We start from the raw sequence: 70,162 nt of genomic DNA on the forward strand, positions 1-70,162 counted from the left end.
TCTCTCCTTCAGACACACAACACAAACAGTCTGCGACACATGCAGGCACATACTGTACACACGCGTGCACTTGCAAGTGATTGGTTGCATGAAATAGAATGCAAACGTAAAGGCGTTAAAGCGACACTTTAAATCGGATTTGCCCAAGATTAAATAGCAGCGCTTTTTTTTCTTTTCTTTTTTTCTTTTTACCGCGAGAGCACGCCTCCTTCGCTCCGATTGGATTCTGTGACGCTCGGGAATGCACGAGTATTGCTTTCCAGAAGATTTCATTGCGCGTCTCTTTGATTACATTGTAGCGGCAGATTTCAGCCGGTGCGCTAGGAGGCAGCTTGATAGACTACAGCATAAGAGCACGAGCGCTATGTCTAAAGCTTCTGCCTCTGTCCCTCATTTGGAAAGCGCAAGCAGTAACTTCGATGCAATAACGACATTGGAGAAGTCGTTTAATATTTGAGTTTTTGTAGAAATATAACTGCGGTTGTGCGGCTGTGCACGCTCGGGACCGTATGGAGGGATGTCGCGATGGTTTATACAAGGAGAACCAAAACTTTGGTGTCAACATGCGTGATTCTAAGCGGCATGACTAACATCGTTTGTCTGCTCTATGTCGGCTGGATCACCAATTATATATCTAATGTAAACCCCAAAGTCCCCGAGTTGGAGCCGGAGAGAAAGTTTCAAGATGACAGCAAAGGAGAAACTCTGAAGATTATTGAGAGACTGGACCGACTTGAGAACGTGGTCAATCAGCATATCAAAGGTAAGCAATATTCGTATACAGTACTTGTCAAGCTTACATATTGCACACAGGGGCGCCGCTAGTGATTCTGGGCTCCCTGGCTAATTTGCACTCCGTGCCCCAAAATCTAAACCACACAGGAAAGTATGGGGATCTGCTGTGCCCCCTGTCTGACCAAGGCCATTTGAATCGTCTGGAATCTCACTGTGCCCTTGATTGCAGACGTTTTGCCAGATTGGAATTTCCCTTATGGCACCTGTAAAATGATAATTATAAAAATGTTGAGCTGTGCAAGGAGAAATTCATGTACATGTCACAACTGAATATCAATACCTTTTTTTAGGTGCATTTGTTTCTCTGTTCTATTTTGTCTAGCTTTCAAAACCAAAAAAAAAAAAACGGTTCAGGTATTTCCAATTAAAGCGTCTTCTTGGTAAAAAAATCGTATTAAGAACAGGCATGTTTAGAAATACCACATTTGTTATCTGGGATTCAAACCACTGTCACCCCCTCCCAAAGCTAGGCAGGAGGCTTACAGGCAGTCTGATCTCCCTACAAGAGTGTAGACACAAACCACCTCTGCTACACTTTGTAGGTCCAGCGGTAGCAAGCTGGAGCTCATGTAGAGGACGCGGTTGTGTTCGGTGTGACTGAGTGCTGCTGGGACTGTTGAGTGCGGCTCCACTCAGGACTGGTCGCTGTGGAGGTCAGAGTGATGATGTAGTGTGGGGGTCTGGGAGCGTGCCAAGGCCCAGACCGGAGCCAGGGGGTAAATTTAGCACCGGAGGCCTTGGCAGAGCCCCACATGGGGCTGCCTCGGTTCTCTATCTGCTGGATGGCATATTACATTACTAAACCTGGAGTGATGGGTTTATGAAGCCAGCAAAAGAAAGCTGTGGACAGAGGTGTGTGTGTGTGTGTGTGTGTGTGTGTGTGTGGGGGGTGGGTATTTCTTGGTGTGTTTGTGTGCGAGTGTGTGTGTGAATTTGTTGGTGTGTGTGTATGCAAGTGTGTGTGTGGGTGCATTTGTTGGTGTGTGTGTATGGGAGTGTGTGTGTGAATTTGTTGGTGTGTGTGTATGCGAGTGTGTGTGTGTGTGTGTGTGTGTGTGTGTAGGAGGAAACTGAGGAGATCACTTCACAGTCTGTAGGAGCCAGTGCCTCCCACCATCTCGTATCATATTACACATCCCGTGTTCAACTGTGTGAGGCTTTACATCAAACATACATGTTAACGTTATGTGTCATGCCAGGTCTTGCAGTAGTGAGTGGAGAACTTCTTAGCTGAAGGGGCTGCTTAACAGCTCTTGTATCTCCATTAAAATTTCAGTTCTCAGCTGAAGGAATGTCCCACACATTATTTTTGTCTTAAATGAAAGGGGAAGTGATGTACTGCTGTACACACAGACCTCCTCTCCTCCTCCTGTCCTCTCCTTCCCTTCACACTTTCAACCCCTCCTACCCCCTCCCCTCTCATGAGGTTCCTAATGGACTAACTAACTCTCTCTCTAGAGACCGACTCCATCCTCACACACACGCACACACACCTTCCTCAGTCCTCAAGGGCAGAGCCTCCAGCACCTGCCCATGCATACATCGTTCTCATTCATAACAAGGAAAGAGTGTGGGTGCCTGCAGAGTGTGTGTGGATGTGTCACCATGTTGACTGCCGGCTCACAGGAACTATTGTTTCTGACATGACACCTAACACTTTGTGACTATCTGAGCGACCGTGGTGTGCCATGTGGGAACCTGTCCCTTATCCCAGTCCCCTGTCTGTCTCCCGTCTCTCCTCTGTCTCTTATCCCTCCCCTATCCCCCGTCCAAGTCCCCAGTCCCCTACCCCAGTTGCTGTCTCCTGTCCCTCCACTATCCCCTTTCCCAGACCCCTGTTGCTGTCCCCTGTTCTGTGCTGTGGCTGGTGGAGGGGTGTTCTTGGTCTCTGGTGATGGTTCTGCCTGAGGCTAGTCAGCTGTTACTGACAGACCCAAGTGAGGCCTGGAACACAGATGCTGTTTCAGGTTGAGAGAAAGAGTCGCTGTGAATGTGTAGGTTTGCAGTTTTTCTTAACTTTTTTATATTCTGGCCTTCCTTTCATTCATCTCTCCTTCCTCCTATCCTTATTTACTACCCTCCCTCTTTGCCCCTCTCTCCCTCCCCCCAATTTTCCTGCTTTCCTTTTCTTTTGTGTATCTCTCCGTCCTTCTGTCCCTCCAACCTATTCTATTTCCCAGATCTATTAAAGCAATAAGTCCAGTTTCCATGCTTGTCTGAAGCGTCTGATTACATTGTCATCGGGTGAGAAAGACATGTCAGTGCTGCCGCTGGTCCAGGGGGGGGCTAGAGGAGAGACTATCAACTCTCCTCAGCTCTGGGCTCTTCTCAGGGACTCACCCAGGACCAGGTTTTAAACTCTAATCAGTAGAAAAACGTATAATGAAACTGACCACAAAACGCCTGATCCAGCCTGTTCAGGTCACCCTGGAAATGTGTATTCGGTCTGACCTATGACGATGCTGATTAATTTTTCATCTCAGCTCATAACCTTAGTCGCCAGGGTCAAATAGTCCCATTCAAATACTCCACTTACCGTAACCTAACCAAAATAGTAAGGAACCTTTGCGTATTCTCTCATTTTCTTAAGTACTGCCAACTGCGCCACGGTAGTTGACATTGTTGCAATGTACTGTACTGAATTGCCTACTGCTCATCACTGGCAGTAAAGGGGCTATTGAATGAATGAGTGAGTGAGTGAGTAGGTGAGTGAGTGAGTGGGTAGGTGAGAGTAATAGAAAGAGAGAGAAAAGAGAAAGGCATCTGATCTGGTATGGTTACTGTACCTCAATAAACAACTCCCATACACTTGTCAAAGCTGTATGAGCGAGATGAACCTAGAAGAATATTTTCCTTTGACTGACACCTCAGTCCCCCCAGTAATGATGTTGTAATAGTGTCCTAAACACTGCTGTCTTTGGGCTCCCTATAGACAGAGCAGTTTACCCAAGGAGCAAATCCTTAGAGGTCGTTTTTTTTTAAATTCTGTATTCTTGCTGTAAGCACAGTGATTCTTGGTGTGTGTGTATGTGTGTGTGTAATGGGGACAAAGCAGCTGATGTATTTTGTGCTGTGTGTGTGTGTGTGTGTGAGTAAGTAGGTGTGTGATGTGTGTGTGGCATGTTTGTAAGTAGGTGTGTGGTATGTGTGTGTGTGTGTCTACAGGGAGAGTAATGCTGCGTGGAGCAGAAAGAGAAGATTCATTTTCTTTTCCATTTCCTTCGACTGTCTGCTTGAAGGGACCAGCAGGGGTCTGAAACGTCTTGTCATGAGGCTCCCAACCACTTTGTACTTCCTCCACCAATTACGATAATACATTTTGGGTCATCCAATTATGTTGCTTTCACTCGACAATGAACAACTGCAGATTTGCCCCAGGTTGCTTGAAGCAAACTGACTGAATGGTGTTTTCCACACTGGAAATAATTGTACCGTACAATTCAGATTCCCAGTTCAATGGATGTCTGAATTAATAATTCAGCATACTGTACAACATACCCCGCCTTTTATTTTCCACTGCAGCTATAGTTAACTAAAAAGCTACTTTACTTTCTACTTGGAATCAACGGGTCTGTACATGGATGGAAAATTGGAGTGTGAGGCAGTCCAGTGTTGTGTATTAATCAGTTCTACAGAGTCTGCCTGGTTTGCAGCTCTTCGCTACACAGATCAGTGTAATTATAACAATTCTGTCTCTGACACTTATGCGTGGTCTAACTCAAAACCATTGCCTAGTGGTTTGGGAGATTATTACGATACATTTTGCTCTCTGCGTGTGTCCGTGTGTGTCTGCCTGTGTTGTGCATAGACAACATCTACTCCTCATCATGTTGAGGTTCTGACTGATGACCTTCATGCTTGACCTTGAGAAACTTAGAGAGTATTAAAGAGGTTATGGGTTCACTGTGAGAGCCGGTTCAGAGCTGGATGCTTCACTCATCTCCCACATCTGCACTACCATCAGCTTCAGCAGGAGATGCAGTTCTCTCTCATGGAGGAAATACCTTGTTCCGACCTTGTACTAGATGTTGTTAGTCAGTGTGTTACTATTAACGTTCCCATTGCTACAAGGTCAACATTGTCTTGTTTTGAACCAGATATAATTGCGTTTAATGTTGTGGTACCGACATTAAACGACAATAGACCTTGGGCCCTATTTTAACAATCTGAAACGGAAGTATCAAACGCGAAACGCAAGTAACTTTGTGGGCGGGACTACGGCGCTGTTGTCGTTATACCGGCGGGATAAATGACACTTGCGTCTGACGCAAATCTAAAATTGGTTGGTCTGAAGTAGCTACGTTACTCTGTTGTGGTTTGGGCATAACGTGCAATAAACCAATCAGCGCATCATCCCCGTGCATTCCCTTTAAGAGCAGGCGCACTTGTTCCATGCCGGATTGCTATTATAATGGCAGATTTGCCAGGCGCACGCCAGGAGCCGTTCACAGCTGAGGAGACCGACGTTCTTGTCAGGGCCGTAAAAGATTGAGAAGTGACATTGTATGGGGATGGTAGAAGAAACCCACCCAAATTAGCTTTGGTTAAACAGGCGTGGGTGTAAATTACATTTACATTTATTAATTTAGCAGACACTTTTATCCAAAGGGACTTCCAAGAGAGAGATTTACAAAAAGTGCATAGGTCAATGATCATAAACAACTAGATAGCCAAAAAAAACATTGCGGGAAGCCAAAACATGAGAATACATTGTGATAAGCAACCAAGTGCCAATGGGAAGAAATTGCCACAATTGTTAAAAATCAAGTTCACATACATAGAGATTTCTCATGAAAATCTTTTTAATCATTGACATGAAAGAAATGTAACACTATGGAACGCAGAGTTAGTCAAAATTAAATAAATAAATAGTTATATAAATACATACATAAATAAATATGGCATTTATTGATGTCGGTAAATGGATTCAGCTATATAATTATATAATGCTATATTTATATATTTATTGCCATCTTTTTAAATTTCAGAATTTATTTCATAGACATATTTATTTATGTATGTATTTATCTATTTATTTACCTATTTAGTTATTTATTTAATTTTGACTAACTCGGCATTCCATATAACACAGCCATACAATAAATCAAAACAATGTAAGGCAGCTTCGCAGGAAGAAGACCCTGGCCTCGCCAGCAGTGCGCACCGTCCAAGCATGCGCCTTTAAAGGTGACATGACATGAAAACTTCACTTTAGGAGGTTATTTAACATTAATATGAGTTCCCCTAGCCTGCCTTTGGTCCCCCAGTGGCTAGAAATTTCGATAGGTGTAAACCAAGCCCTGGGTATTCTTCTCCGCCTTTCAGAAAATGAAAGCTCAATTGCTCTGTTTGAAAAACCTCCTCTTTGTTACTTGGACAAGTTAACTAACGCTATATCATTTTGTAGCTTTACTGTTTATTGTTACCTAGCTTGCGACCCTTAGAATGTGGCTGTAACATTAGCTCTGCAGCTAACAGCTGAGTTACTGTCGCTAATGTAAAGGTAGATAGCATCAAGTATGTGTGTGAATACACATGCTGTAACGTGAGTGTTGTACACTTCTTTGTTATTTGGATAACCGTTCTGCTGTTGGTGTTATGGCGCGCGCGATATCCGCCTTTCCCCTCATTGAAATGACTGAGTGTGTACCTCTGCAAACCAGGGTTATCAGATGAGAATGGGCAAATTTGAGGCATCTTACAGCAACAGGGCTACAGCCATTGCGATACATCCATTGTAAACATTAGCGCATGGTGCCGCCCCTCCGCTCCTCATTAGCATTTAAAGCTACAGACACCAAAACAGCGCGTTCTGAGGAAAGCTCCTTGTGGAACTGCTAGTAGTGGCTGTAATTCTGCACCAAGGCTGAATTTCGGGAAAGAGACTTCTGATACAGTATTAGGGGACCACTAAGGCCTATATAAAAGCATCCAAAAACAGCATGTCATGTCACCTTTAAAATAACATCTGAATAATGCGCCACTGACTTTAGACTACGTTTTTCCTGGTCTGTGGCGGAATTGTTTTCTGAAACTGCAAAATAGCACCAGGGAACGTTTGCGCTGGAACACGCGTCCTTTTTTCGCTGAACCACCCCCGGCAGCGCAAGTTCATTCCCTAATTTACCGACGTGCGTCTGTGGAGGGAAAAGTCTGCTGTGCGCCGGGTGCAAGATAGGAATGATACATGCGTCGGTGTACAAAGTCAATTGCGCTGGGTGCAAGATAGGGCCCTTCGAATTTCTATTGCTGAGGCTACTGAACGAGAATGAACTTCCTAATAAAGTAAACATCAAGCTGATGGCTGTCTTGGTGCCTGAAGGGTTCATAGGTCAGGCTGGCCTGTCATGTGATCGGCAGTCCTGCCGATGTTTGAAGGAAGCTCTCTTGTGAGTTGAATTTCACACAAGATTAGGCTTAGAGAAATCTGTCCAGGCGATATGAATGAACACGGTAGGAGAGCTTCACCAGACTGTGCCCCTCAGCCCGTCAACTGTCTGGGTGTGTGTGTGTGTGTGTGTGTGTGTGTGTGTGTGTGTGTGAGAGAGAGATATGCCCCTCTAGTGATGGCCCCAGCTTGTCAACTGTGAAGTGTCTGCTTCACTAGATGAGGACAGGAGCTGTTTTGACAGAAGGATGGGGTTGTGAACCATTGAAGAGTCCTTTGAAGATGTGGTTTCTCTGTTCCTCAGTGAAAACCTACATTATACAGGTGACTTAATAAAAACTGTCTCTGTGTTTTAAGTGGATATGCTAATGGAACAGACAAAAGGTTAGGGGAGTAGTGGGCATATTGAGATTCAAACGTATTTTAGGTGGGCGTGGATTTTCAGCTTTAAAGTGTTTTTCTATCTCCCCTTCTCGCTTTCATTTTCTTTCCCTCTCTCCTCTCTTTCTCTCTCCACTCTATCCCTTTCTCTCTTACACTTTCTCTCACTCTCTTTTCCCTCTCTCTCTCTCTCTCTCTCTCTCTCTCTCTCTCTCTCTCTCTCTCTCTCTCTCTCTCTCTCTCTCTCTCTCTCTCTCTCTCTCTCTCTCTCTCTCATACATGCTATTCTGTGCTCCCCTGGGATGTGAAGAGGGGTTAAATCTGTGAGCTGTCTGTCCATCTGTGCAGTCCAGATTATTGACCCTAATCCTAATCCCCCTGTAGAGGGACAAACATTTCCCCCTGGCCTCCTGCTTCTCACAGATCCTGTGCTCCAGCAGCATGCTCAGCCCTCGTCCTGCAGGCTCGTGAGCGCGAGCAGAGCGTGACGCACTGCCAGTGCTGTGGTCTCCCCTCAGTGTTGCCATGTAAATAGTGTTTCTGTGCCCTGAACATACTCAGGGATTGCAGGCAGACAGAGATAGACAGGCAGACAGGCAAGAAGGCAGGCAGACCAGACCAGACAGATAAACAGACAGATAGATAAAGGTCACCGTAGGTCGTATTCAGCCTGGGGCTTCAGAGATGCATGTGACTCTCTCCCCTTCAGATGCGACCTTAGAAGACCCCCACAAAGCAAACTGCAAGATGGGATCCAGGGCTCACCTGGATCAGGGGTCTTTAAATGCTGGAGCAGGCTCTCTCTGGCTCTGCTCTCACTCTCTGGCACACACACACGTACACACACACACTCCTGCAGACACACACACACTCACACAGACATATGCTCAATCTCACACACACACACACACACACACACACACACACACACACACACACACACACACACACACACACACACACACACACACACACACCCACATCCGTAGATTATTCTCTCTCTCTCTGGCAGTATGACTCATGTATGAAGGTGCTTCAATATGCTCACTCTGTGCTGTTCTCCTCTGTCTGAAGAAGTATCCATCATCACTAGTACGCTTTGGATTTCATCTTTCCAAAATACACTGTCCATCCCTCCATCTGTCTGTCTGTCGGTCTGTCTGTCTTTGTATTCCTGTCTGAATGTCCGTTTGTCTGTCTTCCTGTCTGAGTGTCTAACCAGCTGGACTGGAAATTTGCCACTTAATGACCATACCTGCATCCCCAGGCCTCCCTTCTCCTCAGGGGGCTGCGTGCTGCCATCTGCCCAGCCTTGGGCTTCTCTCCCTGGGGGTGGAACAGCTGGGAGGCCCCCTTCGTTTGGTGAACCACAAAACGTATCTTCTTCGACTGGATGTCACCTCTTTTAGTATGCCCTCTCTTGCACAATACCTGCATTTTAACTATGCATTTATCAACATAATGATGGTTTGCTTTGTTATACGTGTACGCCACTTAAACGAACAAACACGCACCCACACACAGTAGCAACCACACAGGTCCTCCAACTGTGTGCACTCAAAGACCTGATGTGGTAGTTGACTGCTGCATCGCAACAGCCTACGCGTGTGGGCATGTGGACGAATCAGATTCACCACAAACAGACTTTGACTCAGAGTGAACCCCCTGTGTCACCCACAGGTTGGCATCAGCGCCAACTTTCCCCCCTGGCGTTCGTGAGACGGGGCGAAGGCATTCGTCTTGAAGATAGAGAGAAGTAACATAGAAGGACACGCGGAGAGAGCGATTAGGAACGAGAAGAAAACCAAGACCGAACGACAAAGAATGTCGCATGTGTGTGCGTGTGAGCGCGCGTGTACTCGAGTGTGTGCGTGTGCGTGTGCGAGAGAGAATTCAGCGAGAGCAGAGGAACGTGTGAAAGTCTTGATTGTCTTCGAGGCACTACAGACTGGAGATGATTGATAGAATGGGAACTTTGGGGGATCTCAGACTGTGCTCTGCTCTGTTCTCTCTCCTGCGTGGTGCGGCTGTGACTGAGGGGGCTGACTGAGGGGGGAGAGGGGAGAGGATTGAGGGGCGAGGAGAGAAGGGGGAGCAGAAGAGAGAGGAGGGGTTAGGAGAGAGTGGTAAAGAGAGGGCAGAAGAGGCTAGGGAAGAGGGGGAGGGGGCCAGGGAGAGGAGGGAAGAGGGGGATGAGTAGAGGGCAGAGGAGAGAGGGGTAGGAAGGCTCCAGGGTTCAAACCCCCTCTGACGAGTGGGGGCGTCTCCCTTTGATGACATCAGAGACTCAGACACCCCCGTATCCCAACCTAGTGCTGCGTCTCTGAGCATCTCCACAGTTCTGCTGGAGGAACACACGCCTCCCCCATACACTGCTCCGCTCGGAGGACGACTGGAAGTGGAGCGCTTCACTGCATGATATCACAACTGGAGGTACACGCCAAATATTGCCCATGTACAATGTCAGTCCCTGCTGATTTCACAGCTTAGGTTATGTAAATGCTTTTATAAAACATTAACACTAGTCAACAGAGAGATTATGGGTGACAGGGTAATAAATATGACCCCCCTCTCCCATTGGCATGCTGCCAAGTCCTCTACTGGGTCCTTCTGACTGGACACTGGTCAGGCCAGGACAGCCTGTGGCCAGTGGACAGCCCAGAGATGCTGCTTAGTTAATGTAGCACTCTGCCCCAGCTTCAACCCCAGCCCCAGCCTCACGCCCCAGCCTCACGCTCCAGCCCCAGCCTCACGCTCCAGCCCCAGCCTCACTCTTCTGTCCAAGCCTCACTTTTCAGCCCCAGCCTCACTCTTCTGCCCAAGCCGCACTTTTCAGCCCCAGCCTCACTCATCAGTCTCCAGCCCCAGCCTTAACCCCAGCCCAACCCTAGCCCTTGCCTCAGACCCAGCCCTTGCCTTAGCCCCAGCCCCACTCTCAACCATAAACTTCTGATCATGAGGCCCCCTCCCCATCTCCCAGCTTCCCAGCTAAGAGCCCTCATCTCCCCAGAGAGCCTCAAATACATTAATAAAATATGTTCCTTCTGGATATGAGAGTGGGCTGTCTGTTCCCATGTGTCTCCGTGCTGGGGAGCCGGGGGGTGAGAGAAAAGGGTAGTGAGGGCAGGGGGGGTGAGGGAGGTGAGGGAGGTGAGAGAGGTGAGGGAGGGGGGTGAGGGCAGGGGGGATGAGGGAGGTGAGAGAGGGGGGTGAGGGCAGGGGGGATGAGGGAGGTGAGAGAGGGGGGTGAGGGCAGGGGGGGTGAGGGAGGCGTTGTGAGGACTGGGAGGGGTTGAGGGCTGGGGAATGAGTGCTTGGGGGATGAGGGCAGGGATAGAGCATAGTGAGGGCAGGGGGGTGTGTGGGGAGGTGAGGGCAGGGGTAGAGCATAGTGAGGGCAGGGCGGGGTGTGGGGGGGTGAGGGCAGGGGTAGAGCATAGTGAGGGCAGGGGGGTGAGGGTGTGTGGGGGGGTGAGGGCAGGGGTAGAGCATAGTGAGGGCAGGGGGTTGGGGGGGGGGTGGTTTAAATCTTTCCTCCCTGGATGAAATGTGACAGGAATGAAGGAAGAAGAATAAGACATTGTGGGAAAGAGGAGATGAAAGGAGAGATGAAAGAGAGAATGGTTCAAGCTACGGAGAAAAGGCAGGAGATTACGTGCGGGGAAACTGCTGTAGACGGCTAATGGACGTTCAAGTAAAAAAACGTTTGCCTTGAAACGTTTGTGTTCAAAAGTGCTGGTGTTGAGATGATTTGAGATCATTTTCAGATCATCTGAATGTGAACAGGGACAGCCACGTGCAGGCTGTTAAAACCACTGCTTCCGATCCAAACATGAGTGAATGTTCGGTTAACAGTTGGATAAATGCACTGTACTGTAGCAGCTGTCACCCATTTCAAAGGAAGAATTTCATCAATAGCTTTTGATGGCTATCCAAGAGCAGTTCCAAAACTCCCTGTTGTTATAATAGACCTTGACCAGTCCTCTTAACAACCCACTCTCTCAGTCAGCACAGCACTGGAAAACCTAGATCTGCTATAAGTGTTCTCCCTACTGACATCTTAGACAACATACTACTAGAAACAACATATGAATTTACAGTTCTACTAAACCTTCTAAAATATTTGCTTATTTTCCTCACCTCTCAGTAAGCGATTGAACCTGTTTGTTGTCGTCACCTGCCTCAAGGCTCTCTGCTGAAAACATCATTGCATTTGTGGAATTAATGTGATGTTATAGTTGGGACAGTGTTATAGTTTCACCTTGTGAAAGACCTTGGTACAAACCAGAACTGTGCACTTCTAGTCCTGGATTATCATCTGGATCAACCTTCCATCCTCCCTCCATCACCCCCTTCCATCTCTCCCCATCCTCCCTCCATAACCCCCTCCTATCTCTCCCCATCCTCCCTCCATCACCCCCCTCCTCCTATCTCTCCCCATCCTCCCTCCATCACCCCCCTCCTCCTATCTCTCCCCATCCTCCCTCCATCACCCCCCTCCCATCTCTCCCCATCCTCCCTCCATCACCCCTCCCATCTCTCCCCATCCTCCCTCCATCACCCCCCTCCTCCTATCTCTCCCCATCCTCCCTCCAGCACCCCCTTCTACATCACCCCCTCCTATCTCTCCCCATCCTCCCTCCATCACCCCCTCCTATCTCTCCCCATCCTCCCTCCATCACCCCCTCCTATCTCTCCCCATCCTCCCTCAATCACCCCCTCCTATCTCTCCCCATCCTCCCTCCAGCACCCCCTCCTATCTCTCCCCATCCTCCCTCAATCACCCCCTCCTATCTCTCCCCATCCTCCCTCCATCACCCCCTCCTATCTCTCCCCATCCTCCCTCCATCACCCCCTCCTATCTCTCCCCATCCTCCCTCCATCACCCCCTCCTATCTCTCCCCATCCTCCCTCCATCACCCCCCTCCTCCTATCTCTCCCCATCCTCCCTCCATCACCCCCCTCCTCCTATCTCTCCCCATCCTCCCTCCATCACCCCCCTCCCATCTCTCCCCATCCTCCCTCCATCACCCCCCTCCCATCTCTCCCCATCCTCCCTCCATCACCCCTCCCATCTCTCCCCATCCTCCCTCCATCACCCCCCTCCTCCTATCTCTCCCCATCCTCCCTCCAGCACCCCCTTCTACATCACCCCCTCCTATCTCTACCCATCCTCCCTCCATCACCCCCTCCTATCTCTCCCCATCCTCCCTCCATCACCCCCTCCTATCTCTCCCCATACTCCCTCCAGCACCCCCTCCTATCTCTCCCCATCCTCCCTCCAGCACCCCCTCCTATCTCTCCCCATCCTCCCTCCATCACGCCCTCCTATCTCTCCTCATCTCTCCATCACTGTCGGAGAAATTAGGAATGTAACGTTTTATACTGAACAATACTGGTGCTAAGCATTACTTATCAGCAGAAAGGAGAACCCCCCCAAATGAACTCTGGGTAAACTAGGCTTACGTAAACAGGTTGACCCAGGCTGACCATTACTGTATAAGAGATGCCATAAATATGCTTAGCCTTATCGGTACTGAGTGCACGAGCGCGATACCTCTGGGATCGATCACCTTGACAGCTGATACGCAGGGGAGGGGACGTACCACCAATATGTTTAAATGGTCTTACATGAAGACTCGAGAACCAGACAACTTTGTGTTGCGATCAGATTTGTCTCCTTGCCGGCAAGCATTAAACTATTGTACTTTCTTTGAATCCTACGACTCTGTGCATTACTTGATAAAGACATTATCTTAACAATTACCCCCCCCCCCCCCCCATCGCAGTCTCTGGATCTCCACCAGACTGGGTGCCCGGCAGTACAGTAGCAGCTTGTTCTCAGCCTGCAGTCTGCCAGCTTAGGATCTCGACTGCCTTAAACGGCTCTATTAATAGTTGGAGAGGATGCAGGCAGGTGCAGGTTGGACTGCGGCAAGTGTTTGGTGCAAAAGCATCAGTGAAAACACTTCTCCATTCTCCCACAGCTGTGGGCTAATTGGCCCCATTGAGGACAAGTACAGGGTGTTTTTCTGTCTTCCGGCTGGAGGGGCTGTGTGCCGATCTCTCTCCCACTGCACAGGCCCTGCTGTGCAGCTGCAGAGCCAACGAGGGGTGTGGGGGGGGGACTGCAAATGCCTTGTTCTGGGGAGAGAGAGGAGGGGGCGGGAAAAATTTTTCCAATCTGTTTTTGTGAATAGCTAAAGTCCACAACATCCTGAAAGGGAAGCTCTGGTTAAGGGATTGAGGGCCAGGTTGTTTTTGACAAGTGAGAAGACCATTTGCATAGAAGGCGATCTCCGCTCCTCAACCCGTTCAAAGATAGAAAACACTGTGCCCTGAAAGCCTGGAACGTGGTGCTTAAAATGCTTAATTTTTTTTAACAAATACAAACTTTGCTTGAAGGCACCACAAAAATAGTAACCCATCTTCGTTAACTGTAAACCAGCTTACAGTATCCATTAGCAGTTTTATAATAACAAGGAAGAAAATGGAGAGGAACGCAGAGTATTTGACTTTCTCTTGCATCTCTCTTGTAACCTTTTGTTTTTAAGTCATGAAGACATCATTTTAAGGGAAAAGAAACAGTAGAAACCGTAACTTGATTCGATCCGAAATAGCCTAAGGCCTCCGCATCGCAGTGAACGGTCAGGACATTCTGCAGCATTCATGCCCAGATGCAGCTCGAATGAACAAGACTTCGATTTCACTGAGGTAAAGATTACTTAGCAGTCGTATATGTGTGGTGTGCAGTGTGTTTGCGTGTGTGTGTGGTGCGTGCAGTGTGTGTGTGGTGTGTGTTATCCTATAAGTGTGATGTGTGTGTGTTTGGCCTCCTGACAGGTCTGGTGTGTCATCATGGATAGTGATGTAGTCCTAGCTGGGTTCAGTCTGGTGTGTGTATGGTGTGTGTGTCTGTGTGTGCATGATGGTAGTGATGTAGTCGTACCGAGGGGGAGATCCAGGCCTCACGCAGCCGGTTCTAAAGAGGAATTGTTATTGAGAGGGATGCAGAATGGAGGACAGGAAAGTAGAGTAGAGCAACTGGTCTGGGATTTGATCCCATGTTCTGTAGACAAACAGGGATATTACCACAGGAACCAGGCTAATACAAACCATTTAACTGACCTGAGACGTAACGATTTGGAACATTGAGGAGATAATTGTGTTTTTAACAGACAAGCCCAATAGAGTTCTTTCAGTCTGCTTCATGGATCACCTGAACAGCTGAGCACCTGCCTTGTTAAGGGGGGGGGGAAGGGGTAGGTCTCATATACCTGTTTGGGGGGGGCTATCTAGGAGGGGAGGGTGGCGGGACTAGAGGTCTTATCTACCTATGTGGGAGGGGAGGGGGGCGGGACTAGAGGTCTTATCTACCTATGTGGGAGGGGAGGGGGGCGGGACTAGAGGTCTTATCTACCTATGTGGGAGGGGAGGGGGGCGGGACTAGAGGTCTTATCTACCTATGTGGGAGGGGGGCGGGACTAGAGGTCTTATCTACTTATCTGGTAGGAGTAGAGGTCTCTGGGGGGTGGACCTCCAGTGTCTGATAGAGGCTCTTTATTCATGCAGGGGTGGGGAGGGGGAGGGGTGAGCGTGTTGGTGGTGGCGGCGGGGTGAGGGGATGTGGGGGCACAAAACCATCTGTTCCACTGATGATTACATTAATCATGTTTGAGATGATGCAGGAGGCCGTGAGCTCTTTAGAACCAGGAACCATTCCAGCGGACGGATGAACACCCCGCCTCGCTCTCAGCATTCTACTTGAGGTTAGCTTCATACGCCTTCCTGGACTGCACCTGGGTGGGCAAGGCTTCCTGCAGCCAGGACAATTCCGCTGGTTCATTTCGAGGCGAGGCAAGCTTATATAACCAATACTCCCAGAAGCTCTTTGGGGTATTTGAAGATGTACTCAGAGTGGAAATTAAGTTTTGATTGATTTTAGAGGAAGTCTATTTGACTTGGAACACACGTCACCCCGCCGCCTCCCCCCCAGCCCCCAACTCCTTTCCAAATTGCCTTTTGTAAAAGGGCAGAAATTGTAAGAAAGAGGAGGAATGGGGGGTTGGCCTTTTTCTGAGCACAGATGAGATTTTTTCTCTGTCAAATCAGGTCCCTACAGCGTATCTACAGATCAAAAACAAGAAGAAACTGGAGATGTACCTTCTTCACATTGATTAGGTGTGTGTGTGTGTACACATTTGTGTAAGCGTCCGGAGTGACCTTGCTCGGGATCGAACAGACTGGAAGACTGACAATGTTTGCTCTGCGTGGTTCAGTGAAAACATTAACGCGTGCACGCACACACAGACACACACACACACTCAAAACACAAATAAATGTTCCTAGTTGTAAACAAATGTTCCTCTCAGAGCCATTAGTTTTTAATGTGGTTTATTGCCAGGCTCCTGGGAAACAATTCGGAGCTCATAAAGAGCATTATATGGATAGCGGTTATGAGACATTACCTCAGGCCATCCACCAGCAAGCTCTGCTGTCTCTCTAACACTGGGAACTGCACTATTACCACTGCCAGAACACCACCTCTGTAATGATAATGACTTGTGTTTATAGAGTCAAGTCATGAGCTCTCAAATCACATCCCCCTCTCCCTGAGCACCTGCATCACTGTAAGAGCACGACGATGCGAGTTCACAATGAAAACTCATTTGGAGAAGTTAAATGTTTTTCTACTTGTTAGCGCATTGGAAGGCTTTTCATTGTTTTGGGTCTTGAAGGTCCTGAAATTCATTGCTCTCCCAACTAGCCTCAAAGACCAGGCCAGAGACCAGAAGAATAGATGTTTTCTGCTGCCTGTGTTGGGTCCAAGGCTGGGGTGTGTTTCTGGGAAGGCAAGGACATTTTATCTGCTAGAACATGAACTGATTCAGATGCTAATTTGTCTCGGTTAGGGAGCCTACTGTACTGTATGGACCGCTACTGTATGTGTTGAGGTGAATACTAATTTGTTTCTTACCGGGATGGAAGTCTGTAAACATTGCTCAACTGTTTGTCTCTTTCTTTCTCTCGCTCTCCCTCTCTCTCCCCCCTCTATCTCCCTCCCTCTCACTCCCCTCTATCTCTCCCCCCCTTTCCTTTTCCACCCCTCCTTATCTCCCTCCCTTCCCCCCTCCTCCTGTCTTCTTCTCCCCCCCACCCCTCCTCCTCCAGAGAGACCTCTGAAGGACGGTGAGGACCCGGAGGCGGCAGAGTCGGCCTCAGACTCCGCCCTCTTCTCCCGCTGGGGTCGTGACCTCGGCCCAGAGAGCCGTCGCCTGGCTCTGGAGAAGTTCCAGTACTATGGTTACAACGGTTACCTTAGCGACCGCCTCTCGCTGGACCGACCGATCCCTGACCTCCGACCTGACGCGTGAGCACCTCTCCTAGACCCCCAAGCACTCATGAAATACTTCAATCATCATATGAAATATATACTGTACTGTACTGATCCCTTCTACTGCAGGAGGTTGTGTAATTAAAAGGGTGTGGGAATAGCTCAGTGGTAGAGCGTTTGACCGCAGATCAAGAGGTTCAGATCCCCCCGCGTACATCGCTTTGGATGAAACCATGTGCTGAAAGAATACATGATATTATTGTTTCCAGTGTCAGATGATTGGATCGTAGTGATGCTGTGTCCCTCCCGGCTGCAGGTGCAGGAACATGACGTACCCCTCGGACCTGCCCCGGCTCAGCATCATCTTCATCTTCGTCAACGAGGCTCTGTCCGTCCTGCTGCGCTCCGTCCGCACGGCCCTGCTCCGCACACCACCTCACCTCCTCCACGAGATCATCCTGGTGGACGACCACAGCAGCAACCGTACTTCCCTAACTCCCTCTTACTCCCCCAACCCCCTCTCTCACCCCCCCAACCCCCCAACACCAGCAGCAGGAACTCCTACTTGCCCCGGTCGTGTATTAAGAACTCTGACTATCCCTCCCTTCCCAGACAGCCTGATGGCTGAGAGCTGTGCAGGCCTAAACTATGTCCTTGAGACCTGCCCTAAGAGCTCGCTCACCAACCAAGGTTTAATGCAGACACACTCCCTGCTGCCAAATATGTCATTAACTTTAGGAGTTATGTGACCTTTGCTGAAGACCCCTTTAATGTTTTTTTTATATATATATATATATATTCTGTACAAATACATGGACTTGAAGGTTTAGGTATTCTGGCAGGACAAACTATGGGAGGTGTCTGCCTGTCTGTGTGTGTATACCCGTGTGTGTGTATACAGACGTGTGTGTGTTTACCCCTACATGTGTGTGTGTACTCCGTGTGTCGCTAGCGGAGCTGAAGGAGAACCTGCAGCAGTTCGTGGAGGAGACCAACGCCCACAGGCCCCACCTGATCAAGATGGTGCGCCACGCCCGCCAGGAGGGCCTCATCCGCGCCCGCGTCAGCGGCTGGAGGGCCGCCTCCGGACACGTGGTGGCGCTGTTCGATGCCCACGTGGAGTTCAATGTCGGCTGGTGAGAGGAGATCGTCTGTGCCCATCATTCACCAGGCCCTGGAGAGAGAGAGGGGGAGAGAGAGTGGCAGAGAGAGTGGCAGAGAAAGTGGCAGAGAGAGAGACAGAGAGAGTGGCAGAGAGAGTGGCAGAGAGAGAGACAGAGAGAGAGACGGAGAGAGACAGAGAAAGAGAGACAGAAAAAGAGACAGAGAGAGTGACAGAGAGACAGAGAGAGAGACAGAGAGAGAGACAGAAAGAGAGACAGAGAGAGAGACAGAGAGAGAGACAGAGACAGTCTCTGTTTTATGCTGACAACCTCGTCTTAGTGTCTCCCACCAAACAAGGACTACAACAACAGCTGTACATTGTTGAATAGTACTGTCAAAACTGGGCCCTTGCAGTAAATATAAAAAAAACTTATGTCATGATATTTCAAAAACGTCCAAGATACCAGGAAGACAAATACTAGTTTATTATAAATAATCATGTAATTGAACATACTTTGAGTTATAACTACCTTGGTTTAAACATAACAGCATCCGGGGGTTTCAACATGGCAGTGAATACACTGAAAGAAAAGCTCAAAGAGCCCTAAATGCAATTAGGAGAACATTTTATAATTTACAAATTCCAATTAAAATCTGGCTTAAAATATTTGATAGTGTGATCCAGCCCATTGCGCTGTATGGTAGTGAAGTATGGATCCAATCAGTCATCATAGCTATACCCGCTGGGACAAACACCCAACAGAATCTCTATATGCAGAATTCTGCAGATACATCTTACATGTACACAGAAAAACGCCAACAAATGCATGTAGAGCAGAATTAGGCAGATACCCAATGATAATTAATATCCAAAAGAGAGCACTACATTTCTTTAATCACCTTAAATCCAGCCATCTAGACACCTTCCATTCCAAAGCCCTCCAAACCCAAGAGTTGAACCCAGATAAGAGTCCCCTATGTCAGTTGGTGCTGAGACTAACTGCCCTCACCCAGACACACCCTGACCAGTCTCACACCAACACTGCTTTCCAAACACCAATCAGAGTAAACCAAATTTTAACACAATGTAAAGAAATCTATCTGGAACATTGGAAAGAAGAAACTAAAAGCCAAAGTAGATTAGAATGTTATTTAGCCTTACAAAGAGATTATAAACTGGCAGAATATCTCTACTGTCAGAGAAAGAAAGCAGAGACAGATCCTAACCAAATACAGGCTCAGTGACCACCAATTGGCAATTGAAACAGGACGACACAACAAATCATGGCAACCAAAAGAAAACAGAATATGTGGTCACTGTTCGACAGGTGAGGTTGAGACAGAGATGCACTTCCTCCTACAATGTGAAACATTCAGTGATGTAAGAAATGGTTACTGTAACAAATTCCACTCTGTAATCTCAGATTTCAAAGGTCTTAGTGACCTTTCAAAGGTAAAAATACTCCTAGGAGAAGGAGACAGGGCAGACCTTGCTCTCCTAGGAGAAGGAGACAGGGCAGACCTTGCTCTCCTAGGAGAAGGAGACAGGGCAGACCTTGCTCTCCTAGGAGAAGGAGACAGGCCAGACCTTGCTCTCCTAGGAGAAGGAGACAGGCCAGACCTTGCTCTCCTAGGAGAAGGAGACAGGGCAGACCTTGCTCTCCTAGGAGAAGGAGACAGGGCAGACCTTGCTCTCCTAGGAGAAGGAGACAGGGCAGACCTTGCTCTCCTAGGAGAAGGAGACAGGGCAGACCTTGCTCTCCTAGGAGAAGGAGACAGGGCAGACCTTGCTCTCATAGGAGAAGGAGACAGGCCAGACCTTGCTCTCCTAGGAGAAGGAGACAGGGCAGACCTTGCTCTCCTAGGAGAAGGAGACAGGCCAGACCTTGCTCTCCTAGGAGAAGGAGACAGGGCAGACCTTGCTCTCCTAGGAGAAGGAGACAGGCCAGACCTTGCTCTCCTAGGAGAAGGAGACAGGCCAGACCTTGCTCTCCTAGGAGAAGGAGACAGGCCAGACCTTGCTCTCCTAGGAGAAGGAGACAGGCCAGACCTTGCTCTCCTAGGAGAAGGAGACAGGGCAGACCTTGCTCTCCTAGGAGAAGGAGACAGGGCAGACCTTGCTCTCCTAGGAGAAGGAGACAGGCCAGACCTTGCTCTCCTAGGAGAAGGAGACAGGCCAGACCTTGCTCTCCTAGGAGAAGGAGACAGGGCAGACCTTGCTCTCCTAGGAGAAGGAGACAGGGCAGACCTTGCTCTCCTAGGAGAAGGAGACAGGCCAGACCTTGCTCTCCTAGGAGAAGGAGACAGGCCAGACCTTGCTCTCCTAGGAGAAGGAGACAGGGCAGACCTTGCTCTCCTAGGAGAAGGAGACAGGCCAGACCTTGCTCTCCTAGGAGAAGGAGACAGGGCAGACCTTGCTCTCCTAGGAGAAGGAGACAGGCCAGACCTTGCTCTCCTAGGAGAAGGAGACAGGGCAGACCTTGCTCTCCTAGGAGAAGGAGACAGGGCAGACCTTGCTCTCCTAGGAGAAGGAGACAGGCCAGACCTTGCTCTCCTAGGAGAAGGAGACAGGCCAGACCTTGCTCTCCTAGGAGAAGGAGACAGGGCAGACCTTGCTCTCCTAGGAGAAGGAGACAGGCCAGACCTTGCTCTCCTAGGAGAAGGAGACAGGGCAGACCTTGCTCTCCTAGGAGAAGGAGACAGGGCAGACCTTGCTCTCCTAGGAGAAGGAGACAGGCCAGACCTTGCTCTCATAGGAGAAGGAGACAGGCCAGACCTTGCTCTCATAGGAGAAGGAGACAGGGCAGACATTGCTGCCCAGTATGTATCAACATGCCACAACCTGAGAGCCAGTGAGTGACCTAGAGACACAATGCACACACATTACATGTACTGTGTGTGTGACTGACTGTGTGTATAAATGTATATTTATATATGAATCAATCTTAATGTTATGTTAATGTTCTCCTATCTTTCAACTGAATTGACCATATTTCATTTATTTAATCTGATTATTTGGTAATATTAATAATATACAAACCTCAATAATAATAATAATATAAATACTTCTGTAATTCCACTGTTGCTTTGGCAATATAAACATTTGTTCTTTCATGCTAATAAAACCCATTTAAATGAAATGAAGAGACAGACAGACAGAGACAAAGACAAAGACAGAGACAGAGAGGGAGAGAGAGAGACAGAGACAGAGAGAGAGAAAGACAGAGAGAGAAAGACAGAAAGAGAGAGACAGAGAGAGAAAGACAGAGAGAGAGACAGAGGCTGGGCTGTTCTGTCCTTGAGTTTGAGCAGAACTAGCCTCTACTGTAACTAAGAGGGTTTGCTTTCTGTCAACAGAAATGAGTTTCTGTTGCTGTAACGCCATGATGTGAAAATGGCCAATTATACCCATCATTCCTTTGTTGATCCACTCCATCCTTCTATCACGAAATCGTTTTATCATCCTGAGAAACTGAATCCTTCACTAACACCTTCATTACCTTGGAACATGGGCCACTGTTGAACATGTTGCCCTGGCAACTTAGTGAGTCTTAGCTTGCTTGTTGGACAGAATGCTGTCCGCCCCTTAATTATGGTGTTCTCAACCTCACACAACCTGACAAGATCTCACCAAGCACTCACTAGAAGGAATATACACACACACACGTTGGGGGATCTGCACACCCACATGCTTACACACAGACACACACATTCCCATGCACGCATAAACATGCACATGCGTGCTTACAGTCATGTCCACCTACGCACACACACACACACACTAGAGAGGCTGGATCTAAACTAACCCCTCCCCTGAGGTATTGTGGCTCACGTATGAGAACTGACAGCTACAATGTGTTCCCCCTCACACACACACACACACACACATGCATACACATATACACACACGCACACAAAGCCTATTTACAGCTAATGAAATCATTTGCGTCACTGCAGCTAAAACATTGGATTCCAGAAGGCTCTCCAAGACTCAGTAAACCAAACAAAATGTTTATTTGTTTTTACAAGTGAGCAGTTCATATTAGTGGTGATGTCAATTTCTCTTCATAGCCCAGTCATACACACGAGGGTGGGGACAGCTCGGTGGTTAGAGTGTTGAATGCCGATCAAGAGGTCGGTTTGGGATAAAACGTCTACATTATCGTTATTCCCTCTTGTAGTTTACGTGAGATAAACTGTTCCTCCGCCTGCAACGATGATGATGATTGAATCTGAAATGTCAGTTATTTAAAAAAGAGTGACTGACAGCTTTTTCATCACATCCCTTCTGTGTGTGCAACTTTATGTTTACCTGCCTTGGTGACCACTCTTTCCAAACTGCTATTTCATTTCTATCATAACATTTCCATTCAGCTTTTATTTGTTGAAATGGTGCAGTCATGAAGAAGTCAAGCTGAGAGTAAATGTTTGTACTGGGAGATGTTCTCCTTGACTATTGTAGAGATTCTCATCTGGGCTTTATGGATATTGTTTTCACTCAGGCAATCAGATCATTGTAATGGCTTTCTGGAGTGTGTTTCTTGTGTTTGAGAGTGAGTGTGTTTGTGTGTTACCTTTGTTTGTGTGAGTGTGTGTGTTCATACTGTATGGGATCCTGTGTGTACATGGACCGTATGTGGATACATGTTTGTGTGTGCTTGTACTAATGAGTGTGTGTATATGAATACAGGTGAGTGTGTGTTTGTGTGTTCATTCGTATATATGTTTGTGTGTGCGCGCTAGGTCTATAACCAGGCTGTCTCTGTTCCAGGTCTCTAACCAGGTGTGGTCTCTGTTCCAGGTCTATAACCAGGCTGTCTCTGTTCCAGGTCTGTAACCAGGCTGTCTCTGTTCCAGGTCTGTAACCAGGCTGTCTCTGTTCCAGGTCTGTAACCAGGCTGTCTCTGTTCCAGGTCTCTAACCAGGCTGTCTCTGTTCCAGGTCTGTAACCAGGCTGTCTCTGTTCCAGGTCTGTAACCAGGCTGTCTCTGTTCCAGGTCTCTAACCAGGCTGTCTCTGTTCCAGGTCTGTAACCAGGTGTGGTCTCTGTTCCAGGTCTATAACCAGGCTGTCTCTGTTCCAGGTCTGTAACCAGGCTGTCTCTGTTCCAGGTCTATAACCAGGTGTGGTCTCTGTTCCAGGTCTATAACCAGGCTGTCTCTGTTCCAGGTCTCTAACCAGGTGTGGTCTCTGTTCCAGGTCTATAACCAGGCTGTCTCTGTTCCAGGTCTGTAACCAGGCTGTCTCTGTTCCAGGTCTATAACCAGGTGTGATCTCTGTTTCAGGGCTATAACCAGGTGTGGTCTCTGTTCCAGGTCTATAACCAGGTGTGATCTCTGTTTCAGGGCTATAACCAGGTGTGGTCTCTGTTCCAGGTCTATAACCAGGTGTGGTCTCTGTTCCAGGTCTATAACCAGGTGTGGTCTCTGTTCCAGGTCTATAACCAGGTGTGATCTCTGTTCCAGGTCTATAACCAGGTGTGGTCTCTGTTCCAGGTCTATAACCAGGTGTGGTCTCTGTTCCAGGTCTATAACCAGGTGTGATCTCTGTTTCAGGGCTATAACCAGGTGTGATCTCTGTTACAGGTCTATAACCAGGTGTGATCTCTGTTTCAGGGCTATAACCAGGTGTGATCTCTGTTACAGGTCTATAACCAGGTGTGGCCTCTGTTCCAGGGCTGTAACCAGGTGTGGTGTCTGTTTCAGGGCTGAGCCCATCCTTCTCAGGATCCAGGAGGACCGGAGACGAGTCATCTCTCCGTCGTTTGACAACATCAAATTTGACACCTTTGAAATTGAGGAGTACCCTCTCTCCGCCCAGGGCTTCGATTGGGAGCTTTGGTGTCGTTACCTCAACCCCCCCAAAGCCTGGTGGAACCAGCGCAACCACAGCGCCCCCATCAGGTCAGTATGTGCTACGACAGCGTTCAAATCTAACACACATAATGGGGACTAAACCGTCATAGGCTTCAGTAGTTGTTGGTGACAGAACAATGTAGCTAACTGCACACTTTCGTACAGGTAGGGGCAGTTTGGACCAGTCATGTAGACAGGGACAGGGACACCAGCTGGCTACAATCTGTCTGGGACACACATTTCTTACATTCTTAATCTAAAGTGAAATCCTCGTAAACAAAGTTGTGGTGTGGGAACTGTTTTTGTTTTGGCTTCTATTGCATCAGTTAGATGTAGATGAAAGATTATTCTCTCTTCTGTTTAGACTTTACCCAGAAACATGATGCAACAAAAACAACTTTGTTCTCGACAGATGACATATGAGTTGGCATAGCAATCCTGTGTGGGTTTTCTGTCAAGAAATCAATGTTTCTCATCTGATGTAATTTAATTCTGGTTATGGTCAAAGCCTTGTGTTGACTGACCAATAACAGTTTAGGAGTTGGGGTAGTGATGATGCTGGTGCTGCTCTTTTTCAGGAGCCCTGCTCTGATTGGCTGTTTCGTGGTGGACAGGAAGTACTTTGAGGAGATCGGCCTATTGGACGAGGGAATGGAGGTCTATGGAGGAGAGAACGTGGAGCTGGGAATCCGAGTGAGTGTGTCTGCGTGTATCCATCAACATTGTTGTCTGTTATTATGTTAATGAGGCATGTGACAGAGAGATTTAGCCACTTCCAATCTGTCTTTAGCACCCAATATTCATTTTCACAACGAATAGCTCTATTTAGGCCCTCCATATGGCATAAACCTCTGCATCTCCACAATCCCGTCACTCCCTGTACAAATAGCTCTTCTCTGTCACGCCATAATCACATGCTGTTCCCAGAAAGATTGTATTAATAGATCTTCATTAAAGTGTTTTTCCAGCGTATTTACCTCGCGTTGCTTCATATTAGGTGGATGTGCGTCTAACACCCAGAACTCAGCAGGCAGACCGCTTCTTGGCCGATTTATAATTTCCAGTCCATTAGCTAGCCTTCGCAACTCAACGCCGCAAATTAATGGACTTCTTAGCGTTTCACTTCCCCGATCGAGGTCTATTTCGGTCCGAGGTCTAGAACAACGAGGAGGTTGGCGAACGCCTTAGTGACTGTAGCTACGTTGTCGTTGTTTCTGTGTAACCGCCACACGTAATGGTGGTAAATGGACTGTGTTCATATTGCACGTTTTCTACTTTAACGGTAGGCCTACTCAAATCGCTTTACATGTTTTATCTGTCGTTTACCGATTCACACACACCCAGACTCGGCTCCAGAACGAATTAAATGGGGGGGCATTTTTTTCAGAAGGGGGGCACGCATTTGCCCCCCCTTGGAGCCGACCCTGCACACACCGGATGCAGCGGAGCTGCCCTGCAAGGCGCTGGCCTGCCCATCGGGACCAACTCAATCATCTGCTAATCCCACCGACAGCTTCCTCAGAGAAAATAAAGCGAATTAGCTTTGGAGATACTCAATGTCATATCACACAATGTCTGCATTACCTCCCCATTAAATACATTGTACAGCAAAAGGTTGAAAGCTTCTGGAAAGAGGCCATCCGGTCCCAGATGACAAAGCCCCTTTGTAAGACCCTCTATTGAATGTGTAATTATATTACAGGATTATAAAATACAAGTAGAATTTCATACATGACTGCCTCTGCTCCAGGTTTTATATCCACAGTAAGTGATTAGGGATCAGTATGGCTTGTCAGACTTCATTACATTTGACATTTCATTCATTTGGCAGATGCTTAGGCTGTCTTAAGCAACATACAAATAGTGAATATTGAAAGTACAGCATAAGATCATGGATCAGAAATGCATAGTTTTGCAGTATTTCGGGTTATAAACCAGATTTTGAATCTGAAAAAAAACCTGATTCCAGGTCAGCTTTTCCCAGACATGGGCCCTTACCCGCGTCTCCTCGGGGTGTTATTCCAGGTTTGGCAGTGTGGGGGCAGTGTGGAGGTCCTCCCCTGCTCCAGGATCGCCCACATCGAGCGCGCTCACAAGCCCTACACGGACGACCTGACGTCCCACGTGCGTCGCAACGCGCTGCGGGCGGCCGAGGTCTGGATGGACGAGTACAAGAACCATGTCTACATGGCCTGGAACGTTCCGCCGCAGGTGGGGAGAACCTCAACCGCACCCTCGTTTCACACGCCGGTTACCGTAGAGACAACAATCGGTCCAAAGCACGCTGAAGATCCTGCACGTTTCAGTTCTGATCGTCAATATAATGTGTGTGTGTTTTTCCATCCAGAACTCAGGTATCGACATAGGAGACGTGTCTGAGCGCAGGGCCCTGAGGAGCAGGCTGGGCTGCAGGTCCTTCAGGTGGTTCCTCACCAACATCTACCCTGAGATGAGGACCTACAGCGGCACAGTGGCCTACGGAGTGGTGAGGAACACAGGCTTGTGCAGTAACTCTACCCCCAGGCCCCGGCTCCGGCCTAGGCCCACTCCTTATTCCTCACTGTTGGGTCACTTTGTCACAACATGACATGAGGATGGGGTCACCAAAAACTGCTGTGGTCATAAAGTCCTCATTCAAAATACTTGACCTCTGCAGACAGTCACACACAACATCAGTTACATATCCACAAACTACTCGGCACCAGGTGCAAAAGAACAGGTCTTAAAAGGCAAAAACCAATCCCTTTCCATCTGTAGTTAAACATTCAGTGTTTTTATTAACTCCCCGCTGAGCGTGTGTACACAGATCCCTGTAAGTAGAGAGGGTTGAGGAGGAGCCTGGAGAATAGGTTCCACAGAGTCGTGAGTAACTATCCGCCTATCCCTCCCAAAATAACCTCGTCCTCCCCTCCCCTGCTCGGCTTGTTTGGGAGCGGGTTGATGAGCTCATAGAGGAGCTGCAGATGTTTTGTTGTTGACGTTCCCGTCAGCGTGTGTGGGAGGAACACAAACACAAACACTTCCGAGCCCCAACAGTACAAACATGGAAGTACGATAATTGTGATGACATTTTTTTATTATATCTCATGAGCAAAGTAAACTGGTAGTGACTTTGCTCTCGAGAACACTTCTGTCCATTCACAACAACAGTGTGTATTCAAACACATGCAGCCCGCATAAACGATCCAACTGAGATAACTAAACACAGACACTATTAGCAGCTATGTCTTATCGTACCTTCTAACTTACCTAACCCTAACCCTAACATTAAAGATACTCTGACCTGCTGTCAGAGACCTCTCACATATGTCGTCAAATATGCCTTCACGCGTTCTAGTGTGTCATGGTATCATGGCATCTTGATTACCCAGGGAGGCAGAGGAAAACACAGCTTAAGAGGCTTCTGGAAACAGATGGCCTATTAAGGAGTGTGAGGCAAAAACTCTGCGGTCTCAATCTATCCCAATCTCCGATCCAGTCCTCCTTCCTCTGCTCCTCCTCCTCTCCCTCCTTCAATCCTCTCTGATGAAACCAAATGTGTTTGATGAAATTAAATTCCATCCAACCCAATCCACAATAGAAGACTTTGGTCTGCAGTTTCTCTTAAATAATCATTCATATAACCCCCACCCACCCTCCCTCTCTCCCCATCTGTCTCTGTTTGTGTCTGTCTCCCTCTCTATCTTTTCTCCCCCTCTTGCACGTTCTTTTTTTTCTCTCTATTTCCTTCCCCCCTCTCTTTCTCACTTCACTTGAGAATATGTTCTCAAACTCACCTGGTTAAATAAAGGTTAAATACAAATAAATAAAATAAACATCTCCATCTGTCTCCCCCTTTCTCTCTTTCACTCTCACCCCCTTCTTCTCTATCTCCCCCTGTCTCTATCCTTTTTCTGTCTTCCCCTCTTCTTCCCCCCCTCTATCTTTCCCCCTCCAACTCTCTCTCCCTTTACCTCTCATCCTCTTCCGCCCTCCCTCTCTCTCTCTCTCTCTCTCTCTCTCTCTCTCTCTCTCTCTCTCTCTCTCTCTCTCTCTCTCTGCGTGTGTGTCTCTCTCTCAGTTGAAGAACAGTCTGAGGAGCGACCTGTGTGTGGACCAGGGGCCAGAGTCCGACAACATCCCCATCATGTACCTCTGTCACGGGATGACCCCTCAGGTGAGTTCCGCAGACCTCTGAACCCTGTGACAACCTGCCCTATTCTGCCTTCTAGCCTCTACCACACCACCGCAGAATCCACAACATGCTATTTTCTGGATTTTTCGACCTATCATTCATTAAAATACCATCTGCGTGGCGATGGTAGAATCACATTGTCATCTTCAGACTTTGTAGTTAGGATGTCCTTGCTCTGGCATCATCTGTTCTGGTCTGGGTAGGACACAGTGGATCAATCTGTGGCCATTCAATAACATTGACTTACTGGAAGGTGTTATTTGAAACCTGCATCTGGGTCATGCCAGCCAGCTCACTTTGTCTCAGCCAAACCACAGAGTCTGCAGTTTTGCCTGCTGTCACAACTTCTGTAATTTCTCTTCACACGGAAGAACACCGAGGACGCAACAGAATTTTTGTTACAAATTGCATAAAACGGCCTCATTTATCAGCTTTTGTGCTGAAACTCCACAAATATGAAAGCCTGTGGAGGTCTCCAGTAAAGTGTTCGTTTAGGTCTCGTTTTGGATGTCTGCTCAGGAGGTCCAAGAAGAAATGGCTGTGGGAGAAAAAGTGGACACTAAAGAGAGTCCACACCCCAAAACAATTATACAGTCTACTAGCATGTTAGCTGGGGTTTATACTGAGGTTATCTGCGGCTCTGATGACAGATACTGTACTGGAAGCCACCAGAATGTACGCTTTCCATCACTTAGCATGTCAGTGTGAGGAAGAACATGGTGCCAAGTCCCAGGAAGAGACAGATGGAGAGACTCATCCCATTTGAAGGGCTGATTTAATTGAAAGGGTATTAGTTCAATGTCAGCTTTGTGATGTACAAATCCCCCGACCATACACGGATTGGATATGCTTCTCCTCGCTCGCGCACGACACACGCATGGAGACACAGCAGCGTGGTAACACAGTCACACACACATAGAGACACACTCACATGCTTACACACACACACAGCTTTGTATTAGAAAGCGGATTGTCCCATGCCTTAAGTGCCAGTGTCTTAGAAGACAAAGTGCTGAGGATCTCCGAGAACGTTGGGGGCTTCCATGTTCGCCATCTCTCAGGATTACCTCAGAGCCGTCTGCCTGTTATCTCTCCATTGTTACACTTAAACTAAAACGCTCCACTGGGATGAATAAAAGCTGGGAATGCAGAAAGAGATGTTTCACATATTTAATGCATGTGACTGGAGCGCTAGCATACTGGTCATGTGTTCTAGTGATAAAATCAAGTATTATCTGTACAGAGGGCTTAACAGATGCCCACTGACTGGCACCTATAACCACCCCCAAACTCTCAAATGATTCTTTTGGAACTGCAGAGACCACTTTTTGACACTAAAGGCCGAAATATACTACTCCGACTCCGTTATGGACAGACAGACAGACGGAGTTGTACGGATTCGTTGAATTTATAGTAGGTCTACTCCGAAGGCTGTGGGTGCTGAAAACAATTCACCGCCAGAAGAGTAGGTGGCGCAACGGTTTTTTGTAAGTCGTCGTCGAGGGAGTCAGGTGGCTGAGCGGTGAGGGAATCGGGCTAGTAATCCGAAGGTTGCCAGTTCGATTCCCGGTCATGCCAACTGACGTTGTGTCCTTGGGCAAGGCACTTCACCCTACTTGCCTCGGGGGAATGTCCCTGTACTTGCTGTAAGCCGCTCTGGATAAGAGCGTCTGCTAAATGACTAAATGTAAATGTGTTTATTTACCTAGGTTAGGCGGAGAAGTCGGAGCAAATTTACAAATTTGCCGTTTCATCAATAAAATAAGCACATTTTCAGCAACTACACTGCCCATTTCTCGTCACATTTTAATTCTGATTTACATGTACTGTTTAGCTGAAATATGAATTGTAAAAACTTACAACAATGGCGGTCAAAGGATTTTGTTCTCTTGTTGGTCACGGCAACCCCGCCCCTGACGCAAACGGTTCTTAATACGGACCAATCACAGCCAAGGGGTATCCGTAAAATGACGGACGGACGGATAGTCAGGAAAATCAGGAGGTGCACGTAGAGCTCTCCGAGGGGCTCGGAGAGGGCACGGAGAGAGCGTTCCTTGACGGAGAGGGCGTTCCCTGTCTCCGCCTCCGTAAAAACGCAGAAGTATAAATCGGCCTTTAGTCAGGAAAATCAGGAGGTGCACGTAGAGCTCTCCGAGGGGCTCGGAGAGGGCGTTCCACATCGGAGAGGGCGTTCCCTGTGTCCGTCTCCGAGAAAACGGAGTAGTATAATTCGGCCTTTAGATTGGCACATGATCTCCATGGCAAGTGTTTGTGTGTGTGTTGACAGTGGGAAAACTCACTAGACCAGAAACCCAAGAGACCAGCTGCTAATGCTGGTAATCCATATGCTAGGACAGTTATGTGTTTGTGGAGAACCGCAAGGCTGCTGAACCAGAACTGCACCTGCATAGAGAGAGAGAGAGGTGTGGGGGGAGAGACATTGAGATAGAGAGAGAGAGAGAGAGAGAGAGAGGAGAGAGAGAGAGAGAGAGAGAGAGAGAGAGAGAGAGAGAGAGAGAGAGAGAGAGAGAGAGAGAGAGAGAGGGAGAGAACTATAAAGGGAAAGCGAGGGAAATGGGAAGGGAGAGATATAGAGGGAAAGAGAGGGAGATTGGGAGGGAGAGAGAATGAGAGAGAGGGAGAGATAGATAGATATAGAGGGAAAGAGAAGGAGATGGGGAGGGAGAGAGAATGAAAGAGAGAGAGAGGGAGAGATAGATAGATGTGGAAGGAGGGAAATGGAGAGAGAGATTTAGAGATAAAAAGAGAGAGAGATAAAGAGAAATCCACTTCAAGGGTGACTAGCTAGAAGGCAAAATTTTGTTGAAGGGGGAAAAAAACACAACTGGACTTGAAGTCAACCAGACAGATCCAGTTTACTCAAAGTTGTTTTGATAAATTATTTTACCAACAGTCAAAGCCACCAGAGACAGACTACTTCACAAAGACTCAGAAGACAGAATACTAATAGACATTGATTTATCCTTTTGTAGGAAATTGGAATGCATAAATGATTAAAACGTAGAAGAAAAAAAACGTTTACCCACTGGGGAGTCTTGGTGTTTGGATAAACTTCCAATTATGAAGTGCTAGACTTTGAGCCCTTTTCTTGATGTGAGGAAAAGCGTAAAATGTAAATCATTAACCACAACAGGAAACCTCAGTCAGACACACATCTCATTACATCTACAGCACTTCACCTCTCTGAGACTGCTTCCCAGAATGACTGCTCTTCAACTGTTTATGTACTGAAAGCATCATAAAAGAGTTGTGATATATGGCGCTATTAAATTACTGGATTGTGTGTGTGTGAAAATGATGTTGAGATGGTTGTCATTTCATTAATATAAGCTTTCTGGAAAAAGTTGCTTTTTAGTGTCCATTAGTAGAGGGTGTTTGTGTTAGGGTTAGTGTGTGTGTGTGTGTGTATAGTATAAGGGTACATGTGTATAGTATGAGTGCATAGTATGAGGTTGTGTGTCTGTGTGTGTGTCTGTGTGTGTTTATATAGTGTAGGGGGGGAAGAGTGTGTGACGATGAAGGAACAAAAAGGAATATAGACACTTCCTCTGACAGATTTGAAAGTCATCGGGGGTACGGGTTCTTCAATTCTCCGGATAGAGATGAAAGTTAATGTCAGTCTTCAGTATAATCACCTTTACTATCGCTGCAACATTTACATTTAGTCATTTAGCAGACGCTCTTATCCAGAGCGACTTACAGTAAGTACAGGGACATTCCCCCGAGGCAAGTAGGGTGAAGTGCCTTGCCCAAGGACACAACGTCAGTTGGCATGACCGGGAATCGAACTGGCAACCTTCGGATTACTAGCCCGATTCCCTCACCGCTCAGCAACCTGACTCCCACACGCACGAGCACAGACACACACTCGATCGCACACGCACGCAGACATCTGTCTGCTCTAGCCTGCGAGACCCCGGCGATGGCACTGAAGACTCTAAAGTTGTTTTCTGCGGTGATAATAGGTTTCCTAAATGCCCCGATTGTGAAAGACAAACGCCATTTCAGCCAATTACCTCCGTGACGAGGCTGCTTGTCGTCAGGGCGTCTGCTCCTCCACAGGCCTGAAGCGTCCCCTCGGCTCCCCTGATCTCTGCCTGTGTCGGTCGCTCCGCTCCCACCGGCAGCAGGGCTGGGGCCTCTATTCAAAGAAAAATTCCAAATAGAACTTCTTAGAAATGTTTTTATTGTAATGAGGGTGACTTTTTGTCTCAGCAGGCTCGCCTCCCTTCCACTTCCTCATTCCTGTATAACACCTGGGTTTCCGTGTGGTTGTGTTGCATGGCTGTGTGCGCCCTGTGCCGTCCCTGTTCGACAACCTGTTCTATCCCTGGACTAGAATCTTTATCATCCCTGTTCTAGAATGTTTTCTGTCCTTGGACTAGAATGTGAGCCATCCCTGTTCTAGGATATGTTTTGTCCTTGTTTTAGAATGAGTTCCATTCCTGTTCTAGAATGTGTTCCCTCCCTGTTCTAGAATGTGTACTACACCAGCAGCCAGCAGCTCCATCTGGGGGTCCTGAGTCCCACCATCGACGACAACGACAACAAGTGCCTGGTGGACGTCAACAGCCGCCCCAGACTACTGGAGTGCAGCTACGCGGCCACCAAGAACATGAAGCTAGCCTGGCTCTTCACTCAGGTAAACGTGTGTGTGGTTCCTTAACCTAGATGATACCTATGGTCCTTGCTTCGCAGTCCAGGATATCTTAAAATGAATTGTTGCTGTAGACCATTAGTAGACTATTGTCTCAGTAAGACACACTGGCCCATCTCTCTGTCTTTCTCTCTTTGTCTCTCTCTCTTCCTCTCAACTTTTCTTTCTCCCGGTTTCTATCATACACACATTGACTCTCTGCCCCCTATTGAGCTCTCTCTCTTTCACTCACCCTCTTTTTTCCCTCTCCCCCCCTCTCTTTCTCCCTTTCCCCTTTCTCTCATTCTCTCTCTTCAGAGAACAAAACCACCTACCTAATAAGCCTTTGAACACAGTGGCTGTGAATCACTCGCTAATTAGGTCTGATGTCAGAAGACACACTGAGAACTTCTCTGTGCTTTTCATGAGGAGTCAGAGCCCAAGCTGAGTGTTTCCCCAAGGGTTCGGTGACCCTGCGTTTTTTATTGAAACTGGTGCTTCTGCAGGTCAAGAATGGATCCTTTGATGAAAGAGCTGCTTATCAGTGAAGTGAAAACGTATTGTAGACAGGCGAATTACGTTTTTGGAGAAGGAACACTAGAAAGAGCTGAAAAGTCAACCAGTGCCACACTGAGAAATGTCTGGAAGACGTGGTTTGGAGAAGTCTGTGGCGTGTAGCTCTGACCCGGTAGTGACTGGGGGAGAGGGGGATTTATAAGAAAGTGAGAGCAAAGTAGAGAGTGAGAGAGTGAGAAGGGAAGGCCCGGGTGCTGTGTTTCATCTGAAGAGGGCAGTCAGAGGTAGTGAATTATTGATAAGTAGATCTTTTGAAATATTGAATCGTGTTTGACTCTGAGGGAACAGTTCAGAGACAGGCAGAATATTGCAGATATATTCTGTGTAAGAGCTGACATGAAGTAGATTTAATCAGCTGCTTATTTTCATGGCCTCTTTTTTATCCTTGCTTACATCGCAAACTCCTGATAAACAAGTTGTATTGAAATCCAACAGCACTTCCTATCCTCAGTCCAGGTCTACACTGTCACTGGTAGATGGGGGAGGGATGGGGGAGGAGGGAGGGAGGGGTGCCTTAGGAGGGGGAGTAAAGAGCAGTGTTCATTTTGACAATAATTAAAGTTGCTTAGTGAAAATTGTAATTGGCTTTAACTCACATTTAAAAACATTGCTTTTTAGTCAAGAGTCCGTTTTACTTTTTAATTTAAGTCAACGTTTTAGTTAACAGTTTCATGATACTGTAATGGGTTTTGCTGATTAATTTCTCTCCTTTCTGTAAAAAGATTCAATTGAGAAGTAAGTATTCATGGAACCAGGCTGAGGATGTGTTACTGACTTACCTTACTTCTTTTATCATTTATATATAAAGGAATGCCTAAAGTTTGTTAGAAAAAGTGCAACGATGGCGTGTCTTTTCAAATTCGTTTTTTCCACCCATCTGGAATCCACAAGGCACTCTATCCTCATCATGAACCATGCACTCAGTCTTTCTCATGCACTCATATCTGTTTGAATACGTGAGATGTGTCCTACGCTGGTGAAGGTGAGGCACTCATCGTTTGTGAGGCCAGCTAATGGTTCAGTCCTTTTTTAAGGCAGCTGGATTTATTAGAAGGCTCTTCCAAAGTTGGCTTGTTTACATCAGTTATACTGGAAGATGGCATTTGCATGGACTTGCACCAAGCAGCAATGTCCAGTGAGAAAGATGCATGGAGACAGAGAGAATTTGCACTTGCAAATGTAAATGATTGGATGATAGGTAAAACCACCAGTGCTTTAAGATGGCTACTGTGATCTCGGTTGTCTGCCTGAAAAGAGACAGCTTTTTTGTCCCGTCTTTACCCATCAGGACATGATGAACAGAGATTTCGTCGTAATTTGTGTCGTCAATATTTACATTGTTGTTTCAATTTAGCCATTACATGAAAAGGTAGTGAACGAATGCTTATAGTCTAAATTTATTTTGACAATATTGACACTGGTATAGAGTGAGGGAGGGGGAAAAGGGAGGAGTACTATGGATGGGTGGGTATGGAGTGGGGGAGGGGGGTACTATGGGAGGGTGAGTCAGGGGGAGGGAGAGCTGGTGGGCTACAGTATGGGATGAATATTAGTTGAAGGTTGTCTGTCAGGGGAAGCTTTCTTTTTCATATATATTAAAGGGGTCTTGGAGCCCTCTGCTGAAGCAGCAGATCAATACCCAGACCCAGACCTTGCACTCAGGAGATTGGATGGGGAGACAGGGTTGGACCACTTCCAGAACCAGAGTTTATACTACATGTATATGAACAGGCAAGCGTGCACACTCATACAAACACACTAGGATACTGTATATAATATTGTGTGTGTGTGTTCTTCACAGGGAGGCTCTATTCAAAACACGCAGACAGGGAGATGTCTGGAGCTTGTGGAAAGCAGCCCATCAGAGAACGGCTTCCAGTTGGCCATTCAGAAGTGCTCTGCTCAGAAATGGACTATCACCAATGTCCTGACACAGCTGCACCAATGACAGTGAGACAAGAACTGAAATGAAGCAATGAGCAGTGACCTACTGACCCTGACAGTGACCTATCAGATGACTGCTAGTTCTGTGTGGGCGGGACTACTGCCTTTGAGAATCTACCTGACACAAGGACATGGCTGCCTGCTAGCTACCTGAAGTTACATAAGTGAGGACTCCCAACCCAAAATCCCAACCCCAGAGATAACACTGTATTTGTTATGTTTAGTATAAGCTTTGCTACAGTATTTCTTTAAGAATTTGATCTCATGTGAGGCATGTGTCTCTTTCACCCCCCTGGTCATGGCTTGATAAATGTTCCCTATTTTATTTTGTAAATATAGCAGACAGGCTTGTTTTGAGAATGAAAAGTATTTCCATTGGGGTTTTGAATTGAGGCTTTCTTTGCATTATGTACTGTATGGAACAGTATTTGCTACTGTGTAGCAGATTTAGTAAAACTTTCTGTTCACTTGTCTCTCAGGTTTGTACTTTAATTTCATTCTGAATTGAATGACAGTTTTCAGAAACTGTTCAGATCACAAGCTCTTTACGTATACACTGGATATTTATAAGACCCAGAACTAAAATACTGCTGGTAAAATGTATGTGTGAGTATTCTCCATATTGCAGTTAGCGGATAAATTCCACCGATGACATGGACACACTGACGGTCATATGTAGCCTACGTTCTCACCAACAACATCAGTACGGTACCGACATAGCCCACCAGATTATTGTCTGTACAACCACCTTGTCTATACTTCCACTCCAAATAGTAGCATTGATGTCCAACAAAATGATCATGACTCGCTCAGCTGGAAAGGAGGAGAGTAGTAATATCTCATCCTTTATCAGTCTCCGAGCTGCGAGCGTGGCCTGCAGTATCCTCTGGTGCTGAAACATGCATGAAGCCCCGGGTCTCCGCGCTCATTTGACAGGCCTGCCATAGCGAGGTTAGTCATGGTGCACACACTCTCTCACATCAGTTTTACATATCCGGCACTTCAAAAGGCCTGCGTGTCGCCGTGGAAACAAATGAGGGTCCCAGCTTCGACTTAGTCTCTTCGAAGCACTTCGAAAGAAAAAACTATTGTTTGTTTGTCTTGTTGACATTGGACCATTAAGTCATGGGTTTCCCCGAAATTATGGGATGTTTTCAACATATGTACCATGATTTACAGTAATAAATTACATAAACATAAAAACGTTTCAAAACATGCCTCTAAGCATGTTTAGAAATGTCTCTTTACCAGTTGACCTGGGAGTTCAACATTCCAAACTGCTGTCACACATTTGTCTACTTGTCTTCTATGCAAGGTAAGCTCTGTTTGTTTCTGGTGGAGTCTGGGATAACGTAATCTCAGCTCCCCTAGCAGTGCCAAGACTCCAGCTACGGCCTCCTTCCTTCACTCTACCCCTCTGAGAGTTTACTAATGAAATCTCTCCATGGGGTCTCTTCATTTCCTCTTCATTTCTCCAATCTTTCTCTCACTTTACTTTCTTCTCTCTCACTCTCTTTCACACTTCTCAATTTTCTTTTCCATTCCATTTCTTTCTCTCTCTCTCTCTCTCTCTCTCTCTCGCTCCCTCTATTTCTCTTACCTCACACACATTTCTCTCTTTTCCCACTTGTATTGTAGCTAATGTATTTCTACAGCCTCCCTATATCCTCACCTTATTATAAAACCAACGAGACATGGCTCATCATTCCCACTCTGAGTTTATCCGAAGTAAAACATTAGGCCTATACAAAAACTAGCCTACGTCTGGAAACGCATAAAAGGTCAGCTAACTCTAATGTGTCGCATTACGACATATCCAATTACTAACACACAGCGACAAGCATGAGTAAGCTCCAGCCTAGTCGCCGTTTAACATGCCTCCAGCCAGTGGTTAATATGCCTCCAGTGGTTTTCTAAAAGAACTTCGAAGTTGTCTAGAAAGTTAAGAGCATGGCACCGAATGTGAACTGACCCTTTACGTTCACACGTCTTGTTGCGGCTGAGTAGCCACGATAATTTAATTTCATTTAAAACTGAGCTTCGTTAATAGTCAGGATGGCCATAAATCAGGGGTTTGATTAAGGACAGACTGTTCTTAGTTTTATAATCCAATGATGCAAATCTGTCATTAGTGAGCTAGCCAGTATGGGGGGGGGGGGGAGAGGGAAGGATGGGGAGGAGGAAGGATGGGGAGGAGGGGGAGGAGGAAGGATGGGGAGGAGGGGGAAGGAGGGGGAGGAGGAGGGATGGGGAGGAGGGGGAGGAGGAAGGATGGGGAGGAGGGGGAGGAGGAAGGAGGGGGAGGAGGGGGAAGGAGGGGGAGGAGGAGAAGAGGGAAGGTTGGGAGGAGGAAGGATGGGGAGGAGGGGGAGGAGGAAGGATGGGGAGGAGGGGGAAGGTGGGGGAGGAGGGGGAAGGAGGGGGAGGAGGAGAAGAGGGAAGGTTGGGAGGAGGAAAGATGGGGAGGAGGGGGAGGAGGAAGGAGAGGGAAGGAGGGGGAGGAGGAAGGAGGGGGAAGGAGGGGGAGGAGGAAGGATGGAGAGGAGGAGGTCCAATGGGATATGATTATCCAACTTATGAAACCCGAGGTCAGCAATATTTCACGGAAAATAAAATTCTGTTGGCAGGGTAAAACATGTCTCCTGTATTAATTGGCTAGGCTCTTAGCTTGACAGAAAAGCTTCATTGTATGTAGCTGTATATAGCCTACACAACACTATTGTAATCAGACATTTCTAATGAGGGATGACGTGTTTATTACCATATCTAATACACCTGCTATCACTCACACAGAACCATACTCAAGCGTCACCACTAGAGTAGTATGGGATTTGAAGGATCTCATTAAGTTTGATCACCAGGTCCTGCCTGTAGCGGCGGTATTGCCTAGGGGATTGAATTAATTGGAACTGGAACACTTGCAGTAGTTCTGTCTGTCAACTCTGCTTGGTTCCAGAACATATGGGCATTCAGAGAATACATTAACAGTTCTCCCACTAAACCGGGCTGGACCAGTCACCAATACTAAAATAACTTGAATGCCCCAGCTACAGTTTCAGAGCTATTGTCTTATAGATAGGGCTAGGGTTAGCTCAGTGGTCGAGCATTTGATAACAGATCAAGAGGTCGTAGGTTCACATCTCTCCCACTACTTTGCTTTCCATAAAAGCGCATATAGGACACAATATTATTATTATTATGTAATGAGAGTTCTAAGCAAAGCGGAGTTTATTTATTTTGTATTTGTCTATAGGAAAATTAGGTTAACTGACAAAAATATAAATATATGATTGTCTGATATTCATTCATTAATTTCGCTTCACCATCAGGGGAATCAACGACGAAGGCCAGATGAAGTTCGATTATGAAACATTGCCACCTTGTGTTCAAGTCTATAAACTTCTCATGCTTGTATATTTGTTTTTTTAATCTGTAGCTCAGAATAATTTGAAATGTACACTGTATATACCATTAATATATATAAAATATACAAATTCATATATTTATGTAGGATAAATATATATATTTTTCTTTCTTTTCTTGAGAATATTTTTGAGCAGAGAAGGAAACAGTTTAATACTGCGATTGTGGGCCTATGGGGAAGATTTCAACGTTGCACAGTTGCACTTCCGGCTTCAAAGGCAGCGTACGTGTACGACTTACAGTATTCAAAAGAACAATTTTGGACATGTTTCAGAATGTTGTTAGAAGATTGACTAATGAAACATGTCGTTTTAAAAGGTCTGTCAATTCTGTAACTTTCCTGCGATGCATCGGGCCAGTGTCTGTGACACCGTCGAGACATTTCACTGATGCAAAGGAAGACGTCAGACAACCCTTTGACACTTCCCTGCTCGAATTCCTCGTCTGCCCTCTGTCTAAAAAACAACTGAGGTGGGTTACAGAGTCTTACTACGCCGCCAGATATGACATGTTTACTTTAAAACAAAGACGTAATAATAATTCTCAAAATCGGCCAGTATTTTAAAGTATTTACGACATGTAAAGCTGTTTACGTCCGTCTTTCCAGGTACGAAGAAAACACAAATGAGCTTATTAATGATGAGCTGGGCATTGCATACTCAATCATCAATGGCATACCCAACATGATCCCCCAGGACGCAAGACTGATCCAGAAAGACCCAGCACCAACAGAGGCAACTCCGGCATAGAACATACGACTACTATTTATAATCACACGGTGCCGTGACTGCAAGAGTATTACTCGTACTAACAAAGTTGCGACACTTGTGAGAAAAGAGGCCAGAAGAATGTTTTCCCTGTCAACCCTCACTGTGTTGATTCCTGTTGTCTCTCTTTGTGGACTTTTCTACTCTGCCACCGTGGATGAGAACTTCCCTGAGGGCTGCACCAGTACCAGCAGTCTGTGCTTCTACAGCCTCCTCCTGCCAGTCACCATCCCTGTCTATGTCTTCTTCCATCTCTGGAAGTGGATGGGGATTAAACTGTTCAGGCATAATTAATGCAAACAGACTATAGCTTAATAGCAAGTGATACCCGATAAAGCTATTGTAAAAAAATAAATAAAGGCTTCACGTTTAAACTTGTTTAGTATCTGTGTGTCATTAAAGTTACTAAGATTCTAAACAGTAGCTATCAATTGCAAGAAATGTACCAAAAAACACAACAGAAATAGAATTTATCTGATGAAGGGTATAAAATGTAAGAATTTACATTTATTTCAGTTACAGTCAGTGCCATTCAAGTTATTTGTAAAACAATGCAATTTGAACATATATAAATAAATTGTATATGTATAGAGAAACTCAAAAGACAAAGTACTAAATATAATCGAACAAATTGGAACAGTGAAAGATTGGACAACCGTCAGCCTCATTGTCTGTTTTTCTTCTCCCTGGACTGTTTAAGCTTCATCAGCTGTGACTGTGGTCTGGGTGACCTGCCCTCTCCTTTCATCTTAAAGAAGAATGACTCATTAAGTCTCATCTGCACAGCCTTCACCTGAGTCAAGTCCATCTTGCTCCTGAGGAGTGAATCGTTGTCCTCGCTCGAGGTCATATCTGATGACCTTGACCCCGGCGCACGGCTGACCTTTTGACCTTTGACCCTTGCGACAGTGATCAGGGGGTGTGGGCTGGTCTGGGCTCGTGCTCTGCTGGGGAGACTCAGGTCTACAGGTTGCAGGTCTGCTTGGTGAGTGGAGGTTTCAGTGAGCCTCTGAAACTTGAGGTATGTGGAGAGCTCTGTGAAGAAGTTCTCTGTCTGCGAGGCTGCCTCTGATGTGGTCCTGGTGGGTTTGGATTGGGTCAGCATCAGATACGGCTCTCTGGGAAGCTGTGTGAGTCCGGTCAATCTTGCTGCCGAGTCGCTAGCGTCCTCCGACATGTCACTGCTGGAGGTTTCCGATGACGGGACATTGAAGGTCTTCTGGGTGATGAAGAGGTCCTCACTGTTGACTTCGTCTATGCTCTGTGAGTCGTCTGCCTCCCTGCACTGTGACCCCTGAGTCAGCAGCCCGTCCTCACTCTCCTTCCGCCTGATGGGGTCTTTGATGAGCGTTTGAGTCAGGCAGCACTTGGCGGGCCTTGGATGCTTAGCTGGTTGGTACTTGGGCGATAGGTTGAATTCAACTTTCTTTTTCTTCTTGGTGGGGTTTCTGGGTGTCTGGGTCAAGGCACTGATCCTGTCATCAGACTGAAGGTTATGGCTGGGGTGTTCCCCAGGGGCACAAGGCTGGGCAGTGGTCTCCTCTCCATACCTCATCCAATCTATAACAGACTTGTTGGAACTATTTCTTGTTGAAACCAAAGCCAAATCCTGTAGTTCCACAATCTCTCTCTTTTGTTTTTTCTCTTTAGGTTTACCTTTGGACTTTTTATGCTTTTTTGATTTTTTGTTTTTTTCCCCCACCCCAGTAGGCTTGCTCTTTTTAATATCTTTATCTTTCTTTGATTTCTTTTTTCTTTTAAAAGTTTTTGGCGGATCCAATAATGAATCAAAAAACGAGTCTGTTTCAGCTTTCAGTTGCACTGCCATTGTTCTGCAAATAAAGGTATTTATGTAAAGGAACACATCTCATGATTTTATACACACCCTGTCGCTCAACAATGGTTTTTAGCATAGGCTCGCCAATTGTGACTCTGCAACTCGTTTTAGCTACATCAATCAAGCTACATTCATTTCAAAATCTGCAACAATGAAACAGTATAATTTCGCTCACTGCATTTTATTGGGATAAATCTTTATTAGAACTCGGAATAGAATCTACGGTTAGTCCACCTGCACTTTGATTTTTTTTTTTTTTACTAAAATTGCGCTTTTGCCAGTGCCAGTAGGCCTAGTCGCTAATTTACAGTAACCAGTATCCTTTTATCTTCGCTAGCACTACAGAAGTAGACACAAAAACAAGAGATACCGTTGTTGAAGTATCCAATTGGTATAAGGATTACTCATATTTCCAACATAATATGACCTATTAGGGTATTACCTTATCAGGTTATCGTTTCACCAAGTGGCAGTGCCGTTTGCTTGAAATTTGACTCAAACCAGGCGCCTTTTTATCTACACTCAGCTCTACAGCCCGCTCTGCCGGTAAATAGGCCCACGAGCATGGTCCCACCAATTGGCGCATGCGCATAGCACGCTGTGTGGCCCGTAATCTTGTCACGTAGCCTGGTCTGTTCTTCAAATCTTTGAAAAAATGTTTTATCTATCATTTTAATATAATTTAAATAATGCAAATGTAGCTAGAGGTGGTTGTGTTTATAGCCTATTAGGTTGCCAAAAAGCATTTTGAGTTGAGCATCTAAGGCTTGATTTTTGGCTTGATTGAGGTCTGAGATCTTTGTACTCTTTGTGAAGTACTGAAAATGTAAGTAATTGTTATATATTTTGGCACCCATAACCTTGTACTGGACGAAAGTGGAAGAATAATTATTAATTTAAAACAACGTAAATGTACAAATAGTACAAATCTTATAGTGTCAGACGTTGATGTAACCTTTTACACCCTTTCAGTCTTTTATGAATCACCCTTGTAGCTTCCATCACCTCTCCCAAGGCCGCGCGCGTCAGTCACCTTCAGTTCCTATTGTGCCTATTGTTGTTACAGGCAGACGGGGCCATGCCTCACTCCCTACAATGGAGGGGTGTTTTTTTCTGCTTCTTCTCCTTTATTGTGGGAAAACGTTGCTCCAAACTGTCGTCTGAGAATCTGATTATGTCAGTTAACGTTAGTCCTGATCCAACTTACCATTGGCTAAGAATATTTTCTTTGAAAATAGCCTGTTGCGTGAGTTAGACTGGCTTTCTTGTGTAAGCAGGTTTGTACAGTGATGCAGTGAGTTGTTTCAAATGTGTTAGTCACTAAGGAGGGACCTTTGATAACTACTTCACTGATTGTTTTTCAGGAATTCCACCAGGAGTCCCCTTTCCACTGGGGGTTTACTTGAGTGTGTAAGCATGGGAGGAGGTCGAGGCTTGTGTGTGTGCGTGTGTCGGGGTCAGGTACAGTAACATAATACATACACTGCTGTTGTCAAATCCACTTTCAATCGACACCCATCAATTTAAATTTGTCACAGGCTGGCAACGTTTTCACATTATCAGTGTCAGTCAGAAGTCCATTAAAATTACTGTCACTTGAAGACTAGACTGGCTGCATATTTTATTTAGTGCATTTCCTCCACCACTGTAAAGAAAATATACACAGCAGCAACAATCAAACTACCTTTGCCCTACTGAGGTTATTTTTCTCTCAAAATAATTCGGTTGACTGACTTCCTGTACACCTGTGGCATGTTGCGTGTCCTCCTGTGTCGTCATGTAGAACATACCTGTAACGATGCTGTAACGCTGTCACCCTGTACGGCCACACGCTTTAGGAAACATCCCTGTCTCTTCTCACATGGAAGCAGAGTAGGCCCCTATTTATATCTGAGGGTTATGGAGCTGTTGAGGTGTTTACTGGCTGGATGGATCCGCTAATAAGCAGGAACGAATGCGGGTTCACACCGGTTGTGAGTGGGTGGACATGCCGCCTGACCTGGATGTTGTAACACCAGTCTGATGTTATGGTGATTTTAGTCCCTGTCGCTGTCATCACTACTGTACATGGGCCATTTCCTCGTCTAAGATTGTCATGCCTTGCGTTTCAGTCCTTTTCCAAACCTAGTTTAATTATAAGAAAAAAAGAGAGTACATTCAATTGTGCTCCTCATTTAATAACAGCTTTATATTCTCTATAAACTTGTATCTCAGTGAGGTACGTATACATCTGTACTAGTACTACAGCCCGGGGAAGACTTATGTATTGAAGATTCAGAGGATTAAAAACACATTAGCAATCATTAGCCTGTTTAAAAATATATATAAATTCAAAAAGTGTACTATGGCGTTGTGTTGTTAGGAATCCTTCGCATCCTTCACGTCTGTTGAGAGAAATCGGATGCGGTGGCCATATTTAGCAAGCGTCACATACGATTGGGCGATGACCATGTGTGGGTGTCTTCCAGATCGGGGTCCTTCCTCTGTTTTCCGTCGATGCTCCATTCTAGTGACCGCTACATTTCCCCTGCCTTGGCAAGACTTCAACACGCCCTGGGGACCCAGGTTTAGCTGACCACACTACGAAGAATGGGACAAAACGCTGGCTTTGCCTTGCTTATTTTTGGAAGCAAACATCAGCCCTTAAGTGTTAAAACACTCGTCCAGAGCCACGGTCTTCTCACTCCCCCCGCTGCCCACGCTCCGGATATGGAAAGACATAATTCATTTTCACCAGGAGTCTTCCTAAACAACCTGCGCTACGCTGCCTACTATTTACAGAAGCTGCTAAGCTGTCATCTTGTTAATGGTCTGCCCTATGATAATGTGTGGCCAAGCTGTATGTCTGATGGCCCTGGCAGTTACCCGGCTGGTTAGCGCTGTCCTAGTTGGTCTTCGTTCTGTGCTGCGGATGCTACAGCTTCCTCCTGAGCCCTGGTCTCAGTGAAGGTCAGAAGGGCCTTATGGTGAGATGCCATGCCTGACCCAGCTAACCGCCCACGCTGTCTGGCCCCTGATGGATAGCGACGGCATGACTTGGTCAGTCGATTTTCCGGTGATGAGATAGTTACGGTGTAGGAATGGCATGGTTGAGGGGTTATGTAAAGAGCATTGCACTACGACAAGCTTTTACATAATCCTTACAAAGCCAAAGTTTGTGTGTCAAATGCAGGAGTGTGGTGTAGTGGCTAAAGCCATACACGTCAGGTAGCTCAAAGACCATGGCCTAATGGATTTGACTATCCATTTAACTACATGTAAACAGATAATTCACTCACAACAAATATTAACATTATTCTAAACTTGCTATGATTGTAATTCCCTCCCCCCTGACCACCTAAGCAAGGACAATTTGCATAAAAGCGAGATCATGTTCATGTGCAAATTGAGTGGACCGTTCTTCAACATCCCCCGTGGTGCCTTGACTTGTCTGTCTTCCCAACACATCTGGGGAGAGTGTTTAGTTGCCACGGCGATATTGAGGGGGTGGGGGGAGGCCAGGGCTACAATGGGCAAAGTAATCTCCAGCCAGGTGTGAAGGTGGCGAGTCGTGATTTAATGGAGCGACCACTACCTGTCCTCCGCTTAACACTCCACATGACAGCCACCCGACCGTGACCAACCGGCAACACACGCACCCACCGAGGAACCGGCCGCGCGTGCTTCCCCGGAAGACGGCTTTGAACCGCCACGCGCCTCTGCTGTCAAAGAGGCGTTAATCTTCCTCACGTGAGAGTCAAGTGGGTGGCGAGTCGCCTCAGGGAGGTGGTGGATCGAGACAGGGCCGGTGATAGATGGCACCTCGGAGACCGGGGAAACGTCTTCAGAGTGTCCGTGGGTTATGTTAGACCGCCGTGTACCGTGCCGGAGCCCCCAGGCCCAGATGTGCACAGCCACCCAGGAAGGTGTGTTTCTGGGTGTCGACGGGGTCACGTACTGACGTTTTAAATGAACAAACACAGGCCCCCACCCCCGTCCAGACAGGCACACACTCACACGTACACACCCACAAGTACAAACACACACACGCCTACACACACACAGTTATGGGGGCCGCAAACCCCATTCGGAAACTGTTAAAGGAAGTGAGGAATCCACTCCGTGTCTAATATCCCGCTAAGAATAACGTTTTCCCTCCTCTGTCATGCGTAAATCCTGCTGAGACGCTGCTAGGATGTGCCGTCATTCAGATGTTCACACTGCACAAGACTGTTTGCATTTCAGCTCCACTTCCTCAGATAAGCTCTAGGATGCCAGGCCAGGGGAGAGAAGGCCTCTCTACCGGGCTGGCCGATTCCTCTCAGAATACTCTATTTTCATACATTTTATGTGTTCACGTTCACACAATGTCGCTGGGTATTAAGGAAGAGATATACCCAGCTCCACCCACGCATATTACTTTGGATAAAAGTGTCTGCCTGATGGAACTCATTGTAAAGTGTGATTTTGCTTAGAATATTTCATGTTTTAGACTATTGACCAGTCAGGCAGTTACTGTTTTGAAATTATTATTTTTTTAAATATATATTTTACCATTCTTTTGGCTTTGTTGGACAGAGACATTTAGTCATTTAGCAGACTTACAGTACAGACTTACAGTAAGTACAGGGACATTCCCCCGAGACAAGCAGGGTGAAGTGCCTTGCCCAAGGACATAACGTAATTTGACACAGCCGGGAATCAAACTGGCAACCTTCAGATTACTAGCCCCATTCCCTAACCGCTCAGCCACCTGACTCCCAAGCTACGTTTACATTTACATTTAGTCATTTAGCAGACGCTCTTATCCAGAGCGACTTACAGTAAGTACAGGGACATTCCCCCGAGGCAAGTAGGGTGAAATGCCTTGCGCAAGGACACAACGTCATTTGACACGGCTGGAAATCGAACCTGTGAAATTCTGATTAGTAGCCCGATTCTCTAACCGCTCAGCCACATGACTCCCTTTCAGACAGGTACAGAGACAGGAAATTATCATTGACCTATGCACTTTTTGTAAAGCTCTCTTTTGGAAGTCGCTTTGGATAAAAGCGTCTGCAAAATGAATAAATGTTATGTAAAATGTATGGGAGAGAGAAGGAAAGACATGCACAAATGTCCCAAGCTGGAATCGAACCGGATCCCCTGCGTTAAGCCTCACCCCATGTGGTATGCGCTCCATACCCAGTGAGCCACTAGGGCACCCCCACAATATATGACCTGTAGCACCACCGTACGCAACACAACACCCTTCAGCCCAGGTGGGAGAGCCGCTTCCAAAACTGTGCAGGACAGGAGATACTCTTAGAGACCCATCTGTGGACCTTTGGAGGTGAGAGACAGCATGCCGTCCATTGCCCAAAATCATGAAAGGGTAGCTGTGAATTACAGAGGCCCTCAGTGGCCCTCAGTGGTGGAAGACACCAGGCCTTTTGGGAAAAGAGGGTCGGGCTTAACTAGAGAAAGAGTAATGCGCTGTCCACAGTGACAGCGACAAGAGACCACGTGAGCACACTGTGAAAAGGTTGTCCGGGTTGCTCTTTGGCCCAGCGTCATAAATCCTCATCCGACTTTACCGTAACCATTAAGTCACAATTTAGACAAGCCGTGTTTTAAAGTGGTACGGCACACACAAGTCTTTTTAAACAGTGCGTGTTTGTGGATTCTACCGCTGCACATGTGTGTCTGGTTTCGTTCCTCACTTCGGAGGAGCACCCGTTTCTGTTGGACGTCTGCAAATCCATCTGGCGTTCGGTCTTCATGTGAGGCGGATTCTTTCAAACAAACATCACCGATGAAATGTATTTTGAACTGCTTCTCCATATTCTATTTTTGCAACTCATGACGAGCATCTCAGCAATGTCGTTTATCAACTCGGTGTCCACCATGTCATGTCTTCAGAGTCTGTAAAATCCAAAAGAAACTTTTGGCCTAAGGGTGTGCTGGGTGGAGAAGTGGAACCGTAAACCGCTGTTGGTATACACACCTGCCTGGATTAGACGCAACTGTCCAGCCGTTGTCGCCATAGTCGAGGAAGAGTCAACCAGTTTGTCAACACTTCTGATCTTGTTCTTAATTCTTTGAGTAGATCTTCACATGCACCTCACGTCCACCAGCATGGTTTGCATAGAGGCACCATGAGGTAATGAGAACTACATGGTTTAGGAATCCCCAGCTAAGGTCACAGGTCAGGTTGTATGGTGGGTGTCATCTAAACAGGCCATGCCCACTGCAGTCCATAATAGGATCAAGGGGAGCTTGGAGGAGGTCATCATCTTTGACAGGCAGAGCCCATCTAGGCCGTAAATCTGGTGAAACTAGTATGTAAACAACTTAATTGGTCAGCACCTGTGAAGTTTGTTTATACACAACAGGTGCACAGGCAAATTCTGTTTCAGAGACTTGGTGCAAAGTCAATTGGCGAACAAACCGGGCTGTGCTGTCTCATCAATAGATAATATGGAGTTGTGGTCACCTGTAGCTGAAACACGTTTGTCTGCCATGCTTTCTAAAGATAGATTTTCTTGATATTGTTGATGTTCCATCAGTGGTGAGTGAATTTAACTACGGTATCTTTCGTAACAGTTTCCATCATGTTCCAATACATCAGATCAGCCCGCTAAACCCTGACCGTCCATATCTGTTCCAGATACGAAGTATCGATACTTCTCTCCTTCTGTCTTACATTTACATTTAGTCATTTAGCAGACGCTCTTATCCAGAGCGACTTACAGTAAGTACAGGGACATTCCCCCGAGGCAAGTAGGGTGAAGTGTCTTGCCCAAGGACACAGCGTCAGTTGGCATGACCGGGAATCGAACTGGCAACCTTCGGATTACTAGCCCGATTCCCTCACCGCTCAGCCACCTGACTCCCTACAAAAATGTACCTAATCTCTATGACTTACATTTACATTTAGTCATTTAGCAGACGCTCTTATCCAGAGCGACTTACAGTAAGTACAGGGACATTCCCCCCGAGGCAGGTAGGGTGAAGTGCCTTGCCCAAGGACACAACGTCATTTAGTTGGCATAGCCGGGAATCGAGCTAGCAACCTTCTGATTACTAGCCGATTCCCTCACCACTCAGCCATCTGACTCCCCTCTTCTGGAAGGTCTGCGTTCATGTGTCTTCGCTTCATTCCCTGCCTTCTTCCTGCGTGCCGTCATGTTCTGTTTTCCTCATTGGAGATACAGGAGGCATGCTCCCTTCATGGCCCTGCCTGGTCTGTCAGAAACCCTAACCAGCCTACGAGGGCAGAAGATCTATGGGTCTGACCTGTTGGGTCCCCGTCTCTGGGACGCATTCACTGTGTCCTGACATAGCCATGCCTCTGCCACATTTAGAAAGCTTCTCTCATGCTTACCTAATGTGTCAAGCCCATAAACGTAGGACAGGGCGGCCGAGTCCAGTGGGGATTTTCCTGGACACCTGTGGGCACCACCCAACCCAACCCCCCCCCCCATCCTTAGCAGGGGTGACAAAAACCAGAGGTGCCTCACCACTCATGGCTGACCAGAGGAGACAACAAGTGTCCATAGTGCTGATATGTGGTAGAGTAGTGATGGCCAGTGCTTTTCTCAAGCTGTACATCTGGAGTTAAAGAAGGGAAGAAATCCCAGTTGACACTGGGAGTTGTCACTGCATGTAACTCACTGGGTTGAGGAGGTGGGGGACAGTGATAGCTGGTGGTCCACTTAAAATCTTGCTGTGGGGTTGTAATGCTTTTCAGACGCTAAATCTCTTGAAGGTAATTTTTCAACCGACTTCTGAATGTCCACATTCCGGTACTCTGTCCTTGCAGAACATATATAGTGATGCTGTAGAGTTTGGTAACGTGAGTGTAAATTATATATTTTTTGGTGTGTTAGTTCAAATGCAGCGCAATATTGTGTTAAAAGCTCAACAATTTATCATAATATTGGTACATTTAGTCATTCAAATATTGCAAGAGTGTCTCGTGCATACGGCCTGAATCACCAGGCTTTCCGCTACAAAAGTAAGAATCTCACGCAGCCCTCCAAGTGTAACAAAAGCTTTCTAAACCTTTGCACTATTGGTTACAAGTCCGATGTGACGACATCATTCTCATCACACCCTTCCTCATTAACATATACTCATTCAATCTGGGACGCTGCTCTGACGTAATCGTCCAAAAGAGTTTTTTTTTTGTAGGACTCGTAAAATCCCATAATTTATAGCCTTAATGAATGCATAGTTGGTGGCGTCCATGGAAACTTAAATGATAGTGTCTAGTAGTTATAAATCTGTCTATTGTTATGTTCCCTTTCAATCTAGACAAATAGTGGCATAAATATATAAACACCATAGGCCTAGATATCAACGTTTTAGCACGTTTATTAATAGGCTGGTAGGCTAATGGTATGAACTATAAAGATTGAGTGTAAAGATAATAATTTGAAAATTACGGATTCATAAAACACAGTGTCGCAGTGACCAATCACAATGTCATGAAAATAAATTGCATTATTTTAGCATTTGTCACGTAGTCGGTCAGTGGCCGTGAAGCCAGTTTGATGCTGCATGCAGGCAAGCGGGCAAAAGTTCAAATGCAGGGCAATTAGTATGGTCCAGTCTAGAGGTGCTGAAAGCTGCGCGGACTACGGAGGTGTTGTCACGCGCATGCCTCCCCCCATCAAGGGAAGGGGTGACATCAACAGCAATAATGAAGGCGGCGGATCAATGGGCAGTCAGAGAGGGCTATAAAAGGAACTTTGAGAAGACTTACACCAAACTTAACTGATAGGCAGATCGACTAACCAGGTTGTACACCACTGCTAAGCTTCACATTACTTCAAAACTCTTAACACACAAGCGGGTCTCAACAGAGGTAAGCTAAACTTGACTTTAGTTGATGTTTTTCTTAATTGTCAAACTACATTGTTAAATTGTGAATTTGTGTGTATAATGATGGACAGCTCATAGCTAATCAAATATTAACTAGTTTATTATGTGCTATTAGTAAAAATACCTTTTCTTTTTCTTTGCAGGTATCAAAATGTTTCCCAATAGAAGTTTGGATGTAAAAATAATCTTCATATTACTGTGTATTTTATACTTTTCAACACTTTCGCATGGACGACCACTGAGGTATGACATCTAACCAATTTAAAACTGTCAATCTTTAATTTGTATTGTATTGTTTTGACATATTATGACTCATAGTTTTTATGCTCAAAGCTCAATTAAACTGACATATACATTTTATTTTATTCATACAGAAAAAGATCCGTCAGTGAGGTGCAATTTATGCACAATCTTGGGGAACACAAGCACGTGCTGGAGAGGCAAGACTGGCTACAGATGAAACTCCGCAACATCCACACCGCCTCGCTGAGGAACATGGACCGCGCAGACCGAATGAGGTCGAGGAGGCTTCTTCCCGAAGATCTCCCTGAGCTGAAAGACTTGACTCCAACCGAAATGGAATACGTCTTAAATGTTTTGGAAAAGCTCTTGAAATCTAACTGATATTAGTCGTTTATTTATTTTGCCTCGGCGTGTTGCAGCACCGTCATTTTTTATTTTTTTATTTGATCAATCTAAAAGTCTCCTATTTATTTCTTTGGTAGCCTATGTTTGTGTAGATTGGATTATTGTAATATTTTCATGAGGCAAAGCTTCTCTTGTTTTATGCTTAAAAGCAGTTTTATTTGTTATCAAGGTTTGTTCAACTTTAAGCTATTTATTTAGAAATTGAATCAAGCGCAAATGCAGTTTAGGACCAAAATGTTATTTTATTGTATGAATGTTTGAAGTCTATATATGAAAAGTGCTTTATATCCTATTGATTTATTCTTCGAAGTGTTATGCTATTTTTATATTATTATAATTGCAGTATAGTAGGCTACAGGCCCATTTTAATTACATGAAAAGCCTATACTATGTGGATCAGTTTATGTGAAAGCTACAACCTAGAAAGTATCTATGCACTTTACCTTTGTAACTAATCATGCATTTTATGTGAATAATTGCACACCACTGAAACGATAGGTAAAACTATCACCACAAAATCAATAAACTTCAGATCTCTATAGGTGAATGCATACCTTTGCAGAAAACTAACTAAATATTTCCTGTCAATGAAATTGTTCATTTTAACCATTGCTTGGTCTTAAACATTGAATCTAAGTGTTTGGAAATTACTACTTTACTCAGTAACAATGTCAAATTGTACATAAGTAATCTGAGAAGTGTCTATTCAGGAGGTGATTGGCTGAATGGATTTGGTAGCCCTCCCTGGTTTCCATGGTAGCGTGGTGTGGACTGTCTCGCGATATGCCCCATGCGGAATCAGCATCAGTCACACCAAAACGAGATCAGTTTTTACAGACTGACAAACTGGCTTCACTTCAGTGCTTGATATGGTGATGTGTAATATGATTATAGATAGTCAGATATCTAGGTAGATAACCTAGGTGTTTTCTAAATACCTTTTTTAACAAGCCGAGTTGGACAAGCAGTCGGAATGTAAATGCAGCGGGTAAGGAACAATGATGTATGTTAACGCTAGGCTAGCCAGCTAGCAGATCTAGCTACGCTACAGTACTGTAGTTTATAGCTACTTAAAACACGACTGACAGAAAAATCTGACCGATTTTGTTCGCTTGTTATTTTCCAAGTTAGACTATCTAGATTTCATATCTGTCTAAAGGACTAACGAATTAATTGTGATTGAATCGTTCTTTCAGTAACTTCTCTCAGTTCGCTAGCCAGTTAGCGTAAGGCTAATGTTTTATAGCTAGAGTGCTAGCTAACGTGCCCATGACAATATTCTACCCGGCAGCTACTAGTTAGACAATCTTGCGAATAAACTTCCGCACTCAATTGGAAATTAAACTGTCCTGTTGACAGCAAGAGATACTTAACACCAGCTTGTATCTCGCTACCGAATAGAATGTAGGCTGTTGTGTAGACTAAATGTTAGTTAGTTACCATGTCTTTAACAGGTGAAGCACGCTGACAACCGATTCCTGTTCATACCTGTATTCATCTGGGATGGCTGAATGTCCACATTTAGATGACAGCTCGAGCGACGGTGACAACTGGGAACGTAAACTCAACAGCAGCTTAAGGTGATTATGCCCATCACCACAGCAGTGAGAACGAGTAATACTGTATCATATACAGTACTCTATGTTGCTTTGGATAAAAACATCTGCTAAATGAACACATTATATGTAACTATGGGGACAGGTTAAATTTCCAGCAATCATGCAAACAATTATTGGTTTAGTTTAGTTCAGAGAATGAAAGCATTTATGTTTTTTGGACCAGTGTACTGTTTAGGTTGTTCACACGTTGCGGCTGCTCTTGGGACCAGTAGTATGTGAGAGAGCATTGGGCTTCTCCCATAATAAAGCTGGGAGCTAACTCGGTGTGGTTGGAATCAACTTGTAAACCATCTAGGAGTGAATTACACAGTAGAGGGGATTCTGATTTTATGATTCTGGATTCTTAGTGGAGTTGCATTCACAATGAAAAGGAAGTCCATAGACAGAAACACACTAAATGTGTCCTGCTAGGTAGATGGTAAACAAAAGGTGCAATTGGAGATTCATAATAGAGAAACATAGTACAAAAACTATTTATTTCAGTGCCACATATCTTTTCTTGAAGAAGAATTAGAAGATTAAAATATTAAAACACACATGCACATGCTGCAGTCCACTGAATAAATCATTTCTCTGCCTTCTCCCATTATGCAGTCTGTCCTCAAAGGGCAGCAGGGAGCAGTGGTCAGCCATATCAGGGGAAATGATTGGTTGTTAAACCTGAAATATTCAGTTACTGTGGTCAAGTTGATTAGTAATAGGGTTAGGGTTAGGATAGGAAATTAGTAATGGGGAAGGGTGGTAGGTATCTGGATTCAGTGGTTATAGCCAGGTGGCTAATTGTGTTGAAGCTGGTAGAGAATCTTATTTAATACTTTAAGTGACATTACAGGAGCTTTATTATTTGCTTGGGGATAGTTACTGTCACAACAGTTGACATGGTTTAACACAATATGAAATTACAACCACAGGTAAAATGTAATTGACAGACCTTCAATAGTTAAATATTGTAATTCATCTTAATAAAGGTAAATTTTGTTGTCATGTCTGAATAAAACACTCCAATTGGCATACATTCAAATAATATTATTTAAACCAACAGGGTTAAATATACCAAAATGCTAACAGACTAACAGACAAGGTCATTTCCAGAGGGCAGACAATGCAGTGCACACCTTTTTTCACCGGGCTGGACCCAGCGGTGTGAAGACGTGAGGCCCTACTGGGCTACAGTAGCCTGTAATATCGGGACACAGACAGGGAGGTCGCCTACGTCAGATGGGCTGCTTTGTGCGTGTCTGACTCAGTGAAGCACACAGCCATTCACATTTACGGGTTCCCTGTCTGAACTGAATGACTGGTGCTGGCCGCTTGCTCACATGCGTCTCGCCGCCTTTCTTTCCCTTCATTCTCTGCTTGTCGGTGCGAACGGATTGAGTGCTTTAAAAAATATATCAAAAGAGAGGCTGTTTAACAGCTAGCCAGTTGGATTGGAGTCTATGAAATAATGCTGAAGTTGAAAAGTAATGCCCGAGGATGCTAAACCGGGTGGCAAGCCTGATTTCTTCAGAGAAGCGCAAGTCTTTTGTGCTCTCATCCCCCAGCTCATCCCGTGTTGCTTTGTCTTTAATTTGCCGTGCAGCGAGAAGGACGGGTAGGTGTGCACCGTCCGCATCCCGAACATTTATGTAGCTGTAGACTTCTGGTCTACATTACATTATTTAAAGGCATTTCATTTTTATTGATATCTGGCGATTTCAGTTATTGCTACGGAGAGACGGAAAGCATGCTTTCACTCAATAACGGGGTTTGACTTCGGGGGGTCTATCGGACAGAATCTTAGGTTTCTATCTTTGTTTAAGATTCTGTTCGGTTTTAACGTTCTTTCTCTCCGGCGAACATCAGCCGAGCTGTGTCAGCAGCTCTCTCAATTATTAATCGGACCCTTTTCTTAAGTAATGGGACTCGTTATGCTGCTTTTATTAGACGGCTCTTCGTTTTTTTTTTTTTTCAAATGTTTTTTTTTTTTTTTTATACTTAAGTGAACAATGCGTCCGTCTCCATTCAATGTAATCATAGACTAATGGGAATTGAAGCCTGTAATCCTAGCACTGCGTTTACACGTGTATAGAGTATAAAGGCTATATGTCATTTATAAACATGTTTATATGTACAGTATATGCATATGTACACAGTTTGTGTATGTATATATTTCAAGGGACTGAGATAATGTATATTTCCACTCAAAGCTCAAATTCTCAGATATTGGGCTGAATTTGCAGTGTGCAAGATGAGCCTGGTGTTTTCACTGGCCCTTTGTTTGCGCACATCCTGTTTGTTCTCATCCCAGTCTGGAAGATTAGATTGCTTGTGCACGGGCACCTTTCCTCCATCATGCAAGTCACTCTCAGTCTACAGTGGGGATTCCTCGGTATTAGATGAGAGGTGTGGAGGAAAATGTGCCGATTATGATCAACTCACCTGAAATGCCACTGAGTCCAGTGGAGGGAGGAGGGTCTGATATGGGGAGAGAGGGAGAGAAAGGCGAGGGAAACGCGGGGAAAATGTGGGGCTGGTGACCCAAAGCTCAAGGACAAAGTGCCTCTTCTCAGATCATCCATCTCAACTGCTAGTGACCAGGCTGACTGTACAACCAAACGCCACCACCTATAATCTGCATATCATACAAACCAGACCCAAGTACTCCATGGTCAGAACACTTGAACTTATTCAGCCCCTTCAAGAACACACACATGCTCTGCTGTTAAGAGTCAGCAGAAAACAAAGGCTTCAGTCAGGACCCTCACATATTGATTAAACAATTTATTACAATAGACTATGGTGGAGTGGTCCTACCTAAGTGAGAAACTTTAGTGTAGTGCTTGCATGGTGCTAGCGCACACATGGCAGGGAGCTGCGGTGTAAATGCCTCCGTAGACAGCAACGATACAGACATTAGGGAAGCCCTGGGAATGGTGGAGGGAAGCAGCCAGTTGTACAGGCTGCAGGTGTATAGGAACGTACAGTTGTGTCAGCGCGTAGGTAACCATGAGGACTCGGCCTTATGAGCTTCAGTTAGCCCACCTGCAGGGGAATACATGTGTCTGACATCAGCCAATGACAGGACTCGTGCCTGAGTCACCTGCCTGAACAAGGCTTCACCCTGATGTGACAGGAATCCAGCACACTTTACGTTCAGGCGTGGTTTCACCAATCGACCGTGACCGGTATAGGTAGCAGTTGCACTTGATTCCACAGAAAGTCCATATTTATTGATATAATAGGAATATGAGTAGGAGGCAGATGACTGTGCAGACAGGTGAAACACTGCAGCCAAAATCATATTTAGTAGTTATACAATAACCTTGAATCAAGTCAGTTGAACTGTGTTTGCACAGCAGAAGTGAATGGGTGGGCTGTTGTAGCCAGCTCTGTGATGGTCCTCTGTGCTGCTCATCAGAGCAGGTGGCAGTGTAGACTTGTAGATCAAGATGTGGATAGACACGAGTTGTATAAAGTCCCCCTTACGCATCACAAGGTAATTCAGTTGGAGGATGCAGTGTCTCTCTTTCTCTGTATCTCTCTCTCTCTCCCGCTCTCTCTCTGGAGAGCCCTTGAATCTGCCCTGTCCCTGGGGCATTGCATCCATCCCCCTCAACATCACCATCATCCCATAACCCGAGAGACTCTCTCTTCATTAGACGCCAGGATGCTGAGTCGTAGAGGGATGGGAAGAGAGAGAGAGAGACGGCTCCCAGGTGACCTCCATGACCTTAGTGACCGTGGAACTCCTTTAAGACTCATAGGACTTCCTGTGCAATTGGGCAAAAGATCTGTAAGGCTTCAAATCAAAATGGAAAAATGGATTCAGAGACATGGTTGTGTGTCTGGCCTCAGGCATTGTGTGGTGATCTGCCCACACTGGTGTGCTGCTGCTTAATTGCAGAACAATGCTAAATGCAAGGGGCATGAGAGGAGACAGGACAAGGCACCGGGGCCAAAATCGGCCTTTACTGCTTATTCGTCGACCCATAAATATTCCAGGACACTGTTTTATTTCCCAAAAGCTTCCTTTCCCCCTCTCTAATGGGGTTCCTGAAGCCCTCTGGCCGCAGGCTGATTGGCCGTTTGTTCCCAGACAGCCGTGTTCTGGTCTCCTATTGGCTGGTTCTGAGGCGCTGTGTGCTTTCCCCAGCGCCTCCTCGTGTCTCCTCTCTCTCTGGGGTCAGGTGGGTGTACTGCAGTATTTTCCGGAGTTACTCTGCAGTTACATGCAATGAAAACTCTTCCCCCCCTGAGTGCTGTGTGTGTGGTGAGTAGTCTAGATTTAAGTGTGTGTGTGTGTGTTAGTGAGTCTGTGAAACTGCGGAGAGGAAGCTACCCCTGGTGATATGAACTGACGAAAGCCAGGCAGTCTAGGTAGAGTTTTGCCAAAGATGTAGCACCTAATAACTAAGTACGTGTGTGTGTGTGCGTATATGTGTCTGTGTGTGTTCCTCCTCCAGTCCCCAGCCCGCCGTGCCCCAGGTGGAGTTTGAGCGGGCGGCCATGAGCCTGTACGGAGCGAGCGGCGCCGGACTGGACCGCTCCCGGGACCGCCGGCGCTCCAGCGACCGCTCCCGCGACTCCTCCCACGACAGGGCGGAGGGTCAGCTGACGCCCTGCATCCGCAACGTCACCTCCCCCACCCGCCAGCACCACGCTGGTGAGGAGCCCCTCACGCCTCTGGGGAAGAAGGAAGACAACATGTCTCGCTGCTCATTAGTTGGATTTTTAGGTGTCATTATTCAAATGACACCAAATTCTAATTTGTTTTCCAATCATTGAATCTCTCTCTCTCTCTCTCTCTCTCTCTCTCTCTCTCTCTCTCTCTCTCTCTCTCACTCACTCACTCACTCACTCACTCACTCACTCACTCACTCACTCACTCACTCACTCACTCACTCCCTCTGCCTTTCATGTCACACTTCGCATGAAAACTATCCAGTAAAGCATAGAAATGCCCCAAAAACTGCCTCTCAAGGCATGCTTTGTCTTGCGTGGTGTTCTGGATCTGAGATGTTGTGTGCTCCTCTCCCCAGACCGTGACAGAGAGGGGGGCTCCTCCTCCAGGCCCTCCAGCCCTCGCCCCCCCAAGCCTCCTCTCGGCACCCCAGGAGGAAGCCTGGCTCTGGGCAGCATGGGCCGGACCTCCTCCCTGGGCCACCCACTGTGCTCCGACATGATCTACGTGTACGACCTGATCCGGGAGGGGCCGGGGCTGCGTGGCGTGCGCCCCGCCGAGAGGGTCACCCTCATCGTAGACAACACACGCTTCGTGGTCGACCCGGCCATCTTCACCGCTCAGCCCAACACCATGCTGGGGAGGTAGAGGACCACGACTCACCCTTAGGATTATTGAACCGGATCTGGTTCGTAGTGATGAATGGAAATACTGACAATGACTTGGAAAAGAAATGCAGAAATGGCAGTTTATTGTCGTAATTTGTGTGATGTATGGGTATTCCCCCCCCAAAAAATCCCTCAGTCTAGGGGTTTTAACATTTGGGAAAGTGTCAGTAACTTATGTTAATCCTTACTGGAGTTTGACAGACAACCTGCCTGCAGACCAAGCATGTCTACACAATGTTCTCAGAAAGTGGAAATGTCTTAAAATAACTTTCAATTGAACACAGTGAAATATATATATTTTTATACTTTTACTATATCATCTTATCACCTGGATGCTATAGTGAAAAGTGCATAAAAAATTTTTTTAACGCCAAATCCTAGAAAATTCAAATGGAGTTTTTGGCTAACTGGCTTTTAAAGTTTTTTTGTTTTTTTTTGCCTCTTCGCAGGATGTTTGGTTCAGGGCGGGAGTACAACTTCACAAGACCCAATGAGAAGGGCGAGTTTGAGGTGGCTGAAGGGATCAGTTCCACTGTGTTCAGGGCCATCCTGGTAAGATCTCCTTCCCTTCATCTCCTTCACTTCCCTCCCTCCCATAGTTCAGCCAGTGTTGGGTTAGCCTATTGAAACCACACAGGCAGAGCCCCAATCCAGACCAGTGTGCGTTGATGGGATTCTGAACACAAATGAAAGTTGCTTGTCATGGGGCCTGGTAGCGTGTCGTGCACAAGGGATTGCGTAAACCAGATTTGCGAGGGATCAGCCTTTAAGTAATACCATGCTAGTACTTTCGCTCCTCCATCACTCCCTCCATCCTTTCATCCGCTCGCTCTGTCGCTCCCTACCAACACTAGCAAAGAAGCCGGCAAGGTAAATATTTACAAGTCGCAGCTCTTAAATGTGGTTTGTCTACGTAGGTGTGTGTATGGGTTGGCTACTAGAATGGACAGCACCCTGTGTGTGTGTTGCTGGTCCGGAGTGTTTTAGTGTCAGTGGTTCCAGCTCAGCTGACAGGCTGTGTGTGTGTGTGTGTGTAGTCTGGCTGCCTCCAGGGTGTCTGGTCTCCAGTAACACCCCCCCCCCCCCCCCCGTGTGTGTTCTGGAGGCTGGGTCATGTTTGTATTCAGCCTCAGGTGGCTCAAGCTGACCTGTAACTCGTGCTGTGTTCTCATCTATCCCCTGAAACATGTATGGAGCCGCTTAGACTGTACGTACAAATGAGAAGCTGGTTTGGAAAGTTCTGATCCCTCCGGGCTGTGTTTCGTTGCGGGGGCCTTGTCTGGGTTGGGCTGGATGGAGCCGTCGGCTAGCGAGCTGTTCTCTGAGAGACCCCGGAGAGGTTGCCAGGGCCCTGGACGGAGCCTGCCAGCTCATCAGGCACTAGCGAGCCAGCTAACAGCCATTTTGAGTCTCCGTGGCGAATGGCAGGCCTCCGTCTCTGTCTCTCCCGGCGGGGGGAGAGGAGAGGACAGGGGGGAAAAAAGGGGAGGGAGAGAGAGGGGGGGCTGGGGGAGAGGAGAGGGAGAAAGAGAGGAGGGGACTGCGGGAGGGGAGAGAAGAGGAGGAGAGAGGGGGCGGGGGCGACAAGCATTTGTTTTCATCCCCGGGCTGCGAGCGCGTGAGAGTGTGCACGCCTGAGCGCGTGGGAGCGCAGGAGTGACGCTGGCAGCACACAGTAATGGCGGCCTGCACGACTCTCTCTCTCCCTCTCCCTGGGTCGTCGTCTGAACGCTAGGATTACTACAAGTCGGGGATAATCCGCTGTCCCGATGGCGTCTCCATCCCAGAGCTGAGGGATGCGTGTGACTACCTCTGCATCTCCTTCAACTACAGCACCATCAAGTGTAGAGACCTGAGTGAGTATTCCTAGCCCTGCATATAGCATCCACATTCTGTGTTTATGGATGTGTAGCAGCGAGCATGCTGTGGATTTCAGCAGCTCGTATGTTGTGAGGTAACGCATGAATCCGTTTTTTGTTGGTCTGCACCTCGGGCCAACCATTCTGGAAAATGCTGCAGGCAGTGCTGTCGTATTTGAGGCAGAATCATCCTTTAGTTGGATCTGTTTACAGCTCTGTCGAGGCTGTGTGAGTGTGTAGTGTCGTGGCTATGTGTGTGAGTGTGTTGGAGGCTATTGTGTGTGATCTTGTTGGTGTATGTCTGTAAGAGGCTTGTGTGTGTGTGTAGGATACTTTTGTATGTGTGTGTGTGTAGAAGGCTTGTGTGTGTGTGTGTGTATGTAGGAGGCTAGTGTGTGTGTGTGTGTGCAGAAGGCTAGTGTGTGTATATGTGTAAGAGGCTAGTGTGTGTGTGTGGGTGTAGGAGACTTTTGTATGTGTGTGTGTGTGTGTGTGTAGGAGGTTATATGTGTGTGTGTGTGTGTAGGAGGCTATATGTGTGTGTGTGTAGGAGGCTATTTGTGTGTGTGTGTGCGTGTAGGAAGCTAGTGTGTGTGTATGTGTGCAGGAGCCTAGTGTGTGTGTATGTAGGAGGCTAGCTTGTGTGTGTGTGTATATGTAGGAGCCTAGTGTGTGTGTGTGTGTGTGTGCAGCAGGCTTGTGTGTGTGTGTGTGTATAGGAGGCTAGTGTGTGTATGTAGGAGGCTAGTGTGTGTGTAAGTAGGTCAGTAGCTCCTAGTTGCGAGGCTCGTCATAGCTCGGTGCTCTCACTATGCAGGCTACACGCTCTCACTATGCAGGCTACAGCAGTCAGTAAACAGTAGGTTAAAATGTTTAGTTGATGTGTGTGTCTGATTTTTGAGACAGGGAAAGAGACAGAGAGACAGGGAGTGATAAACATGGAGAGAGACAGGGAGTGATAAACATGGAGAGAGACAGGGAGTGATAAACATGGAGAGATTGGAGACTTGCAGTTACTCATCCCACGTCTCTAACCCCTACGTTCATCCCTCGCCCGCCCCCCAAGGTGCCCTGATGCACGAGCTGTCTAACGACGGAGCGCGGCGGCAGTTTGAGTTCTACCTGGAGGAGATGGTGCTGCCCCTGATGGTGGCCAGCGCCCAGAGCGGAGAGAGGGAGTGTCACGTGGTGGTGCTGACGGACGATGACGTGGTGGACTGGGACGAGGAGTACCCACCGCAGATGGGAGAGGAGTACTCACAGAGTAGGGTCACGCACACACACACACACACACTCACCCACCACTGAGGAGTACTCTCAGAGTAGGGTCACACACACACTCTCCACTGAGGAGTACTCACAGAGTAGGGTCACGCACACACACACATGCACACACACACACTCACCACTGAGGAGTACTCTCAGAGTAGGGTCACACGCGCACACACACACACCCACACACACCACTGAGGAGTACTCAGTACGCATTCACATTCAACTGTTTCAGTTTCAAAATAATGTCTGTATTATTGATTCCTTATTCTTGTTTTTCCAGTTATATACAGCACAAAACTGTACAGATTCTTCAAGTACATTGAGAACAGAGATGTAGCCAAGTCCGTGTTGAAGGACAGAGGCCTGAAGAAAATCAGACTGGGCATTGAAGGTAAGCAAGTTACAGCTGTATTTTATTCAATCACCGAGGCCTGCGTGAATTCATTTAAAAGGCAACCAACACCAGACGTACCTTCTCTCAAACTGACGCCTGACACCTTTTGAACCCTAACCCTCCCAGGTTACCCCACCTACAAGGAGAAGGTGAAGAAGCGCCCTGGGGGTCGCCCGGAGGTCATCTACAACTACGTCCAGCGGCCCTTCATCAGGATGTCCTGGGAGAAGGAGGAGGGCAAGAGCCGCCACGTGGACTTCCAGTGCGTGAAGAGCAAGTCCATCACCAACCTGGCGGCGGCGGCCGCAGACATCCCCCAGGACCAGCTGGTGATGATGCAGCCGCCCAACCCCCAGGTGGACGAGCTGGACATCCAGCCCCAGGCCCAGCCCCCCAGCTACCACTACGAACCCCCGGACTCTGACTCTCCCTCGCCAGCTGTATGAGGAGCGGACCCCCCCCCCCCCCCCCCCCCCCCGACCCTTGAACTTACTGCCTGCCTCTCAAACACCCCCTCCATTTGCTGGATCAGCTGCCACTATGAAGTACTCCCTTCCTCCTCCTCACCACTTCTCTCCTCTTCGTCCTCTCCCCCCCTCCTCCTCTCCTCTCCCCCAGTCCTCCTCTCCTCCACTGTTGGCAGCAGGAACCACTTCTGCCTTGTTGCAGCTCTTCTGCAGCCTTCCAGAGCCTCAGACAGGAAAAGACTGACAGACTGGCACATCGGGTCAAACAACAGCCACGGACGGAGAGGCGCACAGTGAAGCCACTCCTCCACATGCGAGTTTCTTTTTTTTTTTACTGACCAAAGGAGATTTTGTATTTTTTATCTATTGTTTTTACTTCACAGAAAAGTAGATTTTATTAAAAGGAATATAGTCAGTTAGGACGTGAGTTAGGGTATGTTCCTATGTTCTAGGTAGAGCTCCCCACCACGTCCTTAGGGCACCTCACACTGCACAGGTCACATGTTTAGGAAGCCCACCCCAGCGAACAGGAAGCACAACGTTGTCTTTGTCAACGTACCCGTCCCAGGGCTAGCTACAACACAGCTGACTGATAGAACATCCTCATCCTTCCTGCACAGCCCTGGTACCTATTGGACGGAACACACCCCGAGTGTTGGTGCTGCTTTGTTGATGTACTGTACTTCCCCCTGTCCTGGGGTGTGCTTCTCGGACCATGGCTCCTCTAGCGCCCCCTCTGGGTGTGGGTGTGTTGAGCCAGCCTGATTAGCAGGTATGAGGCTCTCTGGCCTGCTGGGATATCAGGCTTCACTCTGAATAAAATAAAATCATTATTTTTTGTTTTTTAAATGATGATTCCGATGACTTTCCCTGGTTCTCTCGCTTTTGAGTTTCCTTTGGTTGGCTTGAATAATGTGCCAAAGCTGACGTAGTCTTCCAGAGTGGAGTGGTGATTCTGGTCCGACCCATGAACAACAGAGCCCCAACCTGCATCTATTATGCAGCAGGGGAATGCAAAGTGGAGTGGGCTTGCTTAGTATATTTATAGTAGGGTTTATATCAGATGTTTGATACTGTAGATGATGTATTTGGGGGAAAAGGACTAATTTCACATGCGTATCAGTAAGTCAACTGGTTTCAATAGCAGTATTTTGATGTCAAGTGGCATCTCTCTTGCCTAACGTCAAGATCTGTATGAAAATACGACTGTCACTTTGAGCAAAAACGTCTTAATCCTCACGTCGCCCTGGGTGTCAGGATTAGGAGTTTGGAGGATTTTAGATTCAGGACTGCTGCTCTCCCAGCCTTGGTATCAAGCGTTTACAGACACGATGTCTTCAGTTCCTCTTTTCATCCGTAGCTGGCAGGATTTCTGCCAGTGGATGGCAACAATGATGTAAAAATATCCCAGTAGCAGCGTCACACCAATAGGCTCAATGGACCAACAGAAGATCTGATGTAGTCGAGCCCGAGCCCCCAGGGGGGTGACTATGACTCAGACTGCATAAATGCTACCTAGAACGTAAAGCACTAAACGTTTGCTGTGAAGACATATTTAATCTCATAACTCGCCCGGTTTTATAAAGGTAAAGCTAGATAAGATCGTACACCAGAGCAACAGAAACAAAATACTTTTTATTTGAAAAAATATTTCACTGTTACAATACACTCATACCATATAGCATTTTGCATAAAGAGTACTCTTATATGATAACATATTTAATGGTTGTTACATTACATTATTGTCAACGGGGATATCCAACAAGGAGGACCATTTCATCTGTACTGCACGGTAGTGTAAAAACATCAACACACTAAAACAGAGAGGATTTGTTTTTGAAAAGGTAGAAATTCCTGTTGGAAAATACCGGACCCGGAGCCCTGGATTCTCACAGAGCGCGCCACCATTCTAGAATGTTCACATAGGACGAAAACGTCCCACTTTCGACTTTAACAAGCAGCACAAGGATTGGTCAGCTGTTGGTCTTCATACCCACCACCATCAGTACATGAGGGTCGTAATATTAATTCTCCCATGTCTAAGGGAGGACTGGATAGGTGAGGGTCTGTACCCAGATGCAGAACCTGGTAGAAAACCCCATCCTCCCCCTCAACTTGCATACAACGTGCCCTCCTTCCTGCCAACATAACTAGCACTGAATCGGTGTGAGCATGATAATATTTCTTAAAACAGTAACAAAACTAAATAAACAAAAATCCCAAAATGTTCATTTTTCAAATAGCTATAGTTATATTTCATATAAAACCAGTCCTGTGTCGTATAACAAGTTGTTAGGTCCGTGAAGGGAAGTGCCTCAGTGCACATTCAGTCAGAGTAGAAGGAACAGTCTAGTGTGAAGGGTTCTGGATGAGCTGCTCTCCTCGTTCTGTGGCCAGAGTCTAGGAGTCACTGGGACTTCTCATTGTCACAGCTTAAGGAACTAGCTCTAGCTAGCATGTTAGCATCTGCTAGCACGTTAGCATCTGCTAGCACGTTAGCATCTGCTAGCACGTTAGCATCTGCTAGTGTGTGTCCTCCCATTAGCTTCTTGGCGTCCTGCTGATATGACTGGCCACGTCCGGCCAGGAGCCAGGAGTTATGGGGGCCTTGATCCCAGGACGTGTGAAAGTATGGGCCCTGCTCTCAAACACCCTTCCTGCTCTCCAGAGCCTGGAGACATGGGTCTGAGTGGAGTGGATAGGAATCATCAAGGAGGTAGCGATTTCCAACGACCCAGAAAGAGGGTGAAGTGACGCGTGTAGCTGAAGCCCAAAAAGAGTGATGGGACCAAGAGCTCAGTCCAGTCAAACCTACTGATTTACATGGCTAACCCGGTGGCTAAACATTATCTTAGACCTATCTGGTCCCCACAGATGGATACTTTCTAGGAGAAAGAGATGTTAGAAGATTCAGAATCACTACCCCCAACACCCTGTGGCCCCCTCCCGCATCTTACCCCCCCTCCCCCATCTCACCCCCCTGTCCCCCCCCTCAGAGGGGCCAGGGCAGGTCGCTGAAGTCTACGGGTCCCCCCAGGCCAGCGTCGGCCTCCAGCAGACTCATGATGACGGCCATGGCCGCCTCGTCGTTGCTGGGGCTGCTGGAGCCCGGCTCGTCCATGATGTCTATGCTGGGGTGGGAGGCGTCACCTAGGCAACAGGACAGGAAACGGTTACACTGGGGTTTGTAGTTAAAAAATAATATATCTTGTAGTTTAATAATATAAAAAATAAATAATCTGGAACGTCACACCCACAACAGTCTAAGGGTGTGTGCGAAGCCTTCTGTGGCGTTACTTGTAAAAGGGGCGCAGTGGGACAAATGAGCCCCAAAAAAGGACAGAAACAACAATTTAAATAACCAAAAGAAACCAACAAGGGCTATATAAATGACATTTGACAGGAGAGAGAGAAAGATGCCGACTGTGTGCAGGGTGAGCGGGAGACTTACTCATGACGGAGTAGGGGTACCCCACAGAGTCGGGTCCAGGGACCACCCCCGCCAGGGAGAGGTCCGGAGTGCCCCCATTCTGGATCTGCAGACCAGACCACCGTCACACACACGTCAACCACAGACAAGGAGGCAGGCCATCCGGAACATGCTAGTGATCTGGGATGTGGTGTGTACGTATGTACAGAGTCTGGGTGTATATGTTTATATTGACAGTCTGTAGGGAAGGAGGAGGGGAGGGACGGTGGTGGGGGGTGTGCCTCACCTTCTTGCCCCCCGGGGAGCATGTGTCAGGAGGGGGTGTGCTGGTGATGTTCAGAGGGCTGGAGCCACAGCTAGAGGGAGACGATCCTCGGATCCTGAAGACAGATGCTCAGGTTATTCTACTCCCAACGAGGCGTCGAGATATGACAACATCAACAACAGAAGACTAGCGTGACATCAGACGGTATTGTAAACGCAGCCACTGGGTTACTCCTCGTCGTTGCCATGACGCTCCCGACCAGAAAAGAAACCTGACATGTTGCTATATTAAAATTATTCATGAGTCTGCTGCCGTAGCGACGTCTTTCGTAACTCACCTCTGGATCTCCATCACCTCCTCGGCGATCATGCGCCCTATCTTGCCCGCTCCCGCCCGCGTGCCACCTGGGATTCCTGGCACCGTCTGCAGCGCCCGCCGCCCTCCTCCTGCAACCAATCAGGTCGCTAGTCAGACACCGTGTCACACACTAGGTGGGAGGTGGGAGAGTGCTAGTAGCTAGAGACTGGGAGGTATGGGCTAGGAGGTAGAAGCAAGGATACATGGGCTTGGAGCTAGGAGGTATGGGCTCTGAGGGAGTAGGTAGGGGATATGGGCTTCCAGCATGCTTACCCTCAGATGTGAGCACACTGTCCATACTCTGAGGAGAGGCTGCAGACTGGGGGTAGCTGGGGTCACCCCCCTCCAACACACCGCACCTGGAGAAACACCTCAAATGTTGAGTATGATATTGTACAACAAATAAATAAACATGTGCTTCTTAGACAATGTTAGTCAATAAGTCAAGGCTGCGTGTAATTGCTGCAGACACAAGGACAATGGTGACCTCTCCTCTCCACAGAGACCACTCCTAACTACACAGCTAACAGTTGCTGGTCATGAACCCAGTGTTCTGCTGGGGCGGAGGCAGGTGGGACTCACGAGACGACGGTGTTGGTGGAGACGATGTACTCCACCTCCTTGGTCCAGGGGTTCATGAAGCTGAACCAGCGACTCCTCAGCGTGATGAACGAGCCGTCTTTGATCTTGAACTTATAACAGTTGGTGTTGATCTTCTCCCTCATCTGCAGCACTGCAGACCAGAGCACAGCTCGGCGTTACACTGATGTACCCTTTAGGCGTCTCCCATAGACGTCCTCTGGGCCATATGGAAGTTAGGATGGAGGTGAGGTACCTTGTCTGTGACACTCTGCCAGATGACCGATGTCATCCTGGTGGAAGTACTCGTAGAACGACGTCCCTAAGAGCTCCTGGGGCAGGTAGGCTAGGATGGCTGTAGCCCTGGAGGGGAGAGGGGGATGGATGGATTAATGGAGAAGAGGGGAATGGATGGATGGAGGAGGGGAGAGGGAGATGGATGGAGGATGAAGGAGAGAAGGGATTGAGTGTCGATTTGAAATACGAAACGAAGAGTTCCGAAACATGTTGGGAGAGCGAGAGAGGTTGGAACCGCCTTGACTCCCAGAACTCACCTCTGGTCCACGAACACAAACTTGCCGTCGATGGCGTGCCGGGAGACGTACTCGGTGGGCTTGACGCGGATGTCGATGTGGGCGGGCTGGGGGATGATATGGGGGTGCAAGCGCCCGATGGCCACCAGGCAGCTGAGGTTGCAGCCCTCGTTGTCGGGCTCGTTGTCCTCGTCCAGACCCATCTTGGTGGGGGGCCAGCTCTTCAGGTAGCCCGTACTGTGGATGGTGCAGAAGCTCTTCCTGTCCGCTGGGAAGAGATGAGAGCACCATGAAAACATGGGAACATTACAATATTGGCCTTGTGGAATTTAGTTTTAATTAGTTTTAATTAATTTAATTAATTCATTTTATTTATATATAAAATCATATTGTTATCTTTTAGATATACATTTATTTGGCATTTTTCCTGTACATAAATTAATTACAAAGTCTCACATAGTTGTGTTTGCAGCCTACTGAGTAATTAAACCTAGTGTGGACCACAGATAAGACACATCTCTACCTTTCTTCTTGGAGCAGGTGGAAGGGAAGTCCTTGTCCTCCATCTTGACGGAGGGCCTGTTGCACTTCATCCTGCAGAAGAAGGAGCGCCGGGCCCCGGAGCAGAGCCGGGACGGGCTGGGGGTGATGTCCGTCTTCACCGGGAGACCCGCTGGACAGGGGAGGGGGCACAATGACATCAGACCACCACCCAAGCCAACATCCTGTGTCACTATCTATCTGTCAGGGTGGAGTTGAGGGGAGGTAAGGGGGTCATTCTGTTTTTACTGTCAGGCCTAGGCAGGAGAGAGACAGAAAGAGAGCGTAAGGAAAGAGTGTGGAAAAGGGAGGGAGCGAGCGAAGGAGAAGAAGGGAGGAGGCTTCCGTTTGAGAGGTGAGACGAGAGGCGGTTTACTTTTGGCGTCTATGAGTCGTTCCCTCGGGGCCGTGTCTGAGGAGGACAGCTGCTCCTTCACCTTGGCGATGTCCTTCGGGTGCAGGTAGTCAAACAGGCTCTGGCCAATCAGGTCGTTCTGGCGGGGCGAGAGATGAGAGGAGGAGAGAAACAGGAAAAGGGGAGGAGTAAAGAAAAAGTGAAGTGATTCGAGCGTAACTTTACAGAAGAAAATTGCGTTCGAAAACAGTCAGGAAGTTGCAAATCCACACTTTCAACACTGACAGCTGAGAGAAGTGTGTGTGTGTGTGTCATACCTGGCTGTAGTTAAGGATCTTAAAGACGGACTCTGAGACAAAGAGAATCTTCCCGCGATCACATCCCACCACAAACAGGAAGCCATCAGATGCCTAGAGAAACAGCAGAGTCAGCGACACGAGTGGAGGGAGACGATCAGTCAACTGGTGTCGAGTCCTTCTCTCAAAGGCACAACATGGGGGTGCTGCGAGTTGGGGAGGAGGAAGTGATGGACGTACCCTCAGTATCAAGTGCTTCAATTCGTCGTCTGACAGAAAGGAGGGCTTGTAGTTGGCTTCCGTGTAAGGGTTGGCTGCCCCTGAAGAACACACACAAACACAGGAAATCCAACCAAGTTACGAACGGTTTAGTAGTTCCACTCAAACGCATAGCTATAGCATTCCTAGCAGGTACTGTCGTAGTCACAGAAACACATGATTTGACCTACACATCGTCTGCTAGCGGTAACTACAAAGTTGACTACTGTATCATGAACCCCTGGGCCTAATAATAATAAAGCATATTTATTTGGCAGATACTCAAGTACTTATACTTTTATCCAAAGCGCCGTACGGTGATTTAGACCCGAGACCCCTCTAACCAACCACAGAGCTCCACCTATCCCACCTCGCAGGGTCTTCATGTGCTGGACGGCCATGCGCAGCACCGTCAGCTTGTCCAGTTTGCGGGACATGGCGTTGCAGGTGGGAACCAGGGACGCCAGTTCGTCGATGAAGCTGTTCATCTTGTCCCGTCGGCGCTTCTCAATCTGGCTGTGGGCCTCTCTGGGGGAGAGAGAGAGACGGAGAGAGACAGGGAGAGAGAGAGGCAGAAAGACAGAGAGGTTAGCTACTTAGCAAAGCCACCCAGCTGTGGTGATGTTCGTGCTGTTCACGTTCTTCACGCTCTCTAGGATCTTACAGAGGGCTGTATCAAAGCACCTCCCCACCACCAAACACCAGGCTCACTGACGACAGAGAGAGCTTTTCATTCAGAAACTACAAGTAGAGAGAGGCTGCATACCTGGCATTCTTTATCCTTCCATGATGGTCACTGAGGAATGAAGAAAAAAAAAAAAGAGATATAGAAAGAGAGAGATTAAGATAATGCAGTCGAAGGATGCGGGTTTGGAACCAACCCCATTTGTCTCTTGTATCTCTGCCTCCTAACACACAGGTATTGCAACTATGTAACCGATATAGGTCAGGAAAGCAACACTATGCTATTAATGTGACAATCAAATGAATGTTCATACAATCATTCTGGTGGCGTGAGCTTCTAGCTACCCCATCAACACTGTTCCTGTGTCTGTGTGTGGCAACTCTTTTATAGGGATGAATAGAAGGTGTGAAAGCTATTCAGACAGCCCACATAAAAACATCTCATATCAAACACAAAATCCAGATCTTCTGCTGTCATAACGAACTTACCCTCCAAGCTTGTCCTTGTCAGAATCCATGTCACTGAGGAGGAGAAAAATAAAAGTTAGTTTGCATTCAGTCCATCAGTGACCTCAATGTGTCAGGATTGGAAAAGATGACAGGAAATGTCACTTACTCGAAGGAAAAGCCGTCAATTCTGTCAAGAAAAGAAACGTGATAATTAAATTCCGTCAACACAGCATTGACCATTTAACCTTGTGAGACAGATGGATTTGAGAGATCCCAACCAAGCGAGAATCCATCTTGCCAAGATAAAAAGCTATCCGTTTGTGCCCGAACTTATGGTTTGTACCAATCAGGATCCTATGTGTGGCAGTGGCAGCCACAGGTGGTTGAAGTTAGCCAGGGATAGACGGTGACAGACAGATAGCTAATCCAATCACAAAGTATTTTTTGTGCCTGCCCTTTTCCAAACAGTTTCCAAGGACGACTTCCCAGATAGTTTTGTGTAACTCTGGCCCGTCCGGTTATTAATAAATGGCACTTACAGGAAAGTCAGCACAAGTATGGCCCACATATTCTCAACAATACAAAAGGCAGAATGCGATACCGATAGCATGACTGATAACTTATGAATTGATTAATTTACATAGAATTTACCAGCACGTCAGTGAGTGGGAGTGTAACAGTAAGCATGTGTGTGTGCGCTTGCTCACTGGTAGTCAGAGGTGCTGCCCTTCCTCTTGCGT

The 70,162-nt window shown here is 46.9% G+C and overlaps 4 protein-coding genes across 8 annotated transcripts in view; 3 read left to right on the forward strand and 1 right to left on the reverse strand.

The window, feature by feature from the left end:
* The first annotated feature begins 522 nt into the window (after positions 1–522).
* Positions 523–35,212, forward strand: LOC136942615 (polypeptide N-acetylgalactosaminyltransferase 18-like). Its single transcript, XM_067235609.1, has 11 exons — positions 523–763; positions 16,736–16,934; positions 17,215–17,381; positions 17,851–18,034; positions 23,708–23,905; positions 24,436–24,550; positions 25,883–26,068; positions 26,205–26,342; positions 27,918–28,013; positions 32,530–32,694; positions 35,066–35,212. Exons 1-11 carry the CDS (start codon positions 526–528, stop codon positions 35,210–35,212), a joined length of 1,833 nt encoding a protein of 610 aa, XP_067091710.1. The 5' UTR covers positions 523–525.
* A 4,172-nt stretch (positions 35,213–39,384) lies between these two features.
* Positions 39,385–39,776, forward strand: zgc:162634 (uncharacterized protein LOC555881 homolog). Its single transcript, XM_067235611.1, has one exon. The coding sequence runs from the start codon at positions 39,480–39,482 to the stop codon at positions 39,690–39,692; it is 213 nt and encodes a 70-aa protein (XP_067091712.1). The 5' UTR covers positions 39,385–39,479; the 3' UTR covers positions 39,693–39,776.
* Positions 39,777–51,563: 11,787 nt separating this feature from the next.
* Positions 51,564–62,524, forward strand: btbd10a (BTB (POZ) domain containing 10a). The gene is made up of 9 exons (XM_067235604.1): positions 51,564–51,718; positions 52,185–52,310; positions 56,795–56,994; positions 57,371–57,656; positions 58,130–58,232; positions 59,416–59,536; positions 60,606–60,803; positions 61,095–61,205; positions 61,335–62,524. The coding sequence occupies exons 2-9, from the start codon at positions 52,234–52,236 to the stop codon at positions 61,652–61,654; spliced, it is 1,416 nt and encodes a 471-aa protein (XP_067091705.1). The 5' UTR covers positions 51,564–51,718; positions 52,185–52,233; the 3' UTR covers positions 61,655–62,524.
* Positions 62,525–63,291: 767 nt separating this feature from the next.
* bmal1a (basic helix-loop-helix ARNT like 1a) overlaps positions 63,292–70,162 on the reverse strand; it is an 11,380-nt gene continuing 4,509 nt past the window's right edge. For all 5 annotated transcript variants that reach the window (XM_067235603.1, XM_067235602.1, XM_067235600.1 and 2 more), the window contains 17 exons: positions 70,130–70,162; positions 69,589–69,609; positions 69,462–69,494; positions 69,055–69,084; positions 68,659–68,816; positions 68,271–68,350; positions 68,052–68,144; positions 67,756–67,873; positions 67,363–67,512; positions 66,861–67,107; positions 66,563–66,669; positions 66,310–66,460; positions 66,001–66,086; positions 65,708–65,816; positions 65,392–65,485; positions 65,127–65,211; positions 63,292–64,825 (listed from right to left, as the gene is read on the reverse strand). The exon at positions 70,130–70,162 is cut by the window's right edge and continues 115 nt beyond it. In XM_067235603.1, coding sequence (XP_067091704.1) covers positions 64,668–64,825; positions 65,127–65,211; positions 65,392–65,485; positions 65,708–65,816; positions 66,001–66,086; positions 66,310–66,460; positions 66,563–66,669; positions 66,861–67,107; positions 67,363–67,512; positions 67,756–67,873; positions 68,052–68,144; positions 68,271–68,350; positions 68,659–68,816; positions 69,055–69,084; positions 69,462–69,494; positions 69,589–69,609; positions 70,130–70,162 — 1,753 coding nt within the window. In that variant the 3' untranslated portion in view covers positions 63,292–64,667. The remainder of the gene's footprint in view (positions 64,826–65,126; positions 65,212–65,391; positions 65,486–65,707; positions 65,817–66,000; positions 66,087–66,309; positions 66,461–66,562; positions 66,670–66,860; positions 67,108–67,362; positions 67,513–67,755; positions 67,874–68,051; positions 68,145–68,270; positions 68,351–68,658; positions 68,817–69,054; positions 69,085–69,461; positions 69,495–69,588; positions 69,610–70,129) is intronic.

Source organism: Osmerus mordax, chromosome 4 (assembly GCF_038355195.1).
Source record: "Osmerus mordax isolate fOsmMor3 chromosome 4, fOsmMor3.pri, whole genome shotgun sequence".
In the NCBI taxonomy this organism is placed as follows: domain Eukaryota; kingdom Metazoa; phylum Chordata; class Actinopteri; order Osmeriformes; family Osmeridae; genus Osmerus; species Osmerus mordax.

Bases quoted from the DNA above. Each gene is read 5' to 3' on its own strand.
- zgc:162634 (XM_067235611.1), top strand. From the start codon at position 39,480: ATGTTTTCCCTGTCAACCCTCACTGTGTTGATTCCTGTTGTCTCTCTT.
- btbd10a (XM_067235604.1), top strand. From the start codon at position 52,234: ATGGCTGAATGTCCACATTTAGATGACAGCTCGAGCGACGGTGACAAC. The intron at 52,311-56,794 runs GTGATTATGCCC...TTCCTCCTCCAG, and splicing joins AAACTCAACAGCAGCTTAAG to TCCCCAGCCCGCCGTGCCCC. The intron at 61,206-61,334 runs GTAAGCAAGTTA...TAACCCTCCCAG, and splicing joins AATCAGACTGGGCATTGAAG to GTTACCCCACCTACAAGGAG.
- LOC136942615 (XM_067235609.1), top strand. From the start codon at position 526: ATGGTTTATACAAGGAGAACCAAAACTTTGGTGTCAACATGCGTGATT. The intron at 16,935-17,214 runs GTGAGCACCTCT...TCCCGGCTGCAG, and splicing joins CCTGACCTCCGACCTGACGC to GTGCAGGAACATGACGTACC. The intron at 24,551-25,882 runs GTGAGTGTGTCT...GTGTTATTCCAG, and splicing joins ACGTGGAGCTGGGAATCCGA to GTTTGGCAGTGTGGGGGCAG.